The sequence below is a fragment of the Quercus lobata genome, chromosome 1 (assembly GCF_001633185.2).
Source record: "Quercus lobata isolate SW786 chromosome 1, ValleyOak3.0 Primary Assembly, whole genome shotgun sequence".
Taxonomy (NCBI): domain Eukaryota; kingdom Viridiplantae; phylum Streptophyta; class Magnoliopsida; order Fagales; family Fagaceae; genus Quercus; species Quercus lobata.
In genome coordinates, this window is record NC_044904.1 from 20,194,933 (window position 1) to 20,267,021 (window position 72,089).

Genomic DNA, 72,089 nt, shown 5'->3' on the forward strand with positions numbered 1-72,089 from the left:
TGCTAGTATCTCTTGAGCCGAAAGTCTCTATTGTACTGGGAGGAGGCTGGGGCTTTGCCCTTGCCTTGCAGCCTATCATCTTCCAATCTCTTATGTTCCTCAATTCTTCTCATTAGCTGATGCATATTCTTGGGAGGACGCATGGTCAAAGAGTCCCTCAATTCTGACTCCTGTGGCAACTCGAGCCTAAATGTACTTGTGGCAACCTGTTCATTCCCTCCTCCTATTTCGTTGTACAACTCCTAGTACCTATTTGCATATGACTGAAGAGTTTCCCCGTTTCCCATCCTCATGGACAATAGTGCATCGATCGGTTGAGGAACCCTACTACAGGTTATAAATCGCACCTCGAATGCTTGAATTAATTCCCTGAAATTGTGAATAAAACCTCTCCTCAAACCATTGAACCATCTCATTTTTGTGGGCTCGAGGCTGGACGGGAACATTTTGCACTTCAACCCGTCATTCTGGGAATAGAGAGATATCATCTAAATATAATGGCTAACATGCTCCACCGGGTTGGTTTTGCCATCATAAGAAGTGTATGGCGGTTGATTGAAGCACCTCGGCATTTCGGTATGTTCTATTTCATTCAAAAAAAGTGATCGGCCAGCTCTTCTCAACGCACGGCTCATGGCATCCAAAGCTGCATTATGATGCTCGCGCCTATCTCGATGGGGAGAGTCATGATGATGTCCCATGGTTTCATGAAACTTATCCCTTGACCGACACGAATCACTACAATGGGACGATTCTCCAGTGTTGCCCCAGTATAGTTGGGGTCATTAGACGACCCCTCCCGATCCTTCCTACGATGTTGACCTTTGAGCTCAATCTCTAACTCTTTGACTTGCTTTAGTAAATTCTCCAACTCCTGTTCCCGCTCACTAAGATATGACTACTCGAGGACGTAAGATACAGTTTGCTCCCCTTGTGAGGATCCCTCATCAGACTCAAGTCTTATCTATAGCACTTCTTGCATGCAGTGCTGCTCTCTTCTACACTCCCTTTCTAACCTCCGTTGGCCTTATGATGAGGCCCTTGAATGATTCCCCCCATTCGATCCTCCTTCAGCATGCGGGCCTTCCATATGTAGACAATATCAGGCTAGTTGGAAGCTTCCTGTTGAGTAGGATCCCCACAGATAGTGCCAATTGTGGTGCCCAGGCCCGAGAGTGTTGCTTTCAGGGACAAAGGACTTGGGCTCTTAATTTACTTGTTAATGGGTTTCCTTGCACTCCTACAGATAGTTGCCTCAAACGCTGCCTTGATAGCCCAACCTCTTTTACTTACATGATTCTAAACCCAGTTCTCACATCTTCTGGTTTTTCTTCTTCCTTTCTTTCAACTTGCCCTCACCTTCCCTTTGTCTCTCTATTTTCTCCTCTTTGAACCCCCTCACTATTCGTCCTCCCTCCTCCTTTATAGTCTTTCCATAGTGGGGGTTCAAATAATTACTTTTTCATCATTTCCCATAATCCCACTTCTGCCTAAAGTCCCAAGGAAAAATCATTCCTTCTGAGGATTCTCTTGAAACTTGTTCCAGATAGCGTTCAGCAGCAAACTTCCCAAAGGCACTAACAGTACTCGAGGACGGACCTGAATTTGATCAACCCCTCATCAGCCTCCCCTTGGCTTGTTAGTCGGTTTTGGGCCTAACATGTTCCAGACATAATAGGACTCTCCCGAACATCAATCTTTGAACCCTTGCACACTTGTCATTGGGCTGGGCCTATCCCTAAAGTATCAGGCTAGTTTCTATTTCCTAGGGTAGCATTTGTTACCTAGGCCAGCCTTGGGCCTTGGTTACATGGGCTGTTCCTGAGTACCCGAGCCCAAGCCCCTACAGATGTCATTTGTGGACCACGAAATTGCCAAATTGAAAACCACTCCTAGTTCTGATTTTCCTTTTCAAATTTTCTAATTATAAAATTCAAATTAACAACAACCATTTTCAAGATATACTCCAACTTTCCAATTACTTATATTTAAACACAGTGTTTTATTAGATGAAAACTATCAACAATTTTTAATTTTTAATTTTTTTTAATAGATATAATAGAATTTTAACTTATAACATCCATGATAATTGCTCTTTATTTTTAGGCCAAGATACCAATTGAATTTTGGTATAGATGGAATTTGACTAACTAGAACCCACAAATATATACAATTTCTCTCCTTTAGAATTATGTGCCCATTTGACATTGTTCTATAAACTAGAGCTTTTGTGATATATAGCTTTTATTGACAAGTTTTTTTTTTTTTTTACAATGAATATTGCTTTAAAATTTTTAGTTTATAAAGCATAAATAATGAATAGTAGGGTTTTTTTTTTTTTTTTGTGTGTGTGAGTAAAATATATAAATTTTAGCGTTAAGACTTCCTTAAAGCTGTTTTGTGAAATTGCCAAATTTCAACTAAGAGTGCTTGAATCCATTTAAAGGACTTCTCTGCTCCTCCAGAAGCAAAAACAGATGGACCCTATAGCTGACAACAACAGAAAAATCTCCTATTTTTATCATAATGACATCATGAAAATCATTATAATCTTAAAAAAAAAAAAAAAAAAAAAAAAAAAAAAAAAAAAAAACTAGGCTGGGTCACACCAAGTGACTTCCACTTAAGATCTATTAAGTATTACTTTGTATTTAAGTGATAGTTTAATAGTAGTGACGTCCATTAACCATATTATCATTTATTTATAAAACTAATGTAATATAATCATTTTTTAAATAATTTGTTTATTCCTTAATATATATTAAGGAGTATATATTTGGATGAGGTTACTTTTATTGGCTTACTTTTTTTGAAAATAAGTTCTTTGAAAGTACACTTACAACTACTTAAAATTTTTAAAATTTGAACCTAATTAAATAAACAAAAAAATATATTATAAAAATAAGCTTATCTAAACAAATTCTTAGTATAGAATCAAACTTAAATATATATAAAATATGTTCCTTAAATTTTTTATCATCGATTGTGAAGTTGTAAAAACTTCATCATTTCAGTGTTTCTAAGAAATGCTTGCAAGCACAAACCGATTGTGAAGAGATTAGGCTTATTAAAACAAAAGGAAAATATATAAAGAGGTTGAGGAGCAAACTTGTAAAAACAAAATCATCCTAGATACTCTTCCACTTTTTCCCCCCCTCATAAATTTATGATTGGGTCAAAAACTGTGGGCGTGATAGAGATTCCGCATCTCTCTCCATCCATTTTGCCTAATAAGCTTATCTTATGAAAATGAAGAATTACCGCAAAAGTCATCCATGGCCCATGGGATTACTCAGATTTATATAATATAGTATTTAAAAAGATTCAACAATATATATATATATATATACATATGACGAGTAGTGTAAAATGGTTGTCTATAAAGTGACCGTCATTACTAAGAATGATCATAAGCAAACATTAATGCTCAAATATAAATTCCTTACTTAAATGGCACAAGTATAACGGACGTACAACCTTTTCAGCCACCGGCTCACAACTATTGCAGCTATCTCAAGCTGACCGTTACACAGCCGTTATAGGACATTGAATGGGGAAGTTTTTTTTTTTTTTTTTGATGGGATTGAATGGGTAAGTTAAATGGCTATTAAATGAGCCATTTAACCTTCCAGCTCAACCATAATGCCTGAGAAGATAAATGCACAGAGCATTTACTCACAGAGAGGCTATATAAAGCCAGAAGCAACAAGTGAGTAGGGGACAAGCTCAATTACATTCAGATTATTTTGGTTCCATGAGAAATAAGCTAACTTAAGCATTGGAGGCTCCTCAGTGGACCCCACACCGGTGTCTTCATTGCATTGTTTGTTTCTTATGAACAGGATCTCCAGACCATCCATCATACTGACAAGGAACACACTGATGAGGCGAAATCATATTCTATCAATATATATAGTATGTAAAAAGAGTGAATAAGAGAGGGTAAGTTGCAATATGGGTCTTACAGCATTCCTGTTGTATTTCCTAAAATTACCTTTATTTTAAGATAAGAACCAAGTTTTTTTTAAATTAAAAAAAAAAAAATTAGTTAACCACTTTTCAAGAAATTCATATATGATTTTCTATTATTATTTTTGTGTCCTCCCTTTCTTTTTATCTTATATTTTCTTTAGTTTTCCTCTGGCTCACCCAAATCAAACTCACAACCAAATAAGAAAAAATAGAGAGAGAGAGAGAGAGAGAGAGAGAGAGAGAGAGAGAGAGAGAGAGAGAGAGAGAGAGAGAGTCAAATAAGGGGATGGGAGACAAACTGTGTCCCAAGCTACAATAGCAGCTAGTGCCACCATTGGTGTTAGGCAATACTACAAATTTGACAACATTTTTTACACCTATTGGTGTGGCAAGTTTGTACTAGTTTTCATTTACGTTCACTATTGATATTATTTTTTTACCTACCATTAATAATCTGCCACATTAACATGTGTCAAATTTTTTGTAACTGTATTCTATCCATTCCATACAAATTGGTTGAATTTTTTTGCTCCAAAGCCTGTGATTACTTTGTTAGGCAATGTGAACTGACTTGAGAGTAAAATAAGGGGATGAGAGACAAACGGTGTCCCAAGCTACTCTAGTGCCACCTCGGCAATATTATATACACAAAAAATTTGACAGTATTTTTAATATCAATTGGTGTGACAAGTTTGTATTGGTTATCATTTGTGCTCATTATTGATATTACTTTTTACTTACCATTAATAATTTGCTACGTTAACGGGTGTCAAATGTTTTTGTGTCTATATTCTGTCCATACCATACAAATTGGTTGAATTTTTTTGCTCCAAGACTTTGATTACTTTGTTATGCAATATGAACTGACTTGACCGAAAGGACTGAATATTGCGTAGGATTGACTGAAGGAGTTGCAACCTTCTAGCCAAGGTTAGTTTCCTAACTGTCCTAGAGCTGATTCTAGCCTCAACTTTGTCAAGTAGAGGTTTAAAGTATTTCAAGCTGAGCTTACCAGAAACTAGAGGCAATCCCAAATATTTGACATGCAATTGAGAAAATAAGCTGGTCATCTGCAAAGCCCGTATGAGTTTTCTTCAAGTTTTTGCAATGATGGTTGAATTTGAAGTTGGAACCAGTTACTTTCCCATGCATGATTCTTGTGAATGCTTCCATGGCCACCACTAAGGCACTTACCTTCTTTAAAATAGCCCAAACTGCCATTATCAGCAATTGAAAACTTAGGACTTGTAATGCAAGCCCTAATCTAATTTACAAATCTTGTTGAGGCCCCAGCTTCCAGATATTACATCAACACAAAATTCCAGCTAACAAACAAAAATTCTAAGACCACATAATAAATCACATTTGTCCATGTGGCAGATTGTGAGTGGTAGAGAAAAAATGGTAAGTCTATGCGAAAGTGACATACAGCCAGTCACAATCTGCCACATAGAATAGTTGTGGCAAAAGTTGTGACTTTTTATGTGATACTAAAATTACTCACTAACAAAATCATAATCTTTCCTTAACTAAGCCTTAATAGTACATCTTTCCGTGCAAGAGTCTTATGATACCATTTCAGTAACTCATGTGCTGGCAAAACATTTTTTCAAAAATGTTTTTGCCCTTAGTGATAGCAGCATATGGGAAGATGTAGTATAAAGCAAAGAATAAAGAAATAATATATAAATAAAGTAGTAAAATAATAGAATATATAATATATGATACATTGTAAAGTGATATATTAAAATAAATAACCTTTCCTTAACTAAGCCTTAATAGTACATCTTTCCATGCAAGAGTCTTATGATACCATTTCACTAACTCATGTGCTAGCAAAACATTTTCTCAAAAATGTCTTTGCCCTTAATGATAGTAGCATATGGGAGGATGTGGTATAAATATTGAATTATTTTTTATTCAAAATTTTTCTCTTCATGACAATTGGGAATTAATTAATAATTATTCAAACTATCTCTTTCTAATATCTTTTTCGTTGGGACCAATAAAAGAGAAAGAATAAAAAAAAAATTTAAATAAAGTAGTAAAAAAATATAATATGTAATGTATGATATATTATAAAGTGATATGTTAAAATAAATAAAGTAATATGGTCAATGTGATCCATCCTTGCTAATGCATAGGCAGAGCAACTATTAAGTCTCCCAAGCAAGATTAATTTAAAACATAATTTTGGCACTTTAAAAAAAAAATTACACTTGAAAAAGAGTTTATATTTCTCACCAAAGAGGAAAAATGATTTAATTGGTTTCAAAGGAAAAAAAAAAAAAAAAAAAAAAAAAAAAAAAAAAAAAAAAACAAAACCTCACCAGCTCACACAACACTTCAAAAAAAGAAAAGAAAAAAAAGATTTGAAAATAGAAGATGAAGATAAGTGGTACCAAGGAACAAGAAGCCAATGAAGCAAAAGGACCTAAGCTTCTAAAGTTCTAAGCAAAAACATATAAAAAAAATGATAAATTCTCTTGGATCAAGCAAATTATAATATTTATTTATTTTATGAAATTACAGTTGTCACCTGTATATTTCCATTTTAGGATTTATATATATATATATATATATATTTTTTTTTTCTTTGAGAAGGTGTGGTTTAGAATTGACAATTGAGGAAGAAAAAAAATATATTTTAGTGAACAAAAAACGTTACTAGCAAACCATCTTGCCATTAAGAGCAATTGCATCAGTTGATGCAAAATGAAAAAAGGTGTTCATTTTACACATTTTGAGCAAAAAAACACTCACATCAATGGGTGTAAAATTGTGCGTTTATACACAATTGCTACAGTAACCGTGCAAATATGCATGGTTACCACTTGCATTTATTATTTTATTAGTTTTTTCTCTCTCCTTCTCTTTGTCTCTTTGGTTGCTCTCACTCTCACCTCACTCTCACTGCCACCGATCATTAGAGAACACCACACCATGCATCAACAGAGAACACCACATCAAAAAATTTCTTCCAAAATCAAGTAAAACAAGAAATTAGTATTACATAGGATTTGTTTGGTTGCCGAGAAAAACACAGAGAAAACAAGAAATAAAGAAAATTAACCAAACAAAGAGAAAATCAACAGATCTTTGGTTGTCGATTGTCTTTCCTTCTATTTCTAGTCTTTTCCACCACTTTCTCACCAACCAAACAAGAAATAAAGAAAATTAACAACAAAAAAGGCTTGAAGGACCTAGATCTTCAGTGCTAAGACGAGCATAAGAAGGCCGATCCAAGAAGCGAGCCATTCCGATCACCGGACTGCCAGAACCGGATGCCGACAAAAACAATGGAGCTCGCACATTGACGAAAACAACTACTACATTTCTTTGCGTGTTGGGTCTGGGTCTGTGAGAGAGTGTTAGTCCGTGAGAGAGAGGGGCGGTGAGGGAGAGTAATAAAAAATTGTAAAAAAATGAATATTTTATTGAATAAATGTGTAGAATAGATAAACTGATGTGAGTGTTTTGTAAAAATGAGTGTGTAAAATAGAAAAAAAAAAATTTTGTGCAAAATTGAAGGAAAATTTGCATCAACTAATGCAATTGCTCTTAAATGCATTACCAATTTGCTAAAGACTGTACATACATGGAATTGGGCAAGTGTCATTTTTTCTTTTGTTTTTTTATTGGGTAGGTGTCATGGTGTACAATCCCTTTTTAGGAAATTTACACAGCTTTAAAATTGGAGAATGCTAAAGCTAAAAACACATAATCACTCAACAAGGAAATAAGCTTATAGTATAATTTTTATCTTGTATTAAAAAAAACACATAATAATACATGTAATTGGTGATAGTTTTATGAACAAAGTTTTTCTCCAAACTAGTTTGGAGAGAAACTCTTCAAACTTCTCATATATTTCTTTTTTGGGTGTGAATTTTGAAAATCTAACTGTTAAATTTCATGTTCCTTATGTTTTTAACATGCATATCAAATTTTGTTCAAATCAGATATTATTTACTATTTGATCAATTAACTTATTTTTTATATACAACTTTAGATTACAAAAACTTGAAATTATAACATTTATTTGATAACTTAGCAATTGATTTTTGATTTTCTTGAAATTTTGTAAGCATTAAGGGTGTGATAAGAACATGCAATCTAACGGTTAGATTTTCAAAATACACACTCAATATAAATATATATAATGAGTTTGTAGGATTTCTCTCCAAATTGGTTTGGAGAGAAACTTTGTTCTAGTTTTATTATGCTAACATTGAAAACTTTTTTATTATTGGCGACACATCAATTTGTAAGGTGTATATACTAAAATTTGTTACATCCGTAACATCACTAAACAAAATTTGATGAGACACTTTGTTTTGGCTAGCTTATTTGCTTAAAAATAGTGATTTTTTAAATAATAAAAAAAATAATTCAACAATTAGGGATGGGGGATTTAAACTTTAAATGTATTCATTAGAAAGATTAGGAGGTGCCAACCATTTGATATATTTTGTTCAACACTACCTTATTTTCATTAGCTTATTTGCTTTTTCTTTTTTATTTTTTTGGGGGAAAAGCTTATTTGCTTAAAGATAGCAATTTTAAGCAAATAAGGTAGTGCTAAACAAATATTAGCATTATTTTTTTTTAATTATTGGTGACCTATCAATTTGTAAGGTGTATATAATAAAATTCGTAATATCCGTAAGATCATTAAAAAAAATTGAAATGAAACAGATGTTTTGGCTTAGCTTATTTTAAAGATGGCAACTTCAAGCAAATGAGGTAGTGTTGAACAAATAAGTCAACTTATTTACTTAAAACTATTTTTCATTCCACCTTTAAGTAAATAAGCTAACAACAAATAAGTGTCCATAAATGAAAAAAAAAGAAAAAAGTGTGGGGTCAACACATGACACATAATAAAAAAACAAGAGTGGGTCTCTTGAGAAGAATAGACATTGGATCTTGATATTTTGCTAAGGTATAATTTAGCAAATTATTCAAGAATCTCGTTCAGTACTTTTGATAAAGTAGATGATGCTTGATTCTTATCAAAAACCTCATGTGGAATAGTTGACTTTTCTACAGTTGCATATGCGAGCTTAAGTCACTTTGTCTTTCCGGGAAGATCATCTGGTTTGACGTTAAATTCATTGATAGAGTTGAGCGTGGGAATCTTGCGAGTTCAACGTTCATGTCTGAGGGCAGAGTCAGATACACGTGTTTGCTTAAGACCATAGATCACTTTATGTAACTTGCACACATAGTGAGGATTATGTTAAAAATATAATTTTTTTTTCATAAATATTGAAAACCTATTTGTAATAATTATCTTACTATTATGTAATTGATATAGTATCATTGCTCTTATGGTGAGTTGGTATCACAATTATATGAAATTTACATACTATAATATGAAAGATAGATATATTATATCCTCACTCTCACAGTTGATTGGTTCCACAATTATACAAGATTCACATACTATAATATAAAAGATAACATATATTATATCCTCACTCACACAGTTGATTGGTTCCACAATTATACAAGATTTACATACTATAATATAATATAAAAGATAACATATATCTAATACATGAAATAACCTTACTCTATTACTGAAACCACTACTTTTATTAGGTGCTAAAGAGCAAAGACAACATTTTAGATGTGTCCCAACCATTATTCACAAACTATATAGGTAAGGAGTTGCGAAAACAAAAACCCACCTCAGAGCTGACCAATAAAATTAAGGAAAAAAGAAAAACTTGCCAGAAGCGATAATCCCAAGATTGGAGTTGAGTTGGGATAGGAGATGGGATTAACCTGACCCGGATCCATGACTTTGTACGATATATATATATATATATATATCATCAGTCATCACATCTATTTTTTTTTTGAGCAAATCAGTCATCACATCTATCTATATATAAACTATAAATCTTGATACATAATAAATGTACCCATCTCCTCAAATTCGGGTTTACCTCCACCAATACAAAACACTTTTCACATTCACCAAGGAGTAGGACCCACCACTTCTTCACATTAAAATATGTAAAGTCCCATAAAGCAAAAGGATAGAGATAATGCCTACCTGACCCCTCTGTTTCTCTCTCTCTTTCTCTCTCCATCTCTGTGTGCGCGAAAGCTGAAATTGACTTCAGAGCCATCAGAGGAGAAGAACAAGAAGTTCAGGGAACACCCCTGAATAATACCCATCTTCAAATTTTATTTCTTTTTTTTCAAGGTAATCTTTTTTTATTTTTAAGTGTTTTCTGTTTGTACTAATTCTTTAATCTGATTTTTTTTTTTTAGTGGGGTTTTGGTGTTTCATGTTCTGGTGTGGTTTGGTTTAGTTTGGTTTGGTTTGGTTTTGTTCTTCCTTGTTTTACTCTGATCTGTGAAGTTTGAACTGGGTTCTGTTTGATGTCCAATCTGTTTGCTGTGTAAATCAATTTTGTATTGGATTGTCTGAGATAATTGAGTTTTTTTTTTTTTTGGCCTCTTTAGATCTAAACTTGTCTGGCTTTGCTTTATTGTGATTCATGTTGGATCTTTTTTCTTTGCTAATCTGGGTTTTTCATTTCTTCACTGGATAATTTATAACTGATTCTCTTTTTTGTCTCTTTTTGTGGTACTGAATTCTTTTTTCAAGTAACTTTTACATGATTTAGTTTTGTTCATAAACATGGTTTTGTGAAACATGAGTACATGCACTGCTTCTGATTTCAATTGATGTATGTGTTTTTGTTCTTCTGTTTTAAAGCTTTGGTTTGTATTGAAAGAGGATCTCATCTAGGAGATGGAACAAGATTTTATTTTTATGGATGCTCTGTAATAGAATCTTTGGAAAATATTATAGTTTCGTATAATTAGTGATTGTATTACATGAAAACAAACTGAGTTTCTTCCGTTTTAATTATTAAATGTACTTATTTCAACGGGGTATGTTTAGATTATTCATACTTTGCTTTGTTACTTTCTGTTTTACCAGATTAACAGGTGGAAAGGTTGTCCGAACTGGGTTTTCAGAGGTAGTTTGGTATCTAGTGATCAGAAGGTAGTTTGAGAAGTAGAAGATTTTGGTAGAAAATATCATCTGGGATCGTTGTGATTCCCTGTTTATTTGGGGGGAGGGGGGGTTTGTTTTGGGAAATGATGATGATGTTCGATGATATGGGACTTTGTTGTGATATGGATTTCATATCTGCCCCTCTTGGGGAAGGAGATATGGCTGCCCCGCCACCTGAACCAGAAGCCACAGGGGAGGATGATTATACTGATGAAGAGATAGATGTAGATGAGCTTGAGAGGAGGATGTGGAGGGACAAGATGCGTCTCAAAAGGCTCAAAGAGCAGAGTAAGGGTAAGGAAGGGATTGATTTAGTGAAGCAGCGACAGTCCCAGGAACAGGCAAGGAGGAAGAAGATGTCAAGGGCACAAGATGGGATCTTGAAGTACATGTTGAAGATGATGGAAGTGTGTAAAGCCCAAGGGTTTGTTTATGGTATTATTCCAGAGAAGGGAAAACCTGTGACTGGGGCATCTGACAATCTTCGTGAGTGGTGGAAGGATAAAGTCCGGTTTGATCGTAACGGCCCAGCTGCCATAGCCAAGTACCAAGCAGATAATGCCATCCCAGGCAAGAATGACGGCTGTAATTCAATTGGTCCAACACCACACACCTTGCAGGAGCTTCAGGATACCACCCTTGGTTCTCTGTTGTCAGCACTCATGCAACACTGTGACCCCCCTCAGAGGCGTTTTCCACTAGAGAAAGGTGTTCCCCCACCATGGTGGCCCACTGGAAATGAGGAATGGTGGCCCCAGCTTGGTCTGCCTAAGGATCAAGGCCCTCCTCCTTACAAGAAGCCTCATGACTTGAAGAAGGCATGGAAGGTGGGTGTCCTCACTGCAGTTATCAAGCACATGTCCCCTGATATTGCCAAGATTCGCAAGCTTGTAAGGCAGTCTAAATGCTTGCAGGACAAGATGACAGCCAAGGAAAGTGCCACCTGGCTTGCCATAATAAACCAGGAGGAAGCCTTGGCTCGAGATCTTTACCCTGATTCATGCCCCCCATTGTCCTCTGCTGGGGGGAGCGGGTCTTTGGTCATCAATGATTGCAGTGAGTATGATGTTGAAGGGGCTGATGATGAACCAAACTTTGATGTTCAAGAGCGCAAACCTGAGAATCTTAATTTATCCTCTATGGGGATGAGGGAAAGGCTGTCAGTTCGACAAACACCATATCCTATCAAGGGAGAAATTGTTACCAATTTGGATTTTATTCAGAAGAGGAAGCCATCCAGTGATTTAAACATGATGATGGATCAGAGGATCTATACATGTGAGTTCCTTCAGTGTCCTTACAGTGAAGTCCGCCTTGGCTTTAACGACAGGACTTCCAGGGACAATCATCAATTGACTTGTCCATATAGAAGTACTTCAGAGTTTGGAGGGTCAAATTTTCATGTTAATGAGGTTAAGCCAGTTATCTTCCCTCAGTCCTTTGCTCAAGCCAAGCCAGCTGCTCCATCAGTAAACTCAGCCCAGTCTGCCTTTGATTCATCAGGACTTGGAGTTCCTGAAGATGGGCAGAAAATGATCAGCGAGCTTATGTCAATCTATGACACCAACATTCAAGGCAATAAGAATGTTACTACCAGTAACAGTTCAGTCACAGAGAATCAGAGTCTTCCCCAGCTGAAAATTCAACCACAACAGGAGAGTTACTTTCATGGTCAAGGGGTTGTGATGGAAGGAAACTTCTTTGAAGAATCCAACATCCACAATAATCATCAGATGTTCCCGCGTGAGGAAAATCAGTTTGACCGTTTTAAGGCATTGAATACCCCGTTCGAGACCAACCATAACAGCAATAATTTCCAAATGATGTATGGCTCTCCATTTGATTTGGCTCCCTTCGACTACAAAGAGGAACAACAAGGAGTAGCAATGGATACACTGACGAAACAGCAGGATATTCCAATTTGGTACCAGTGAAAATGTCAATTAGATTCGGCCTTCTCTGGTTCAAGTCTTCAAATGCAATGCAAGTCCTTTGAGATGAAATAGAAAAACCTTCCTTAAGCTGAAAAACAGTTGTTGTTGTTGTTGTAGTAGTATTTGCCTTCAAAATGTAGCAATGTAAGTCTAGAATTTTTAAGATTAGTAGAGGCCTTAAAATGGCCTAATAAAGAATTAGAGTCCCTGTTGTTAATTACTACATGTATGGCTGTCATATAAATAAGTTAGGTGTAATTTTCCTTTATGTTTTTCTTCTTGATTTCAATTTTAACCAACAATCATGTCCTGTAATTGGCACATTGTATTGGGATATAGCTTGTGTTTGAATGTGATGTATGTTTTTGTTTTCATTATCTAGATCTCCAACCATATGTGTGTAGAGATTGTGGTGAAGAGTGTGGAGTTGGAACAGTAAGATGCCAAGTTGAATGAATGAGAAACGTCTTTATCAAGAAGTTTGTGTGGTGTGGTCTGTTCAAGGATGGCAACTAGAAGAAGGAACTATTTAGGCGTCTGTGGAATAATCTTATGATATATTCTCATCCAGCTGTCAACACTCTTTGGCTCTTTGAAAAGATGAAAAGACACTTCACTTTCATTTCATTTTTTTCATAGCCCCCATGACCGGGAAGCATGGAAATACTTAAATCCCATACTAAGAATACGACTTTCTCTGCCCCCACTTTATCAAATAATAATAAAAAAATCATGATAATAAAGGAAAAGAGTCAAATCTTTTGAGTGGAAAGCTGAAAGCATCTTGTTTCCTTACTTTTCTCTATCGGGATCTTAATATTTTACTGTTTCGTGGCTAAATAATTTTGTAATCAAGAAAAAAAAAAAAAAAAAATTTAACTGATGAAGTGATGTAACAACATTGAAATATTTTTTTTTATAAAAAAAGGAAAAAAAATTGAGTTTATTTTATTTCACAATTTTTTATATTTTTTTATTAAACAACTATTAAAATTTTTGTGGGTTCTAATTAACTCAATTGATAAAGTTTCTTATGGTTGAATAATTGCCAATGAATAATTATTAAATAAGAGATTTGGTCAAATGATGATAAAAAAAAACAATTATTTAAGAACAAATGTCATATGTTGAAACTATATCTATAAAAAAATATCAAAATTTTCCTAATTATTAAATAAGAGATCTGGTCATATGATGATAAAAAACAATAATTTATGTTAAAACTATCTCTAAAAAAATAGAGTATCAAAATTTTCCTAAAGTGGTCTCCTAACAAATGTCCTAAGGACATTAACATGACCCATTGATCAATTTAATTGGTTTTTTGATTTAATTAAGAAGAAATATTACAGGTACTTGTTGCACACATTTTTACAGACACACGTCAAGTAAATATTGTGATTTTAAGTTATGTTTTCAATGCAGTTTTTACATGTGGGTAAATATGTGTGCAATTAGGTGTGTTGTAACTAGTATTTTCCTAAAAAAAATAATCATGAATTTGGACAAATATTTCTATCATATATTCATGTCTAACTTTTTATAATATTATTATTTTCCTGCTGAATATTATTATTATTAGGCTGATTTGTAGTCGTACTCAACTTTTTATTCGTCTAAGCAAAAGCTTTGCTTATCACTGAATCATTCCAAATCTGACAAATCTAATACCATAACAGCTTGCTTACAACTTTTTTTTATTTTTTTTATTCTAGCACCTTAAAGGAATATTTATGAAATAATGTACCAACTAATATCAATTTCACACAATAGACAAAGTAAGCTGTCTAGTTCATTAACTGAATGTTAAATTAGTCCTAAAACAATAATATGGTATATATACAATGATTCTGATTACGAAGATCTTAAACAGTTAAAACTGAGATGCTAGAAGATTGAATATATAAAAAGTGATTATTATATTACACAAATCCTAATTGGAGGTTAAGGATAATCAAAGATAATGAGGAAACGTATTGTTAATGGTGGCGGCTACATTTTCTTCCTTGTAATCAGTCTTAAAAACAAACGTACATCTATCTTTTGGGCATTTATGGCCGTTTCTCTTGGTCTTCTTATCCATGGTTATTTTGTTACTATTTTATGAAGGGTGGCTAATGTGTAAATTGTACCTTTTAAATTTAGGTTTTTTTTATTTTTTTTTATTTTATTTATTTAGTTTTAAAAAATTGGATTTTAGGTTTTTATTTATAATGTTACATAGTTTATTGGCATCTCTTGATCTTTCAATATTCAAGTTTCAAGTCTTTCTCACCTATAACTATGGAAGTAAAAAAAAAAAAAATGGTAGAAGTTATGTTGCATTTTATATTTTATTATTCCCTTCAAGAAGTGACCATTAAATTCCACATAAACTTGTCTTCTATGTTAGAAGTCCAATCAATCAAACCATTCAGCAAAAACTAAAAGTCCAATCAAATTATGTTATGTCAATTTGAGCCCCAATTAAATAGCCTACAAAACTTTTAAAAATTGCAACGTTTCACTAAAATCCAAATATTTTTCTTTCCACCATTTTCTTACGGTCCAAATATATCAATCTGCAAAACTTTGGTCATCAACAACCATAAACACAATCGATACTCGATAGTCCCCACACAAAAATTATCAAAAAAGCAAAAATAAATTCAAACTAAGAAAGATACAGTAATACACCAAAAAAAAATCAAACTAAGAAACAGAAATTTTAAAGCAATTAATTAGCATTGATTGCTTAAAAAAAAAAAAAAAAAGCTCACCTCCCTCTGTGTCCTTAACCCCAACCCAACCCTCAGACCGCACTCACTTCACCTACACCAACACTTTTTCACAAAACAAAAACCCATCCCATCCTATTCCCTAATTATCGAGTTAAATAAAATAAGAGTCTTAAAAATATCTTTATTTTTTAAAAAAAATTTGATGTTAAAAAAAGGCATAACCCAGGACATAATAATAAATATAAGAACAAAAGAAACATGATCCATAGAACATTTACATCAGTTCAAACAAAAATTTTGTATATTTTAAAATAAGAATCTACTTAAAAAAAAAAAATTACATACTCACTTTTTAAAACACTAACATATCAAATTATATATTTTACACTATATTTCATTAAAATATAGATTTTTATTTATTTATTAATTATTTTTTTTCTTCACACACAATGACAGTGACACAACAAATCAACAATCATAATTCATCATCGAGATATGTAAAAAATAAATAAAAAATTAAATGTAAAATGAATAGTGTCATTGTAAATTTATACAATTATCATAGCAACCATGTATTTTGGTGATAAACAATGGGTTAAAATATTGGCCAAGTTCCTCTTCATCTTTTGATAATTTTGGTGGCATGGGATTAAGTAGTGGGTTGTGGTGGTGGTCCTGGTGGAGGAGAAAAAGATTGGACATTGGAGAGAGAAATATAGAAGAGAGACTAAAGGAAAGTAGGAAAAGATGAAAATAATTTATAAAGCGAATTATATGGATTAAGAAGAATAGTACAATACTAGTTTACTACGTGTTTATGTGGCATTTAACTACTAACTCATTAAGAAGAATGGTTAGAAAGACGAGATTCAGAAGACAAAAATGTGGTAATCCCACTAAGTAAGGAGTAGTATGTGTATATATATTTACACATTGTAATATATGTGGTAATCCCGTTTTGAAAGTGGAATAATGAAGAAGAGTGTTTCTTAAATATCCACTTAAGCAAAAAGTAATTCACTTGAATGATCAATGATCACTTGAGGGAATTAAATTACGGGCAAAAGAGAAATGAAATTTCTATCTAAGGTTTTTTTTTTTTTTTTTCATATATATTGAATAGTTGCCTGAGGAAAAGGCAATTCGCCCAAGCGAGATTGTGAACAGAATTCAAGAAAAAAAAAATTAGGACCACAATCAATTTCACACCCATTTTCACAATATATTTGATATAATTGATTGTAAGTTGTGAAATGGATAATTATGTGTCTTGTGACCGTTTGTCACTAGAATAACTCATTTTAGAATTTTGTTAAAAAAAAAAGTACCTAAGTGAGAGTTAATTGTTTTTAATGTCTAGTAACCGTTTTAATAGAGTTTTAAATGTTGTGTCTATTCAATGTTCCTTTTTATTGGTGTCTCTTCATTCATTGATTATTTATACGATCACATTCAGATTCCTTAAGAATTACTATCCATAGAATTCGAACTAGATTTTATCCTGAAAATGAATTGATTGTAACTCTTTAGTAAATGGTTTGAATGGAGACATAAATTGTCTTTGAAAAAAAAAACCATTGTGTCTCTAAAGTCTAAACAGACTTTATTCTATTCTTCTTCTTCCATTGTTCTCTCTAATTTCCCAACAATATATATATATATATATATATACACACATACATGTATATACATACACATACATGATATTCCAATCTAGAGATTTTATAATTTATTCATATATTCTTTATTATTGTAAGTAAAAAAAAAAAAGTAAACTCATAATAGGCTCGTTTTAAGAAGACTTTAGCTTTGTATTAGATCTAGAAACATGTGGGCATGTCTTTGATTATAAAAGTGGCAATCATTTCGTGGAAGACTAGCTCCAAATAAGTTATATATTTGGCTGACTTTGCAGCATGTGTTTAAATTAGGAGTGGATGATCTGGTTGTCACTTTGTGACCTTTGCTCAATATATTTTATAATGTTTTTTGGCTCATAATTCATGACCCGATTAAGCCTCCCACCTAACAGTGCAAGACTGTGACCTTGCTGACGATTTATTTTAATACTATATATTTTATATATGGTATTTTATAAGAAATAATTAGTATGCAGGAATAATAATAAATTGGGTTTTATTCCATTTGCTTATTGCAAAAAAAAAAAAAATTTATTCCTTTTTAAGCATCATTCACTTGTTCAAACAACTTCCTAGAAACTGACCAATAATTATTCCCAACCCACATAATAACTCAATAAATAAATAAATATCTCAAAACCCTTTCTCTCTCTCACATTAATACTGTAGAATTTATTTTTTAATAAAATATAACATTTCTAATTATTGATTGTAATATTTTAATTAAAAAAATATTAACAAATATAAGCTTCCTTCATCAACTTCTATTCTATATGGCGTCAAAGTTGATAAAAATAAAAACCATTTTCTGATTTTTTTTTTTTTTTTTTGAGACAAACGATAGAAATTTTCTGATGTATTTTAATTGTATGTATTTTGATACGCTGACAGTGAACTTGAATCAACATGAAACCTTTTTTTTTTTTTTTTTCTCTGGTGGGTGCTTAGTAAAAGGGAAATTTATATTATTGAAGGCCCAAAACAATATAAAAGTTCAATGGACCTTTTTACAGCCTCAGGGAAAGCCTGCGGAAGTAAGAGCCCACTGTACTTACACCTAAGAGCCCATTTATCATCAACCTTAAAGAAAAAAGGATCTAATATTTGTGCTACATCCATCAAAACATGAGATACCACCTTCATGCGAACACTTTTTGGAAACAATTTTATTATTTTTAAAATTTTTGTTAAAAACTTTTGTTCGAAATGTATTAAAGTATACTTATACTTTAAAAATATGAGAAAAGGTAAGAAAAAAAATGAGGCTTTAAATCAATACATAAAAACTAAAAAGCAAATAAGCTAGTCTCAAACACACTGTAAAATGTTTTTAGTGGAGTTGCTCATCTTGATCATGCCCCTCAATATAATCCCTTCAACGACCATTGCGGCATTGCCTCTGCTACATACGGGAAGACTATTATTACGTTTGAGAAAAATTCATTTTTAATATTATAATTTAGGGGGTAACAAATTAGTTCCTAATTCCTATAGTTTTATAAGTAGTAAGTTAAATAATGAGATTTCAAAAAGTAATAAACCCATTTAAGTGGAAGATTATGATTTGGGTTTAATATGTGTCGAGTATTTAATTTATTTATATTTTTAAATCTTATAATTTAATTTTTTTATTGTTGTAAGTTAGAAAGATTAATTTGTTACACTCTAAATTAATTTTTTCCAATATGTTTTTCACCTAAGCTTTACAACCCTTGGTGTCTTGCCAATAGTGCTAAGTGTACGCTACTCTGAAATCAAGTTGCTTGTTTGTGCTTTCTTGGTGACGTGGTCATCTTTGGGTTTCTTTTGTATGAAAGGAAAATCTATTCATTGTTAAAAAAAATAATTGATATTCCTAAATAATAATAAAAAATTTTATTCTTTGTCCACTAAGAAATATAGTTGGAGTTTTATATGTTTAGATAGAGTAGCAAAGAGTTTGTTAGTTTTGGCTTAAGAGTCCTCCCATATGTGGAGATGAAATCAATAGAGGTTAAAAAAAAAAAAAGATTTTTTACTTAGGAGGTAATATAAAGAGAGAGACAATAGGTTTCGGGTTTTCTTTGAGGATGATGTGAAGTGTAGAAATTGAGTAGAATTTCTGAATATTGGATATTAAATTTAGCGAAGCGAGAAAATAAAGAATCTTTAGAGAGAGAGGAAGAGAGAGAGAGAGAGTGTGTGTGAGTTTTTCATTTAGTCAAGAGACATGCAAGAAGGAAAGTTTTGAGAATTTATCTAGGAGTCTATTTTTTTTGGGTGATGCGACCATAGAGAGTTGAAATTCTTCCTTTAAGTGAAAGAACATAGATGTAACTTTCTATTATAACACCTTCAACCTCGAGTAATTCTAGGACCACACATTTTACCACACCATTTTTCACAAATATTTTATGTGAAAGATTGTAACTGGCTGCTTGTCATTTTCACATGAACTCACCACCTTTTTTTTTCCTACTACTCAATACTTACAACAAAAGAAATTTTTCTTCAACCTCTTATGCATTCTATTTCTATTACACTAAAGCTTGTATTATCATGTATTTCAGCATTTCAATACAATGGCTAACTGTCAAATTTTTCAGTACCCCATGCCAATTTTGTCCCTTCTGTTGGCACTAATGGGATAGGACATTTTCTAATTGCCTCAGCTGTCTCATGCTTAAAAATCTCACTTACTGATATTTCGAATATAGTACTACAGTGCTACTGACTTATCTTTAGCAACTAGCACTAATGAGATATGAATCTTTCTAATTGCCTCAATGGTTTCCTCTTCGAATAATTCAAATGCTCCCACTTGCCTATTAGATTTCCTCAAGCCTGCGACAGACCATTCTTTGAGCTCTAGCTTCTCTGAACTTGCTCTTGGCCTAAGCTCTCCACCTGTGGAATCTATATGATATGGCTTATATTCTAAATGTAAATGTCTTGACCATCGCCCACAGCAAAACATATTCGCATGCATATCCCTGTTACTTACTACACCTTGTGAGAACCCTTAATTTAGAGTTTAAACATTCACTAAAATTTTAAGGTCCAACAGAATATGTTATCATCAGTAATAATGACGATGGTGACAATATGATATCATCAGTATTGGTGGAGGTGGTGGTAGTAACACAATGAAATGAAATGCCAATAAAGCTACAAAATTTTCAACCTCTTAAAGTTACTTCCAAGTGTTTATTTAAGTTATACAGGATGCACTTTTTTTTTGCCAAGTAATTAATGAATGCACAATAATAGTAATAGAGAACGTCAATGATGGAGATTGTGATTGGGTGCAACACCCCACCCGGTGCAATTACCCCATTTTCGCACACAATTTTTTTCTTTTTTTTGGTACTACTCTCACTTTTAAACTTTTATATATTTTTTTTAATAATTTTTTTATTTAATGATTGAGATTAAAAGTTTCTTTTTTCAACTCTTAATCTTAACTATTAATAGCTATTGTTTCAAGTAGGTATTACACCTTATCTCAATCCCTACGAAGGAGAGTATCTATAGTCAAAAGTAGCTTAATCCTAACTTTCATTAAATTACCGGGAAGGAAAATAGAAGAGTTATAAATTTTTTTTACAAAATATTGATGTGATGAGTAATTATTAATAAGTGAAAAAATGATGTCAGTTAATGGTGAGTCTAAATAAGAACTAATAAAAATATGTCATAATAATAGTTTGTAAAAATATTGTAAAATGGTTTACGGTTATAATATTATTAAGTGAATAATTATTGGTAAGTGAAAAATTAATATCAATAATAGTGAGTCCAAATGAAAACTAATAAAATTTTATTTTAGTAATAATTTATAAAAGTATGGTAAAATATAGTTTGCTGTTATAATCTTTACTAGGCCAAGATGGTCTTTCCATCTTCCTGTCCTGTCAACTTCATCCCGTGTCCACTGTGGCACCCACCACGATTGCGTTACCCTTCAGGCGAGGGTGGGGAGCAGGAGTTGATTTGCTAAACTATTGATCTTTAATCATTTTGTAATCTTCGAAAAAAAAAAGGTACCTCTCTTTTGTTTTTTTGCTTTTGGTTAGAAATGGATAAAGGCATCTCATATTATTCTCTTCAACATGACTCATCTGACTCTAACCGATAAACTATGAAGAAGAGCACGATTATATCCAACACATAATAAGCTAATTATTAGTAATCTTGAAACTCGTAAGAATTTTAAACTAAGCATAGGCAACTCTTTTTTTTTTTTTGATGAGAAACCTCCCTTCTCAGGGAGGGAAAGCATAGGCAACTCTAATACCCAATATACTTTTTTTTTTTTTTACTTTTTATTTTTTTTATTACTTCTCTTTTATATAGAGAGCAATAATAAAAGTTAATTGTATTCTTGTATAATAATAAAAAATAATTATCATGTAATGAATGTCATAAATTCAAATTTTTACATGACAGATAAAAATAAATTTTTTTTTTCAATTTTTTTGTTGAATATTGCAAAATGAAATTGGATTGGACTGTTCAACCGGAACCATATCCTAAACCGGTATGATAAAAATGGCCAGAATCGATGGATCAACCAATAAAAACCGAAAATTGAGCCCTTTTCAGTTTTTAAAACGATGACCTCAACAAATGTTGATGTGGTATATGTGTATTGGATGCTAGGACGAAGCTATGCTTGAACCAAGGGGGGCAATGGCCCCCTCTGGCCTAATGAGAAAAGACAAAATATAAATATATAAAGCTTGGTTTTGAATTTTCATGCTTTATTTTTGTTCAATACTTTCATGTTTTTACAAAAAATACACTTTTTTTATTCAAATTTTCATTAAATTTTGATTCTTTTTGTGGGTTTCTATTTGGGTTCTAAATGATTTATGAAATTTATCTTAAAACATTAACATAAGATAATTGCAGCTTAAGTGTTTGATGAAGTTCTCCAAAAAAAGCTTGGAATAAAAATGCACACATATATATACCTACATACATACATATTATTCTAAAGCTACAATATAATAAACATGGAGCAACAATATAATAAGCTTGAATAAAAAACATAGTTGTCTTTGTCTTAATCTAGAGGTACAAATACGAAGGTTTTGACTATAGCAAATTTTTTAAACATCTGATCTGAGTTGAAGTGTATTTATTGATCGAAATCCTAGCTGCGTTCTTGATTGGATGACCGGAAGCACAGGAGAGAGACCTTAGAGATGTCAGCCTGTCCAGTCTACTCCTCCCCTTAACTAACCCAGGCCCACAGTGCCTAATGCATTGGGAGCGGTGCTCGATGTCTGTGGAAAAATTCATGTACTCCACAGTCCACATCCACACTCTAACTCAACAGTCAAGAGTCCACAACCACAGAAGTGTTCCCCCAAAGTGAAGCTGTATTTAATACCTGCAAAATCCAAATACCTTAAAATAAAATAATAACAGATCAGCTATCTTCCAAAAAAAAAAAAAAAAAAAACAGATCAGCTACCATTGCCATTGCCAACTACCGACCATTCCAATCTTAATGCCCATTGCCTCACTCACTCTCACTCGTCACTCTCTCTCATAGAGCTCACTGTTCAGTGCCACTGCCACTGCCCATATAATTTATAGTAAGACATTTATAGTGGCTACACTCTCTAATAACTATTCTCTGCCTCCAATTTCCAACCCCACATTGTTCCTCCCATTTTGCAAAGCTTAATAACTCAGATTTATCAGTACTTTGACTACTTTCTTAGCTCCTTTTTTTTTTGTTTTTGTTTTTGTTTTATCTCAGTGAAAGAGAGCAGCTTTTATTGAGCTTTTTACTCATTATTGATGCTGGTATTGATTATGTATCATTCCCTTCTTTCATTTTCCTTCAATTCCTTGTTGTTTTTCTCTTTTTGAAGTTTTTGAGAGTTGGGTTTTTGTGTAATCAAGGAATGCAGGTAATCTGTTTGATAATATTGCTGTGGGTAGTAGTTGCCTCTGGACAATCAGATTTGGCAGCACTGTTGGAGCTAAAGAAGGGCTTTGTAAAAGACCCATCTGGAAAAGTGCTTGCTTCATGGATTTCTAAGTCCTCGGATTCTAATGGGTGCCCTCTAAATTGGTATGGGATTACTTGCAGTAGTGATAACCATGTGACATCAATTACTCTCAATGGTGTGGGTCTGGTGGGTGAGTTTAGCTTCTCAGCTATCTCTGGCCTTGGTATGCTTACCAACTTGTCCATTTCCAACAACCAGTTCACAGGGACTATTTCCATGATTGGTTCAATTCAGTCCCTTCAATATTTGGATGTTTCAGGCAATATGTTTCGAGGGTCAATACCCTCTGCATTGTTCAATTTGAACAACTTGGTGTATTTGAATCTTTCTTCAAACCAATTTGAAGGCAAAGCTGGTGCTGGTTTTGGCAAACTAGAAAAGTTGAAGTATTTAGATTTGCAAGCAAATGGCTTTTCTGGGGATATAATGCAGCTTTTGTCCCAAATAGGTAGTGTGGTCCATGTGGACCTAAGCAGCAATCAGTTTTCTGGTTCATTGGATCTGGGACTTGGGAGCACCTCTTTCGTCTCCTCCATTCAGTATTTGAATATTAGCCACAATTCCTTGGTTGGTGAGCCATTTGCTCATGATGGATTGTCATTTTTGGATAGTTTAGAGGTGTTTGATGCTAGTCATAATCAGCTTGTGGGGTCTGTACCTTCCTTCAGTTTTGTGGTCTCTCTACGTGTTCTTCGCCTTGGAAGCAACCAATTTACAGGCTCTCTACCTGAAGCTCTTATCCAGGAGAGTTCAATGGTCTTGTCTGAGTTGGATCTTAGTCTTAACCAGCTCCAAGGTATCTTCATTTAAACACTTTACTCTAGCTTTTTTGTAAAGGTATTTAGATTACAATTTGGCATACAATGATACAACGTCATGTAGAGTGTACTTTCTTATTTATTTATAGCCAAAATGATGAGTACCCTTCAAACAACTTTCTTGTGTTATATGATGACTAGTATGCTTCAAAGATCAAACTATTTTCACGCGTTTTATGTTCCTGTAGATTATATGCATTTTATTCTGCTAGTAATGTCAGTGCATTTGGCTAAGGCCAAAAGACACTTTTGGGTCTCTAAACTTGTATATTAGTCCCGGAAGTTTAAAGTGATCGCATTTAGTTCCTAACAAACTTAAAGTGATCACTTTTACTCCCTAATGTGTCTATTGGAGTGATGACTTATTTAGGTTTTAGTTTAGCCACATCATCTAAGGGACTAAAAACAATCACTTTAAACTTCCTAGGATTGCTCATGTGCTAAACTCTAGGGATTAAAAGTGTTTAAGCTTTTGGCTGAACATCAGCTATGGCATTCTCTGAAGTATCGAATAATTACGTGGTAAGAGGTGATCAAAAAATTATCAAAGAGGCATTTACAATTCTACTATAAAACATCAGCTGTTTTGATAAAATAAAACACCTTTTATTATTTTTCACACTTACTAATGATGTTTTCTATTGATCCATCTTTACTTGTGAAAGCATGCTAGAACTGAACTCTTCATCTAATGAGGAAAGAGCCTCTAGGTGGGAGTCACACCCAACAATAATAAACCAAATTGGAACTGATGAAATTAACAGTTGCGGGTCACCATGAACAACTGGGCTTTAGAAACAATCCATTCTCAAAAACTTTTAGCCTTTTTAGAAAGTAGACCATTAGTATCAAGTACTTACTAACACTAATAGAAAGCTAAGAATAGAATGAGAAAATATGGTGAAATTTATTTTAATTTTTTATGTCTTTATGTTGATATTAAAATATGATGCTTATTCTATATCTAAATGAATCGCTAGTAAATTTGAAAATTTGGTAGTCTTTATACAACTTGGTTTTCTTGGAAAGTGAGTGATGTCTAATGAAGGCCCCACTTGTTTGGTGGAAAAGTGAGCTTGTAAAATGCAATTCTGTACACATGCATAAATGGAAGATCCTAGTAAAGTGGTTTAATGGGAATATGTAGTTGTATATATGTTCAAGTTCCAATCAGGAAACCTTAAGTGAGCTTCATTATTCTATTAAATGAAACTATGAGTTATATAAAAGTAACACAGTCTATGTCAATCCTTTCCTTTTTTATGAAAATGACATTGCAACATGTATAGGAAAAGCATATATAACAGAGAAGATAAATGGGAATGGTATGATTCATGTCAATCCAATTTTAAGTCTTGTGTATTAGGTTTTGTACCTTATTGTGACTTTGTGTTTATCTACACCAAATTCTGCACTGAGGTTGATCTGTGTATGACCTCAGTAATTTAACTTTTTGGTGAAGTTTCGATGGGATGGTTACAGAGGTAAAAGAGAATGTTATTCTTTATTTTTTTTAAATGGGTGTAGGATTAGATTAATCTCAGTAGTGATTTGGCAAGAATTTAACCTTAGAGTAGGAATTTTAATGGTGATAAAAATAAGAACATAAACTGTTTTGTTGGAACATAAAATTAAGGGAAAAAAGGGATTAGTCAATTAATGATTTCATAAAAAAAATCGCTGCTGATGCTCAAATTCTTAATAATATTTCTATCTTAGAATTTAGATCATAAGAAGTTCATCATCAATACCAGTCAGTACTTTAAATATGTTCAATGCTCATATTCTCGTGTTATAATAGTTTCTTTTACATTGCTTGATGATGTACTTCAATACCCTTTTTAGATGTATACTGTGTGATAAATCCCATTGCAATGATCTGTTTAACTGTTCAGGAGAGAATTTCTTCTGCTGTAAAATGTGTCATTCTTTGTTGATTTTTATCCAGTATATATAGCTGGCAACTAATAAGTTCTTATTCCAATACTCCATTTCTTCCATTTTCCTTTGTAGTTTAAGAAGAATTTACATTCATGGCAGGTCCAGTGGGAAGTATCACCTCTGCAAATTTAAAGAAGCTTAATTTATCTTCAAACAAACTGACCGGATCCTTACCTGCCATGGTAGGCCACTGTGCCATCGTAGATCTGAGTAATAATATGCTCTCAGGTAACTTGTCCAGAATCCAAAGTTGGGGTAATTATGTTGAAGTTATTCAGTTAAGCTCAAACTCATTGACAGGAAACTTTCCGAACCAAACTTCTCAATTTTTGAGGCTGAATTCGCTTGAGATATCTAACAACTTGTTAGTGGGTGATCTCCCTCCAGTATTGGGTACTTACCCAGAACTAAAAGTGATTGATCTTAGCCTCAACCAGCTTAATGGAGCCCTCCTTCCAAGCTTGTTCACTTTAACCAATTTGGCTAGCCTTAACTTATCAGGCAACAAATTTTCTGGATCAATACCTCTTGAAGAAATTGGAAATATTACTTCAATAGGTTCTGTGGTAGATTTGAGCCTGGTGTCTCTTGATCTGTCCAAAAACTCATTGAGTGGCCATTTGCCCCCAGGGATAAGTAAGTTTAAAAACTTGGAATATCTTGATTTATCTAAAAACAACTTAGATGGTAGCATCCCTGATGACCTTACAGATAAATTGAATGCATTCAATGTGTCATTTAATAATTTCTCTGGTCTTGTACCTGAAAACTTAAGACGGTTCCCTGAGTCAGCATTCCATCCAGGAAATTCCTTGCTCATTTTTCCTTATTCACCATCACCTCCGAATGGTATTCCCAACTTGACTCCAAGGGAACACAGGTCTCATATGACAACTGCTGTTAGAATTGCCCTGATTGCAGGTTTGGTTGGTGGCACTGCTGTGATATCTCTTATGTGCATATTGATATATTGTAGAACCCACTGGCAGGAATATAGGAGAAGCAGTTCATTAGAAAATGGTGCAAAGAAAAGTGTTGCACAAGGGAGTTCCTCTATTTCTCATAGATCAGGAACCAACAAAAATGTGGACCCATCATTAGGTTCATTTAGATTTGATCAAGATACATTATCATCATCCCAACTGGGATCTGCACATGTTGCTGGTGACACTTCATCAGTTGTAAAGAAGCCTAAAAATCTTGGGCATCCAGAATCAGGAAAATATGAGGCAGGAGTATCTTCTCCTATGTCTCTTATTTCATCTTCAAATCCATCACCTTCTAACAACCAACAACTACCTGATAATCCTGGCATGCTCAAAGTTTGTTCCCCAGATAAATTAGCTGGGGATTTACATCTCTTTGATAGTTCCTTTCTATTTAAAGCAGAAGAACTTTCTTGTGCTCCAGCAGAAGCCATTGGAAACAGTTGTCACGGAACATTGTACAAAGCTACACTTGACACTGGTCATATATTGGCTGTTAAATGGTTAAGGGAGGGAATAGTGAAAGGAAGGAAGGAATTTTCAAGGGAAGTGAAGAAACTTGGGAACATCAAACATCCAAATTTAGTTTCTGTGCAGGGTTACTACTGGGGCCCAAAGGAGCATGAGAAACTGATAATATCAAATTATATCAATGCACAGTCTCTGGCAATACATCTTCATGGTAAGATTCTTTCTTTCTTCTTAATGGTAGACATGCATTCTAGAATCTTTTGAACTCTTTCACTTCAGAAATTCAATTCATAGGATATCAAGTCAATGGACACACCTTTTATAGCCTATACTGAAATATGGTAAGCTCAAAGCTGCCTTAAATTTATAGCCTATATATCCTTTGGGTGAATGGAAGAGTTTCATCTTCTTGAAATGAGGAATTTCTCTGATGGTTGATACTGTGGAATCTGATTGGTGCTCAGCCAATTAGATCCAAAAGCTGGGACAGAATTTTTATGCCACTTGCACTGGATCTGGGCTGGCAATCCTATGAGACCTGATCTATGTTCATGATGGTCTTATTCTCTTTTCTTTCCTTAATTTTATCAATTATTTATTAGTTATTTTCTACTATTAGGTATTCTTTATGGGATTAATGTAGCTAAGAGACTTTCCTTGACAGTTGGCAATAAATTATCTAGTCAGACGACTCCGACCATATTTGCACTTTTGTCCTAGGAAGCAGTGGTAAACTATGCAACCCTAAGTTTGGGTATACGTTACAGGGCACTCACAGTTTAGTTGTACACATACATTAGCAGATGAATCAAGAGATGGAATTAGAATACTCTTTTTGAAATGGGCTTGGGACAAGGCCTTCATTAGCTCATCTTCCTCAGTTAATTAATAAAAAGGAGTTGGAATTGAAACACAGAGTCCATTTAGTCAGCCCTTTAATATGTTATACCATGGTAGGAACGTATTTTTTATACCATGGTAGGAACGTATTTTTTAGAGAATTTTGAATGTAAGTAACTAAACCACAATAAGTGGATTTCCTGTATTCAAAAAATGAAAAAAAAAAGAAAAAAAAAGAAGAAGAAGATGAAACATTAGAAATATCAATTTGGAGATTTTGAATTCTTGGATTTCGTGAAGTCACATTAAACTCTACTTGCTCTTGTTATGTTTATTTCAAATTGTGGTTTGGATTTGTGTGTACATAGGGAATTTTTTGGTACTTATTTTACCCCTTTTTTTAAAAAAAAAAAAAAAAATTTATTTCCATGCACTATATTTCTATGGTCTTGCACAACTTATTTAATCCCTAAATCAAAGTTGTTGACAAACTTTAGAAACCTAACATTGATTCAATTAATCCATTCATGTATATCCCAATAACGTAATTCTCTACAAGTATGGAATCAATTAAACATTATGGCAATCACAATAACTTGGCACCTGCCATAACTTGGGCCCTAAGGCTTTTCTAAGTTAACATCTGCTATTGGCATCTGGCACTTAATTTGCATAAAGCATGTACAGAGCCAGTATCCTTAGTTGACTCCTGCCAATTTTTTTGTTGGAAAAAACCTATGATTTGATAGAACTACTCATGATGACTGCCAAAAGGACTGACTACTGATTATAGAGAATACATTTTCCTAAATTTCTATTCAAGTTACTTATTCGGGCTTTATTATTCCTGTATTTGATAGAAAATTATGTTGCATGCCTTTAATATCTTCCACAGAGGTGGAGCCAAGAAAACTGTCACCCTTGTCCCTTGGTGAACGGCTTCAGGTTGCTGTAGATGTGGCTCAATGTCTGAACTTCCTACATAACGAGAAAGCAATACCCCATGGAAACCTCAAATCCACAAACATTTTATTGGAAACTCCTAATCTAAATGTACTCCTCACTGATTACAGTCTACATCGAATATTGACTCCAGCAGGAACAGCCGAGCAAGTTCTAAATGCAGGTGCCCTTGGCTATCTCCCTCCTGAGTTTGCTAGCTCAAGTAAACCGAGCCCATCATTAAAGAGTGACGTCTATGCATTTGGAGTTATCTTGTTAGAGCTTCTGACTGGTAAAAGTTCTGGGCAGGTAGTCTCTGGGATCCCAGCTGTGGTTGGTCTAACTGACTGGGTGAGGTTATTGGCAAGAGAAAATCGTTCTGTTGAGTGCTTTGACAGGCTGATTCTTGACAGGAACAAAGTGGAGCACCCTCCTAGAGTTCTTGATCATATGCTACATGTGGCTCTAAGGTGCATCCTTCCTGCATCTGAGAGGCCTGACATGAAAACAGTTTTTGAAGATCTTTCTGGGGTGATGCAGTAGAAGATGCCACCAGTTAAAACAGCTTTAACTGTTATTGGCACTCACACCAATTATTAGTTGGTTCTTTTCCTAAATTGATTTTCTTCTCTGTTGTCTTTAATTATTTTAACTGTTTTTTTTTTTTTTTTTTGTGTGAATAGTAACGTGAATGACAACTCTAGATAGGTTTTTAACAGCTTGAGGCTAGGTCATTCTTTCCACACCCAAATTGGGAATGTAATTTCATTCTTGAATTCAAGTAGTGTTAATTTTTCATTATGGAAATAACCTTGCAAGAGGTTTTGTTCATCCGTTTAGTTTTACTTTTGGGTGTATTTATACATATGAGGCTTGATAATTAATTGATAGGAAGATGTAATATAAATTGGATTACATCGTCTTTTCACCAATTTTCAGCATAAAGATTAGCCTTGTGTCTTTTATTTGCTTATTTCAAGGTATAGATAACTTTTATTTCATCTCATTTACTCAAACACCAAGAGATTTTCACTGAACAGTACATGATTAGCTTGGACAAGAACTATCATACAGATATGGTGTCCAAAAGTTAGTGGGAAAAACAAATTATTGTGATTAATCTTGGAAGATATGGAGGGTACTTTACAAAACTATAATTTGTTCATGGACTTCTGATTGAACTTCACAAGCATTGGGCTTGGCAGAATGTTTGAACTCAACTAATCTGACTGGCAGGCAGAAAGTATTTGATAGAGACTAAATTAGGCATAAAAGGCTCAAATCTACGGAGGAAGCAAGATCAGGCTATTGAGGCCTAGATCTCTTTACAGATGAAAGGGGCCTCTTGCGGCTGAATGCTAAAAGCCCAATTCAAGGACAAAAAAGACCCTTATGGGTTTCACCCTACAAACGTGGAAGATTCAAAAGGGCCCAATGACCCAATTCAGCCATAAGCAAAACAAAACGGCCACCTAAGAACAAGTCACTAGCCTTATCAAAAAAAAGGAAAAAAAGAAAAGGAGAACAAGTCACTAGCATGCTAACCAAGTATACAGCAACCCATCACATATGCTATAAGCTCGAGTTTGCACTACTCCACAGAGCAAAAGTTCCACAAAAAGAAACACCATTCTTTGCCCACAATATAATATTAACAAAACTTATTCACTCTATATACGTATTTATATATTTCTAATTTTTACATTTTTGTGTGTACACTCACATGGTTTATTAAATAACCATCTCTAGTGACGGAGTTAAGATTTTAGTTCAGGGTGGCAAAATTAAAAATTAAATTTAAAAAAGAGAACTTAAAAAAATAAGACAATATATATATAACAAAATAAAGGATTGGGTTTAAGTTACATCTAGTGTAACTTTAAGCAATGTTACATTACTCAATATTTTTTAATTGAATGCGAATTTTAACAAATTTATCGTTAGATTACATTATCTTTGTATGTTCTTCATACTTGCAAAATTTCAAGGTGATCAAAGATTAATAGTCGTGTCATCAATCAATTATTTAAATTCAAGTTTTTTTAATTTAAAATAATGAATAAAAGATGAGTTTATGGATTGAATGGTAAATAATATTCAATTGACATGAAAATTGGCATGAATGTTAAGAACATATAGAATATGTAATTCAATGGTAGGAGTTTCAAAATATGAATTCTATAACAAGTTATTGGATGGTGTAATGTTGCTTAAAATTACACCAGGTATAACTTGAACCCAACCCAAAAATAAATAAACAATTGTAAATAACCATAAGTATCATACAAAATCTAATATAAATGTAAACTAAGATTGAAATTTTGATACCTAGTTTAATTTACTCAACAACTCTGGACTTTTTCCGTATTTTAAAGCTGTTGCATAGTTACTTCATTTTCAACACAATTTCGTTTAAAATTCGATATGGACTCGTTAACACTTAACACGCTTAGAATTCTCTATATTTTCAATTAACTACAAACATATATCATTAAAGTAAGAGATTAATATAAATAAATAAATCCTTACCTTGATTACTTTTTAAAAAGTTGGTAGGATTCAAACTTTCTTTCTTTATTCTCAAGTATATAAAATTTGGGTTTATAACTTAAATCTATGAGTTTGAAAAAGAAATCAAGAGATGGAGGAGAAAAAAAAAGATAATGGAGGCTTTAGGGGTTTAGTTCTGTATAAGGACACACCTTTTAAAAACTATTTTGGGTAAAAAATAGGACTATCAATTGAAATGCTGGAAAAAAAAAAATGATAAATACAAATGTGCCGTTATTCTTTTTTTTTTTTTTTTGGGGGGGGGGGGGTGTTGGGGTTTTAATAAGTGCTTATGATTCCGTGATTGGGTGCAAGACAACACAGTCAAGGCCTCAAGGGTGAGTTACTATGCTCCAGCAAAAAAAAAAAATGTTACTGTGCGTGAGAAGTGTTCCCCTATTCTTTTGGTCAGAGCAATTTTCTTGGGAAGTCTTTCCCTATTCTTTTGGTGTCAAAGCAGTTTTCTTGAAAGTCTTTCCGTATTTTTTTTGGTGTCAAAGCAGTCTTCTTTTAGCTAAGGGATTATCTATACTACTATTTAAGGGACTTCCCTTATTTGGATTCTTCATTTTTTATGCCTAAAATACCTTCATCATACCCACTTACAAGTTTTCAACTAACGGGGATAAATATGTAAATTAAAACTCTTACATTTTAAGACCCACAAACTCACGTACGCTTTGCAATTTCTATCTCTCATTCTTCTTCAGATTGAAGACATTTAGTTTAGCTCTACATCTTCCTTTCTTTTTCTTTAGATTAAAGACATTTACTGTCAGAAACTCCAACAAATTTTCAAGTTCTATCTTTTGCAAGTTCCTATTTGTTTTCTTTTCTTTTGTTTATGATTGACTTTCTTTGAGTTTTACTTTTTATTTATTTTTTTATTTATTATGTGTATCACGTTAACTCTTTTTTTTTTTTTAATGTAATTTTGAAATGAATGGTTCCTTCATACACTCTACCACTGTACTTCTTAATGAATTGTCATTTCATGTTGTAGGTATTGTGATCTAAAGATAGAGCTCCTTTATACTACAAAAGAAGCATTCAAAATCATTCGTGAATAGTTAAACATTATGGCTTCCCTTACCTCCTTTAGTAGCCTTTGTTTACATTTTATTTAAAAATTTGGAATTGAAATAAAAATAGTTACCACAATACTCCTTGATTAATGATCAAAATATAAATGATCAATTACTATGTCCTTCTCCTTCCTCATTTTTTTTCCTTCTTCATATTTTTCTTTTTTTTTTTAAGGAAGTTTTTTTTTTACCATCATTGTATATGTTTTTGGTGTTAAATTTTTTTATTTTATTTTATTTTTTACCATCATTGTATATGTTTTTGGCGTTAAATTTTTTTTATTTAGGTATATAGCAACCTTAAGTTCTACTTTCTTTTTCTTTTCTTTTTTTTAATTTTTATTTTTATATGTATCACGTTAACTCCCTTTTTTTTCCTTTATTTTTTTTATAAAAATGTAATTTTGAAATGTTAACTCCCTTTTTTTTCTTTTTTCTTTTTTTAAAAAATGTAATTTTGACACGTTAACTCCCTTTTTTCTTTTTTTTAGATCTTCATTAGTTATTTATTTAAATAGTTGATGATGTGGTGATAAGATTTTAAAGAGTCCATGATAGAGTTAAATTCTAAAAAATCTTTATTTTTATTCTGAACAATTTTAATAGGATTTTCAGGAAAAATGATCTCATTAAAATTTAAATCAAATACAAACTCTAACAAACTTATGCTATTATCTTTAATAATACGCACGCTAACTTTGGTTTGTTGATTAAATTTTTTTATTTAGGTATGTAGCAACCTTGAGTTCTACTTCTTCTTCTTCTTCCTTTTTTTTTTTATTTTTTTTTTATTTTTTTTATTTTTTATTTTTTAAATGTATCACAACTCCCTTTTTTTTCTTTTTCTTTTTTTTTTTTAAAAAAAAATGTAATTTTGAAATGTTAACTCCTTTTTTTTTTTTTTAATGTAATTTTGACACGTTAACTCCCTTTTTTTTTTTAGATCTCCATTAGTTATTTATTTAAATAGTTGATTATGTGGTGATAAGATTTTAAAGAGTCCATGATAGAGTTAAATTCTAAAAAATCTTTATCTTTATTCTGAACAATTTTAATAGGATTTTCAGGAAAAATGATCTCATCAAAATTTAAATCAAATACAAACTCTAACAAACTTATGCTATTATCTTTAATAACACGCACGCTAACTTTGGTTTGTTGATTAAAGTTTTTTTTTTTTTTTAAAAAAAAATACTTGGTTTAACCCTAATTCTTTTATCTCTCTCAGGTTCATATACGCACAAATTTTTTGGATTGCATTGAGGAGTAATTGGAATAGAATATTAGATAAGTTTGGGTGAGAGATTTTACAATAATTATTATATGTATTAAACCTCACATAAAGTGGTTGTTATCTAAGAAATTATTGTAAAAAAAATTGTTTATTTATAGAAACTATATTTATCATTTGTATAATTCTATGTCAAATTCAATTTAAATTTTTTATCTTTAAAATTTCCCTAAAATTTAACCTTTTATTTTCTTTCAAAATCAGGTATGTTAGTGCCTAAATATAAGGATATGGATGGAGAAGTTATATTAGTAGTTTTATAGTAGGAGTCTTTTATTTTTCCAAAATATGGAAGAGATTTAAAAGAAAAAAAAAGAGGAAAACGTGAATTTGGGTTAAAAAAAGAAGGTGGTCGGGTAGTTTTTAAATGTGGGATAGAAAGTGGGATTTTTTTAAATAGTTCATGGATAGAACATGGGATTTTTTTTTAGACATGTAGTTGTTTTTTTTTATAAAATTTTAAATAAGGATAGGGTCACACCAATTCCCCACCTTAATCTTTTAAATTTCACTAAAATTTAGCATTTTATTTTCTTTCAAAATCAAATATGTTAGTGCCTAAATATAAGGATATGGATGGAGAAGTTATAGTACTGGTTTTATATTAGAAGTCTTTTTTTTTTTTTTTCCCAAAATATGGAAGTGATTTAAAAGAGAAAAAAAAGAAGAAAAAGAAGAAGAAGAGGAAAACGTGAATTTGAACTTAAACGTGAATTTGGATGTTGTTCCTACTGCTATGAACTTAAACTACATTTAATGTACTTTTGTTCAATAAAAAATTTAGAAGAATAGCATTGACGAATTAAAATAAAAGTTCATTGTTATTCCCATTGGGTCTTTGTTAAACCACCTTTAATAATACTTTAGAGTATTATTTTTTTTTTCTTCTCAACAAACAATCATGAAGTTTTTATACAATTTTTTTTCTAGATACTTCTAATCATTAATTCCCAATTGTATTAGCCTTTTGTTAAGGTTAAAGCAACATTTAATACTTTATTAAAAAAAAATCTCAAAATACAATTGTGGTTTTATACAATTAATGTGTATCTCTTGCCATAAAATTTTCAATTTAAGCTTTTATTTACTTATGTTATGGATGTGTAGTAAATGGTTAAATTTTAGGATTAAAAAAAGCTACATTTTGGTATTAGACAAAAAATGACAACTGTCATACATAAAATATGAAAAAAAGAACAACATCAACAACACCAAAAAGGAAAAAAAGGAAAAAAACACACCAAAATTCTTTTTAGGAGCATTTCGTTTAACAAAATTCTTATTAATTTACTACTCCATAGAAAATGTTACGTATTTTATAAAATACAATATAAGTATTGACTAGTCTCTGAGCACGCGTGTTTTTGGATAAGAGTTAATTTAGAGCATTTATTATAATTTAAGATTACTATATTTTCCAATCATAAAAAAATCTAGTTATTATTATTATTATTTTTTTCCTTCCGTATCAAGAAGGGCCAAACATTCAAAGAGTGGTTCCCTCTTCCTAGTATCTATGAGATTTTTTAGGAGGAGTCAAGGGGGACAATTGCCCCCTCTCGACCCCCTGCCTCATCTACAGTTTTCTTGGAAGTCTTTCCCTATTCTTTTGGTGTCAAAGCAATTTTCTTTTAGCTAAGGGATTGGCTTTTTTTTAAAAAAAAAAAAATTATATATATATATATATATATATATCAGGAAGGGAAAAACATTCAAAGAGTGGTTCCCTCTTCCTACTATCTATGAGATTTTTTAGGAGGAAACAGGGGGGACAATTGCCCCCTCTCGACCCCCCTGCCTCATTTGCAGTTTTCTTGGAAGTCTTTCCTTATTCTTTTGGTGTCAAAGCAATTTTCTTTTAGCTAAGGGATTGGCTTTTTTTTTTCCCCTTCTGTATCAGGAAGGGCAAAACATTCAAAGAGTGGTTCCCTCTTCCTAGTATCTATGAGATTTTTTAGGAGGAGTCAGGGGGGACAATTGCCCCCTCTCGACCCCCCTGCCTCATCTCGAAAGTGTTGAGACTCCTATATAGATGATAATGGGATAAACGAGACACAAATTTTTTTAACAACAATTTGAGTCAATGGGGTATAATTCTTGATAAAATTTTTTGAAACAACAAAATTATGAATATGTGTATATATATATATATATATATATATATAATCCCATCACAGTCTTTACAACAAGACATGAAGCATGCACCCTTTAATGTCACTCTCTCCCTTTTAAATCATCCTCACTCATGCTTTATCAACTAGACAACTAATTACATATTAGAATTCACTCTCATCAAGCTTTTGCTGTAGCCCCCACAGATTGAGTTCCTAGCTTAATTAGCTGTATTTTCTCTCTCATGAGTCTCTCTAGTTCTTAGGTGAAAAAATCTTTTAAGAGTTAGGTTTCTCTTAAGTGTGCTACAATATTTTCGTAAGATTTTGTCAAGAAAACTTGTTTTTGTAAGAGAGTGATCATGTCTACACAAATCTCAACTTTAATGAGAGTTTAAGTGTTTTAGACAATATTCTAGTATTTAAGTATTCATCTCTCTAAAGATCCTTTAGAGTCATTTTAGAATCTATTGTCCATAAAGAGAATTTGTATGAATGTGTTGTGTTGATCACACATGGCACCATGCATGAGGATCAAGTTTGTGCTCCCAGTGGCGACTCTATGAATTTTTTTAAGGGTGGTCATTAGGAAACTTAAATTATACAAAATCTAATAAAAAGATAACTTCATATATTAATGAAAAATGCACACGCAAACACATAAAGTCTTACAATTTCCTTCTATAAATTTTCTTATTTTGAAATTGTTACATAGTAGTCTTATTATCAATGTTGCAAACTACATCTCTTTCAAAATTTTTAGTTAAATAAAAATTTTCTTGGATTTTTTACTTTTTGTTTGGAAGGATCTAATATATTGTTAAGGGGACCAAAGTTTAAGAACAAAATTTGGTTACAAATTTAGTTGTAGCCTAAGGCTACAAACTTAGTTCTCACTAAACAAGTTAATATTGCTACATATTTTGAAAATCTAGAATTGCATGTTCTCTATGTTCTTAAAACACATGTCAAATTTCATGCCAATTGGATATTATTTACTATTCGACCCATAAACTTGTTTTATATGTATAATTTTAGGCTACAAAAACTCAAAATTTAAACATTTGATTGATGACATAGCTATTGATTTTTGATCTTCTTGAAATTTTGCAAGTATGGAGAATATAAGAAGAAAATTTAATTAAATGGTAGATGTAGGGACGGAATTTGAGTCCTAAGCCCAAAAATTAAAAGGATCTAGGCCTAAAGAGCCCAATACAATGAATTTGTAAAGAGTGTATTGGGAAACTAAGCTCTAATGAGTTGGGTAACGATTATAATGGATCCAAATGATAATAAAGTAAAAATAGACTGGTTTGATATAAAGAAAATTGTCCTCAGCACAGTCCGATGAAATCAGTTTTTGTATATACTTCTTGAAGTTGATTATAAGTACAGTTCTTATTGCTACAATATTTCTCTCTCAATTCTTCAATCCCCTTCTCTCAGGGCCTCCCTTCTATTTTATATTCTCTTCCTCATTTCATCTCTACCCTCTACGTGTAGATTAGATTATTGGTGTTGATCCTTGTCACATTAGCACCTTCTTGAATTCTTTAGGAAGTAGCTGTAAGGCTGAAAACTATTGTTCAGTTATCACTTCCTCATTAATGCGGCCAGAGAGTTAGCTGCAAAGCATTCAATGCGGTAGTAGCAGATTTCCCCTAGATATTTCATAGTCTCCCTCTGTCCTGTTCCTTCTTGATACTTATCCTCAATTACTTATCCTTAACAGTGGAATTGTTCGGAATATTGCTCTTGATAGCAGACCGCACCTTCTGACCTCGACTTTGCTCAGTCGAGGAAGCATTCCTCCTCGGACCGCCCTTTTGGACAATCATGATCAGACCTCACCTCCTCACTCACTAACACGGATTCTTATGATAGTGTTTATCCATCCTCGGGACTACTTAATGTCCTCGGATTGGGCTCTCGGCCCAATATATACATATATATATATATACCACTGGGCTTATCACCCTTACAATAACCCCTCAAAATTCTCCTCTTCGGCTCCTCGGGAAGAAAGGAGGATTTTGATGTCACTACAATTATCCCGCCCTTATTACACATCATTTCGTTTTACGCAAGTACCTTTTTAATTGCCCAACGCACACTCCTGAGGCTTCGGCATCCGAGACGCGCCTTGATTAAATTTCTACGACTCCATGTCCCCCCCGTTCTACGATGAGATGCAGATCTTACGGCTATGATTTTTATTGGAACTCGAGCGGGAATTTTCCTGCTTGCCCACCTCTTTGATACAAATATTGCCTGTACACTTCCTTCACTTCACTTTTGAATTTCATTCGCTGAACCTTTGCATTCTTACACCAAACCTTTGCATTCATAAATATCAAGAGCTGGTTTGAGGAGAAATTCTTTCTTTGCATAAGTCTTTTTAACCTTTTCTGTTTACTTTTTCTTCTACTTTTCTTTATAAAGAGTCCTCTTCTCCTCAGCTCTCTTAATTTCCTTTCACCTCCTTTTCTCCTTCATCTATCTTTGACAAAATGGGTAGATTTGCTCATCTGGTAGACTCCCCAGAGAGCTTTAAAGCTCGATATGGAATCCCACAGGGGGTTTCCATTAGATATTGTAAACAAGGGGATTGGTTCGCTGAAAGGCAAGAGGGAGAAGTGGTAATCCCGATGATTGCCTTCATAAAGGGAGGAATGAGAATTCCCACGAGTAGAGTCACTAGGGATTATTTGATAGCTCATAGATTAGCCCCCACCCAGTGTACCCCCAACATGTTTAGAATCGTAAGTAGTGTTGACGCCTTTAATGAAAAGATGGGTGTGAACCTCACCCATTATGACGTTAATTGGGTCTATAACCGCCACAAACTAAAGGGGTAGGGATATTATCTAAAAACTAGAGAACTTGCAGTTAGGCTCATATCATGTTTACCTGAGTCCAATAAGGGCATGAACAAAGATTTCTTAATCATCTCAGGAGAGTGGCACACTGGGCTTCACTGTTCGACCAAAGAAGGGACACTAGGTGGGGTATTATGGGTTTAAGTTTACTGTTCTTAGTAATGCAACCCCCTTTTAATTGGCATATCTCGCAATTGTCATTACTGTTTTTCCGTATTTGTACTTACAACTCTCATTTTCATTGATTCATGTTGCCTTTCTTTCTTTGTTTTCTTAATAGTGTTTCTTTGTTTTTGTTGGTTTTGCAGATCCACACGCTGCCACCCCAAACATAAATCTTGTTAACAAGGTAGATTTAGACAAAGTACTCAAGGCTGAGGTCTTTGTCCACAGTGACAGGTAGTTAAGGGCAGCCCACCTCATCCTCGGCTACAACCTAATCTCCTCCAGCTTCCAAGCACCTAAGTGTGTGATCAAGGCGAGGGACCCGCATCTGCATCAAATCAACGTAGCAGTCCCCCAGCTTCCTTATCCTTGACCCCATTCCAAAGGGTGTACTGCAAATAGAGTTACCCTTCTGGTTTGCAACTGAGGCAGAAGCAACTCCCTCTCAACCAATAATCAAAGAAGTGGAAGGAGAAGAAATAGTATACGTTTCAAACTCAGAGGATGATTATGAGGTCTTCAATCAGCCCCAGTCCCTAGAAATCGAACCGATGATCTCGGCCATCTCCTTCCAGCCCAAGTTAGCCACGACCAGGAAGCCACTAACATTCTTGACGCTATGGGGATCCAACGTAGATCAAGATCAAGTCTCCAAGAACTATTGGAGTCCCAAGTTGGTGGAAACGCGTTGGGGAGCAGCAGTGCCTGTTCCACTGCATCGGTAACATAGCCAGCACACCTCTGTTGGAACTCCCTGATAGACACGTTGACAGGCAAGGGGCTCTGTCCAACATGAGGGCAGGGGTCCAAGTTGGAGGTCTAACTTGAGAGTCATGTCTCTTCTCAGTCGCTATCTGCCTCACTTTGACTTGTTTGGCTCCTCTTTAAGGCTTAGCCTCCTGAGAGGGGTGGCATTTTCCTGTTTCTACCACCTATTTGCCCTTCTGCTCCCTCTTCCTCTTATGGTCAGTGGGCTCAAGTCGGAGGGGCTAGGGAGGGTGTGAGGATGGAATTTGAGTCCTAAGCCCAAAAGTTAAAAGGATCTAGGTCCAAAGAGCCTAATACAATGAATTTGTAGAGAGTAGGTTGAAAAATTAGGTTCTAATGAGTTGGGTAACGATTATAATGGATCCAAATGACAATAAAGTAAAAATAAACTGGTTTGATCTAAAGAAAATCGTCCTTGGCAGAGTTCAAGGAGATCAGTTTTTGTATATAATTCTTGAAGTTGATTACAAGTACAGTTCATATTGCTACAGTATTTCTTTCTCAATTCTCCGATCCCCTTCTCTCAAGGTCTCCCTTCTATTTTATATTTTCTTCCTCCTTTCATCTCTGCCTTCCATGTATAGATTAGATTGTTGGTGTTGATCCTTATCACATCAGCACCTTCCTGAAGTCTTTAGGGAGTAGCTGTAAGGCTAAAAACTATTGTTCAAGTATCACTTCCTCATTAATGCGGTCAGAGAGTTAGCTGCAGAACATTCAATGCGATGGTAGCAGTTTTCCTTTAGATATTTCATAGCCTTCCTCTATCCTGTTCCTTCCTGATACTTATCCTCAACGGTGGAATTGTTCGGAACGTTGCTATTGATGCAGACTGCACCTTTTGACCTTGGCTTTGCTCAGCCGAGGAAGCATTCCTCCTTGGACCACCCTCTTGGACAATTATGATCAGACCTCACCTCCTTACTCACTAACACAGATTCTTATGACAATGTTCCATTCTCGGACTACTTAATGTTCTCGGATTTGGGCCCCAGCCTAATATATACATAGATATATACCACTGGGCTTATTACCCCCACAATAGATTTGTCAAAATTCATATCCAATAAAAAAATATTGAATGGAGTTGTAGTCTCAGTCTACAACCAAGTATATTGCTAAAGTTTAATTATGTTGGATCTAAAAAAATTTTAGGGTGGTCACAAAGTTTTTTTAACGATAAAAAAATCATAAATTTTTAAAATTTATACATAATGATATTTCTTTTTTCCAGGTCAGGGTGATCTTGTGACCACCCTAGACTCTATGTGTAGCCGCCCCTGTGTGCTCTGTGAAGATTCAAACACGGTGTAGTTTGGATAGTTGCTTTGACATTAGGGAATCATGATACTCTAGAGTTTTTAAGATACTTAATCGCATAGAGTTCTTTTAATTAAGACCATTTACTTTTGGCCACTCTAGCGATGACCTAATTTGTTTTTTAATATGTATTGATGACCCTAATTCAATTAAGATTAAAACTCAATATATTTCAATTGAGAACTATATTGATCTATTTTAGTACAAATACTCATGAAAGCCATAAAAACCACATTATCACATTGTCATAATCAATGGAGACATTGCTATGACTCTCCCTTTTTTTTGGGTTACAAGTAAGTGCTATTATTGGAGAATTAACCTGGAAATCTATTTCGGAGACACAGTAAGCACAGTCCAACCACAAGTTTCGTTGGCAACATTGCTATTCTGTCATGCAAGAAAGTTCTAACTGGTGAGGCACAAAATGGCGAATATTCTGTCATGCAAGAAAGTTCCAACTGCTGAGACATTCACCTGGAAAATAACACTGTGGGAAACTTTTAGCAAATGTGAGAAAGTTAACAAGTATCTCAGAAAAGGTCCTTGAAAAAAAAAATGAAAAGAGCGGTGATAGTTATACACAGGGTGTTGGAACACAATTCTAACTAAAATTATGAAATTATGAAATCCTCAAAACACGATTTCAGCTAGAATGTGTATGCTAATACTATAACTCAATGTGTACAACAATAATTAACAAAATAAAAAATCTCTCGAAATTCGTGAATCGGCCATTCACAATAGGGTCTTTTAGATTCCTATTTGAGAGTATCTCCAATGACTTCTTTAAATCTAATGTTAAAGAGAAAACACCTCAAAAACCCATTCCAATAGCTTTTCTATCTCCATTTTTTATATTAGAATTGCTACAGTACTTCTCTACAAGTAGAGAATACTGTAGCGTTTACTGTTTACACTTCAAACATTTTTAGCTATTCTAATAATCAGCTATTGAATAAAAAAATGTTGGAAGATGTGTAATTGTTAAAAAAAGAAATAAATAATGAATGAAAAATGAATGCAAAAATAATATTTAAATGAGATGGAGAAAATGATAGAAAATTTGTTAGAAAGTATATTTGAAAAAGTAGGTAAGTAAAAATTAAATATCACTGTTCACTATTCAAACAATACAAAAATTTAACTAAGCTGTTGAAGATGCTCCGAAGCTTTCATGAACTAGGAGACTGAAGCCATAGCCCATATAGGAAACTTGGAGTTGGTCTGGTCTGCCCTGTTTATTGTCATATTCTGCATCTCAGTTTGGTTTTTCCATTTATCATTATCTTTTTCTTTTTAATTTTTTTGGTGCTGTTCTTTTACCAGTTCAACAAGTATACATTTTTTTCAAAAATCCAACATCATGGTATAAACCAAGGGAAGAGATATATAAGAAGCATAACTCCAAATATAAACTAATAAATAAATAAAGTAATTGATTACTCAAAACTTTCTGTCTTTATCAAAAAAATAAAAATAAAAATAAAAACTGTGTGTCATCATCAACTCCCAGTTCAGAAACCCGCGTCCACATCTAAAAAGAACTGAAGAATTCAAAAACCCAGACTACCCAGTCCACAAAAATTGATGAAATGACAATTATGTCCTCCAGTGTACTCTGCAGCACAGCCCCACGCGGTTTCCCACTAATCTCATCTGAAAAACGCCGCGTAAAATCTTAAAAGCGTTTCTGGCGCAGCTTTAGCTTATTGCTGAAAACGTTTACTGAAAGTATAAGCTGTACATACCAGTTAAGAAGTAAAACAAGCTACGTCATAAGCTGTTGCCAAATACACTAATCTGGCTTATAATTGACTTTTTGACCAAAATGCTAATTTTTCTCCCCCAAAAATAACAAAAGTCCACCTTGGAAACAAATGGGCCATTCTTTTTTTGGGGTTTTTTTAGCAAAAGGTAAGAAAGATTTTATTAATGAATCAGATTGGTTTGAAATACAACATCTAAATTAATCATATGGTAGACTTTCTAATCATACATTAAAATTTGCAGATTGACCTGCTCTTCTAGGTGATCTAGTATATCACCTATAATGTTAAGTTCATTCAAAAACATCCCATGTATCATTACCTCATCAGGCTAACAGGTGGTTGAATGGGATATGTTAATTAGTATATACATAAAAAATCATCATTTAGCATGAATCAAAGAGTTGTCACTAATGACGGAGCTAGGATTTTAGTTTGGGGGTTAAAAACCTAGAGTTTGAAATTGTAAAAACACCTAGAGATAGAAGGAAAAAAAATAGTGATGTCTTTAGAGTTTTAGTGGTATGAACATTAGGTAGTTTTATTATTATTATTATTATGGGTAAAATATGGGATCCACTAATTAAAATAGTGAGCGATATAAACAAATTTCAATAATTTTGGAGTCACAAAAATTTTCATAATTGTTAAGTGGTTAATTGTTAACTTGTAAATAAATAAGAATGTAAAAGATGAGTCCAAATAAAAATAAGTAAAAATTTACTAATTCAATTGTTGTGTAAATTATTGTGTTAATTTCTTACTATGTAAATAAATTTTAAAAAAAAAAAAAAAAAAGAGAAAAAAAGAAGGCAGAAGTGTTGTGAAAGTGAAAATCTAAGACAATCCAAAAAAGTTAGAAGTTCTCTTGACTTTAATGTGTCCAGATCAAAAATAAAAAATAAAAAAAATACTTTGATGTGTTAGGGAATTTCTTGCTGCCTTAATTACGGTGGCAGGTTCTTATATTTTCTTTTGTCTTTTTGAGTAAGAATGTGTTAGTTTTTTTTATTCCTTTTACTGAGTGGTGTTTATTTATTTATTTATTTTTTCCTTAAGTTAATGAATGACAGGGGACAAACTCTTCACATATGCCTATAGCTACGAAAGTTTTGGAGGAGCTAGGGGGTCAGTTGCCACCCCCCCTGGCGCGGACTCTACCCCCTGATTGTCACCTAAGGGAAACCAAATTGAACTTTAACACTCGATGCGATCCCAACCATAGAAATGAAGAATAGTAATAACTCGAAAAGACTTTAATAATTAATAACCTAACCCTTCGATGTTGGTGCTTATTCCCACAGATTTATGTTCCTTTATTATTAATTTTTGCTTTTCTCAATGACATTTGACAATATTAAAGGCCTCATTTCGGTCAAGTCCTGGGGGGATTTATATGGGACATAATAGTATATTGATGAGCTTTATCGAACATTGTATTTGCCTTTGTTCTATATTGTTTTCTTCTTTGTTAAGTTAGATACATTCCTTGAAGTCTTCACTCTATCACAACAATCAGCGATACTTAAAAGCTCTATTTAAGTATACAATTTAGATTCTGATTATAAGCCAACTCATTTTTTTTTTCCCCAAATATTTACAAGTTTTACATAAATTTTTTACTTATAATACTTTAAACAGAAAGCTAAATAAGTTGTTCTGTTAGAACAGTAGACTTAGGTAAGTAAAACAATTTTACATTATAGTAAAAATGGTAGACTTTTGACTTTACCTTTTATTAGAAAAGAAAACCGTGTGTAGCCAATCCAACAAACATATATTAAAAATTCTCTTGCACACGGTCTTTCCAAAAAAAAAAAAAAAAAAAGTAAAAAAAAGAAACAGACAAAAGGCAAGGAAACACGAACTCGGTACACGGATTGGACTTGTTCATGTAGTAATTTATTGGACATCTCATGCTGACCTGTGAAATCCATTGCTGTTTACTCATTCGACACGCTCCTACATTTCTCTCTCTCTCTCTCTTCTTAACCTCGTATATATATCCCACTTTTTCTCTTTCTCTCTCACATTACAATTTTCTCTCGCTGATTCACTCACCGAGTTTATATCTAAATTCTACAACTCAGTACCCACAAAAAAAATAGTAATAAAAATGACCGACCGAGTTCACCCACGCGACTCGCCGCCACCACAGCCACCGGTTTCAGTAAACGACGAAACATCCTCGGAGAGTTCCGAACCAATGTTGACACTCGCCACTCGTCCGAATCCTTGTCCCGACAAACCCGTTCCTCCACCTGGTACCTACGTGATCCACATCCCTAAGGACCAAGTCTACCGTGTTCCTCCGCCGGAAAACGCCAATCGCTACCAAGCCCTCTCTCGCAAATCCAAAACTCGCCGCCGGCCTTGCTGTCGCTGCCTCTGCTGGTCCTTCGGAATCCTCGCTTTCCTCCTCGCCCTCCTCGCCGTCTCCGCCGCAATATTCTACCTCGTAGTCAAACCCAGGTCTCCGAATTACTCCGTCGACGCCATCTCCGTCTCCGGCCTCAACTTCACCGCCGCCGACGCCGCCGCGGCGTCATCAGCTTCTCTAACGGTCTCGCCCGAGTTCGACGTTACCGTTAGAGCCGATAACCCGAACGACAAGATCGGGATCTACTACGAACCGAAGAGCTCCGTCGAGATCTATTACGACGACGTTTCTCTTTGTAACGGCGCGGTGCCTTCGTTTTACCAGCCGTCTAATAACGTGACGGTTTTCGAAACGGTGTTAAAGGGCTCCGGTGTGGTTTTGACCAGTACGGTTAAGAATTCGTTGTTGCAAGCTCAGAGCCAAGGGAAAGTGCCGTTACTTTTGACGGTTAGAGCTCCGGTTAAAATTAAAGTGGGGTCCGTTAAGTCTTGGACGATTACCGTTAAGGTTGACTGTGATATAACGGTGGATAGCTTAACGGCCAATGCTAAAATATTTTCCAAGGATTGTCACTACGGTGTGAAGATTTGGTAGACATACTACGTGTTTGGCAGTATGTTTATTTTGGTTTTAGAATTAGGATTTTTGGTATAAATTTTTCTTTTTTTCTTTTTTAATTTTTGTGATTATGTTATAGCTTCTTTATACAGATTACGAAAGTAATATACACATTGTTTTAGTTACCATCTATCTTTGTTATTTCAAAATTATCTTATTGTATAATTTGGGATTGGAAGATGGGGCTTGGTCCCAAGAAATTGGGAATAACTCTTTGGATTTAAAAGATTTCACAAGCATGGAGTAGCAAGTTGTCGATAATAGCATAATAGGTAAAGATGACCAATAAAAATATGCTAACTCAATCACTAAAAAAAATAGAAAATTTTCTTCTCTCCATCTAATATTTTATAGAAGAACTTTGGTATAAAATATACATGGCACTCCCCTTAGTTTATAAGAGTTCTTATCACGCATGACACTCCCCCCATGTGTGTGTGTGTATAATTTGACATGACTTTTTTTTTTTTTTTTTTTTTTTTTTAAATATGAAATTGTGTTAGTGAAACTTCAATCCTCAATTATAGATTGGTGGGTTGACAGTGGATTGGAATTTTCTTAACCCGCCATTAGTAAGTTAGTTAAAAATATTACCCTTTACCTGTCCAACCCGACCCATGTATACTCCTAACTAGGAATGTCCTCTACTAAATGCTTGAGCTACTTGACGAATCTTGCAAAAGAGATTGAACTTAATAACTACAATCAAGACCAATTAGAGTTGGTTGGAAACTAGTGCTCCAAAAGTCTAGTTAGGACACTAATATGAAAGTTAGTTTCAACAAAGTTTCTAATAGTATATTTCATATCGCACAAAATTTGAGACTTAGAGTATTTATAGGGAGTTGATTGGGAGAAAGTTTACCCGGCATCTATTCAATAACAAATTATCTCAAAAGTTTAAACTGTTAGAAAATTGTGAATTTAATCACTTAATCATAACTCTAACACTCCTCCTCTCTTGTGGGTCTAACCATCCCCTTAATAAGTGGAGCCTAACACATGATATTTATTTTTAACATTTTAAATGGAAGATAGAGTAAAGACAGGAATTGAATTCATAATTTTCTGCTCTGATACTATGTTAAATTATCGATGCATGCAACAACTCTCTCACAATTAATGGGCTCCACACACTAGTATGGTCCACAAGTACTGTAAGATATCCATTACATACACCGGATCTAGGATATACTTTCTCGTTGGTTAGGACCTGTTGGGAATATGCATCTCTTTGCAAATCCAAGAGATAGATTAGTATTTAACTATTTATATTTCACTTCCACGTTTATTTATTATAATATTATTTTTAGGATAAAATTTAGTTACAAAATTGGTTGTAACTTTATGTTACAATCTTACTCAATATCTTCTTATTAGAGGTGAATTTTGACAAATTTACCATTGGATTACATCTTTTTCTTATATTCTCCATATTTGCAAAATTTCTAAAAAATTAAAAGTCAATAGTTATATCATCAGTAAATTATTTGAATTGCAATTTTTGTAGTTTAAAATTATACATAAAATATAAGCTTCTAAATTATATAATAAATAATATCTGAATGACACAAATCTTGACATTTGTATTAAGAGCATAAAGAACATGCAATTCAATAATTAGATTTTTAAAATATGTAATAATGTTTATTTTATTGAATAAGTTTGTAACCTAATAATGTTTATTTTATTGAATAAGTTTGTAACCTAAGGTTACAAACAATATTGTAGATAAACTTTGTCCTTATTTTTATTATTTACCAATTATATAGAATGCGTTTGAATATCACTTATTTTGTTAAAAATTGAAAACTGATAACTGAAAATAATAATAAAAATTACTATTTACATGTGAATCATCAACGCAAATCGCTGAAACGCATCAACCATCCAAATGCTACCTTAGTCACATTTCTTTTTAATAATAATTACACATGTGACGTTAATAGTAGTAAAGAAGGTTCTACAAACAATAGTAAAAAAATAGTGAAATTTTTTATATTATTAAACTTTATTGACTTTTATGAAATGGGACACCTGAGGTTTGGTACAAGCCAGCCTGGATTAATTAAAGTCGCTGGACTGAAACAAATCAGAATTGTCAAATTAGTGAAACAGTCACACCTAGCTAACTTGGATGTAAGAAAGATGCATAAAGTCGTTGATTGCGCAATGATGTTTCAGTGGTGAGAGAATGTTGTATAAACATATAGTGCTTGATATGTTTTTTTATTTTATTTATTTTTTATATGTTATTTGATATATGCAATAAATTTTTAGCTTTGTTGTACACAGCAGATTGATGGAGAACATTGCTATGTAGGATATGATACTATTTATTTCATTTTCAACACTATTATATGATTTATTTTAATCCAATTCTTAACTATTTTTAGTGTGAATTTACATTTCTCATACTTGACTTAGTGTTTGTATGTGGGTCATCATATATTTTTTTGAAAATTTTATAGAGTTGACAAGTGAAGTAGTCCAAGACTCTCTCTTTCACCATTGCACCTAATTAAAAAAAAAAATGGAAGTGGTCATCAACATTTGGGAATCCAAAAGTTATCGAAATTTAGACATGGAAACCATTAATCATCTGTGGAAGTAATTTAAAAGTAAAACTCAAGTAATTGAGGTTAAAAAGTTTTGTGTAAACTTGTACTCATTTCTTAACTTGTTAAAGACATCTTCAACTATACCCAGGAAAAAAAATGATGAGATTTAACAAGGCAGTCCATGATTACTGATTAATTAGTTGCAGAACCACTTTAGCATGTGTCATATTCAATAAATAGGAAACAGTCTTTGCCAGAATTTTGATATAAAATTAGGTAGGCATTATTTGACCCATGCTCAAATACCTAAACCACTTTCTATTGGAGGGAATAAACCCTACTATTACTATGGATATCCTCTATTTAATCTTCATTTATTTATGGCAAAAGTTAACGGATGCTTTACGAATATTTATTCATAGATCAGTTTTTAAAAAAGATTTTATGAAAAAATAAAAGAGTAAATAACTTTTATAACAGTTAAAAAAAATTTTTCTCATAAAAGTTGTATAAAATATTTTTTAAAATAGTTAATAAATGAATATTTTAAGAGCACCCGTTAACTGAGTAATTTATTTATTTGTATTCTTGTTTTCTTTCTTTCTTTTTTATTTTTTATTTTCAGTTCTTCAAAACTGCATGACGGTCTGCTGTGGGCATTGAATCCATATATCTTACTTGCTTTGATGGGTTATCGATCTAGACAAAAGAATTTAAGAGGTACTAATCTTCCAAGGAAAATCGACACTAGTCTATCTCTTGTACTTGAAGATGCATTTAAAGGTGGATTTAAAAAATAAATGCAAAGAATTAGTTGAGATGTATGTGTCAAATAATTTCTTTGGCCAAACCGAAGAGTTCAGGTTTTTCTAGATACAATTAATAAGTATTACAACTAAACTAAAAAATTATTTCAATAATAAAATAGATGGTAAAAAGAAGAGAAGAAAAATTAAGTTATATGAAAAAATACACTTGATGTAAGTCCAAGAGTTTATCGAAAAGCCAAATATGATAATAGATTATACAATAATTTTAAATAAGTGATTAAACTTCTTCTAAATATCTTTAAACTTTTGATAATTGTGTTTTAAAAATTTTAATTTATTTTAAAAAAACCCTTGGTAATTTTTTCACTTAAAGTAAATTGTGTTAATATTATAAATGTAGTCATAATGAGTCAAGTGACAAAGTTATGTTATACAACTTGTAATACATATATTAAGCCAGATGGTGTGAGCAAAATATGTATATTTCCCCCTTTTATAATTAAAACTAAAAAAAAAACTATGGTAAGTTATTAATATAATATAAAAACAATAATGAAAATTCTTTTAAATTTCTAAAAGCTCTTGGTAGTAGAATTTTAATCAGGGTATTATTCTTTGAAATTCTGGCAATAGAGCTTCACTTAAGTAGATATGTTAAATATTTTAATATATTTCTATTGTATCACTACCATGGCCTAGGTAGTTTGTCCACGGGAGTTGCCATGGCCTTAGCTGCATAAAGTTTTTAACTTTTTGTTATATAATATGTGATACAATATTATAAGATTTGGATGTTAACTGACATAATATGTAACCTTATTATGAATATTTATTGACACTAATTGATGGGTTAATAAACAATTTCATAACTTGAAGTTTATCAAATGTCTTATAATTTAACATAGATTTTTTTTTTTTTTCTTTCTTTGTATTTGGATAGATGATGTCAGCTCCATGATGGTACTCTTTATCTTCTAGTAACAACATCGATGGATTTCATTTTGATTTAGGCGATATTCAAACCAAAGTTTCTTATTAGTAACAACTTATATAAATTTCTATTAATAATTTATTTATCAGAGACTCTTTGAGAGTGTGAATTGAAACTATTGAAAGTTAGTGATTTTAATTTAAAACTATAATTTTTTTAAAAAAATTTATCTTAGACCATTAGAAAAATTATGTAATTTATTTAAAATTTTAATTTATTAAAGGAGATTGTAGCTATATATCGCATAAAAATGATGAATCCTTGGCATAGTTATGAATTATAGTACTCAATTTACATTATAAGTTCCCTTAAAAAAGAAAATGTTAAGATTGCAATCACCCCTTCTGACCAATTAATGTATAAAAATTCCATATATTATTATCAAATTATTATTCGTTCATGTTTTCACCGATTGAAACGAGAAGGAAAGAACGCAAGATTGTATACACATATTGACATACACAAGCTGCCCTGCTTCTCATTCTTTAATATATATATATATATATATATATATATATATATCTATAATCTCTGTGCAGGCTTGCGTGTATGTTTCTGAAATTTGGATCTCGTGGGGTTGTTAAGAAACTAGTAGAAAGAAAATTATTCAGTTAAGATTTTGTCTAAGTCTGCAATTATTTCCATCAAGAAGAAACTGTATTGAACGAAGAAACTTTCCCAATTGTTGGACCAAGTCATGGGCAATTTTAATTAGCAGAATTTCTGATTAAACAATCTCAATAATTGTAACAACCCAAGAAAAAGCGCTAGCCACATCTGCGCTATACCTCAAAAGGATTAGTCACAATTGAGGCTCCTTGCAATTGTTAATAAAGTCCAGTTTAAATTTCTAACGTCCTCGTTAGGGCCCACTTTGTGGGGTAGTGTCTCCGAGCCCACACGGGGTTACTGGGCCCGCTCTGATACCATATGTAACAACCCAAGAAAAAGCGCTAGCCACATCTGCGCTATACCTCAAAAGGACTAGTCACAATTGAGGCTCCTTGCAGTTGTTAATAAAGTCCAGTTCAACCCAGTAAATACCCGATGTGGGACTCATCACACACCCACACACATCACACAATCAATCAAATTGGGGCATCACAATAATGAAACGTTCAAAAGTTGCCATTGCACACTACATGAGCTTATATTACCGCAAAATGTACAAGAAATAGATGATAGGTGGTACTGGTACTACTAAGTTCCACTTACATTTTTTGGTTTTCTCCTTTAGAAAATAGGAGCCAAACACAAATCATGTCAAAATTGTGTTTTGAAAACTAGTTCCAAATACGATTTTAAAAAACAGTTTTCTAAGTTTTTGGAAAACAAAAATTGGATGACCAAACAGGGCCACAGGCTCTTATATTAATGTTTTACTCTTTGTTGGCATTTGGGTTGGCCCAAGCCCAGTGGGATACCAAGTTTGATAAAATCCTAGCTCAAAATTCTTTGCATTAATTTATAGGATAAAGTTTATATGCACACCAAATGGAGGAATTCTTCCAAACTAGGTTAGGTGACACCTTATAAAATTGACATGTGTTTTGATCCAAAATCTCCTAACCACTAAAGTGTGTGAACTATGATTAAGTGGGTTAGCCGGCTAGGTGATTTTTAGTCAAGACACATGTCAGTTTTTTAAGGTGCCACCTAATCTAGTTGGAGGAATTCTTCCAAACTGAGTTGCATACAAACTATGTATTGTCTTACAAGAGAGATATAAAGGGACCATAGGAAAGAAAACAAAGGAAAAAGGGAGACACTAGTGTAACACCAAGATTCCTCTTCGCTTTGATCCCTTGGGTTGGCAACACATGTTATGCGTGGATATGTTCTGTACATTCATTTCGCATTAATTGGGGTGTTGGTGGATAAAATTAGATGCGTTTATTAAATGAGTTAGTTGCGTCAATCCGAACATGATTCGAATTCATTTAACCTTAACTTATAACCTGTTTATAAACAAACTAGTCATGTCAAGTTTGTGGATCGTGTCAAATTTTACCACCTTAAGTAAAATAAGGATTTATTACTAATTATCAGAATTCTAAGATGTGATTGTCCTATTTGATTTTTTTATCAATTTTAAGTTAGAAGTGTTTACGCCTTTATGGTCTTTTGGGATGGATAAAATCAGATCTAGAACCAAAAAAAAAAAAGTGACATGGCAGTTAGGATGGTGTTGAATGTTGATTGCAACCTGTGATGATGTGCCATAGCTAATGTGGTACCTAGGGTCGACGTGTTGGAATCTGGTGTTGACGTGTGGCAGAGCAATGTGCTTAGCTCGTATAGATGAGTTTGACAGGGCACATGTTGATGTGTGGCTCGAAGTTTGTGGCATGTGAAGCATTTAGCTTTAAGAGACAAAACCTTTAGGCGGTGCATGTAGGCACATATTTTGTCTATTTGCAATGACTTCTTCGACATTTTGTAGATTGATGATGAGAGATCTTACAAGTGATGATGTAGGAGTAGGAAGAGCATAGGAAAAAGGGAGAAATGTGAAGTTTTAGAATCTTGGCTTTAATAACAACTAAAAACCATAAATATTTGAATGAATATAATACTATATTTTTTTGATAGATATGATTAGATTTTTTTTTTTTTTTTTTTTCTGAATAATAATTATATATTTATTTATTTATTTATCACTCCAAGATAAATATTTTTTTATCGTTAGGTTAAAATGTATGAAATTAGTTTTTTTTAGGTGGAATTTTAACCTAAAATACCTTGTTCGATGACAATTTTTTTCCAATTGGAGTCGGCGGCTCTCCTAGGGATTCCATGAACTAATAAGAACCTACAACTAAATACTCTTATATTAGTGAATGATATAGAATATTGTATAATGGTGTAACACTTTTTTGGTGAATAGATACTGTACAAATTTTTTTTTTTGAGAAGAGGATATAGTACAGAATTAAACATCAATTCTTAAACATGCATTCTAGAAATCACCACATTGGATGTAGATATAAACAGGCTCAAACTTGAATAGTAGAGATCATCCCAAAAAATAATCAATCTCAATCAAAGCTCAATACAAAAGGTATAAACCTTTAACGAAATCAAGGACTCGTACACATTATTGGCATATAGGCAAAAGGATTTAGTACTGTCACGACATATGTGTTTCTTAAATAAATCTGGTTACAACATCTAAATAAATATGAATTTCAATCAGATAGTAGCTAGTAATATATAATCAGAAGAATACTGGAAGAAATGCAAATGCCAAGCCAACAGTAAAAGCTAGGGTGAACCCTAAATTGCTTGAAGCTCCATTTTTCCCTGATGTGGGCAGGGCAGCTGGTTCTGCTCCTGGTGATAATCCTTTTTTTTTTCCAGGAAAAAAATAAGGTTAGGACATTGAAAGTAAAAGCATATAAGCAGCTCAGTGGCCAAGAATGAATTAGAGATTGGCCTGAGTTTTATGATCTCAATTAAACGGCCCAATAATTAAGGATCTAGACAAATAAGCCCATGTAATTAAAATAAGAAAAACATAATGCAAGTAAAGAGAAGTGATGCGTTACAATATTTTTACAACAAATCATATGTGGTATGATGTTATTGGTTCTAATTTGAATCAAGCACTGAAATTATTTTTTTACCAACACTTAGATTACTTTTTTGCTAACCTGATAATAGCTAATAACAACCTGTTATTTAAGATTTGTTATGAAAATGTTGTGGATATTTCTTGTAAGTAAAATAAGAGAAATATTATGTATACTGTATTTTCATAAATAGTTTCATATCAAATTTAGGTGGCAAGCTGTTATTGATGGAGTAAAAAAAAATGATGTCAGTGATATGCCTAGTTTAAAATCAATAAAAACTTGTCACTTAAAATTTGTTGTAAATCCTAAAAAATATATATAGTAAAAGTAGCATTACTAGTTTAATAACTATTCCAACAACCATGGTTTTCAAAACCGGACCAAGAGTAAAACCAAATTTGCCTCGAGTTCCCAATTTTAACCGAATTTTGATATTTTTACCAGATTAAATTGATACCCAATTCTCAATTGGACCGATCAGACCGACCGATCCGGTCTGGGTTTTAAAACTACGCTGACAGCTATCGTGATCCCCATTTGTGGTAGGGTCAAAATACAATGCTGAATGTTGGAAGAGGTCCACAATGGTGTTTGTTTCTTTTGTTCTAGAAACAGATTGTACATTATTTATATAGACCCAACAGTCCTCTGTATCCAACTACGAAAGTACACATTTGAGATTTGACAGAAATGCAACCGAAAAATAGAATAAAAGAAAATCCTTAATTATGCTGAATTTCAAGCTTTTTAGACATATACTACATACAAGTCGTATTAGCACAAATTTTGCAATGAAATCCTTTCGGCCATCTTAAACTTTAGAGTGCGTTTGCCATCCTCATTTTTTAGTCAACTTATTTGCTTACATTTACTTTTGAGTGGTGTATATATTTACCCATACAATTTACATATTCGTGCAAAATGCATTGAGATTGTGATTTTAAGTCTTTCTCCTTTCACCATTTCACAATTTTAGTGCATTTCGCATGTGCGTATAAGTTTGTGTGAAAAAAGTGTGTAAATATTATAGTATTTACCCATTACTTTTTATTGGGATTAGTTTAAGAACTACAAATTATTCTACAATTTTTTTGTCAAAATTTTGATGTGGCAGACTATGAGTAGTTAATCATTACTTACACATAAATTCACAAATTTTTTTTTCATTAATCGTCACAATTGCAACAAAAAATTGTGAAAAATTATATGATTTTTAAGAAAACAAACAAAAAGATTAAAAAGAGGGAGGAATTACCTAGTGACTCACTCGGTGATGGGCCTCCTACTGGGCCAGGCACTGGGTATCCCGCAGCTGTCAAACACAACACAAAAATTGATTTTAGTATTTTCATTTCAAAGCCTTTGATGCATTAATTTTAGTATCTACCTACATTGAATGCCAATCACCGTTCACCAACCTAAAAAGAAAAAAAGGGTGGTTCGTATGGACAGAAGTTGGTCACATTAAAAGTACGGGCATGTCAGTGTTCTTAACAACTCGTTGTCTTCAAAAAATGTAGGAACAGAGTCTATTGTGCCACAATTTTACCCTGATTTTTTTGAGGTGGAGGCAATATAATTTCACATTAAAAAATTTTAATTTACTTTATAGCAAATTAGAATCTTACTTAAAGAAACTAAATTAAATTTTAAAGTTCTACTTAAAACAAACTACATTAATAATTTTAAGAGTAAGATAATGTTTTCATCTCTAAATTTTACTAAAAGTTTTTCATTTTATTTTTTATCCATCAATTTTAAAAAGTTCATTTTTCACCCTTGGTTCCTCAACTATTAATTGTGTCAATTTAGTCTATCAACTAAAAAAAAAAAACAAATCAATTTGATTATTGGATATCCTCTCCGTTTAATTTTTAACCAAAATAATTGATGTGGCAAATGTAACACACAGTATGAGATTAATATAGAAAAATTAAAATTGAAAGATCAAAATCAAGTTAATTTCAATTATTGATTCCATTAAAACATAACTAGGGAGGAGATCCAAAAATGATCTGTGATTTTCACTAAAAATTCAACTTTATCCAATAAATGGAAGACTACATTAAAAATTTAAACTCTCATATAAGGTGATATTATATGATGTGATTGAATAACCAACAAAATCTAAACCACCATGGCATGAATGACACTTATTATTTATCCACATAATTTAACTTTCTCGTGACTTTTCTTATGTACAAAAAGAATAATAATCTTCCAAAGAATCAAAGGTGTGGACTGTGGAGTGTACCTGAGCAAGTGCTAACAGGGGGTGTTTGAAGACCACAAAGAGAAGGAAGCTTGAGAGCCCTTTTGACATCAATGTTGAACCCATAACTTTCTGCAATGTTGCTCCCAAGCAACTCACACAAGCAAATAGGGTTGCTTTCAAGCAGCCCAGCAAGCTCAGGGCAGCAAGCCTTATCAGGCTTTGTAGCATTGCTTCCAGTCACCACAAAAGTTAGGCAGTCAGACATGTTCACCAAACTATTAAGGCAAGGATCCACTGCTGGTGCTGAAGCTGAAGCTGGTGATGAACCTGGTGCCTCTGCCTGAGCTGAAACACTGTGAAAAAATGCAGAAAACAATATGACTGAGGCTGCAACCATGGCAAAGACTTTGGCAGTGGCCATGGTCATTTTTTTGTGATCTATTCTTGTGTCTTTCTCTTAGCTCAAATTTCTCTCTGTTTTTCTACTTTGCAATACAACCGCTAATAAAAGTTTTGTGTGTAGAGAGTAGAGAGTTGTTGTAGGAGTTAAAATAGAGGCTTTGGGAAAGGGGGTTCCCCATCTTTTGTTGGTAGCCGAAATTATTGATTGTAACTACCAGCTAACTATGTTGTGCAAATAATAAATTTGAACTTGAAAGCTCTCTCTCTCTCTCTCTCTCTCTCTCTCTCTCTCTCTCTCTCCTACTTGGATGTGAAATACTAATATAATAGATTAATGTTATCTGATGCTCTTAGAACAATTGTTAATGAACTATATTAAAAAAAATTCAGCATCATTTTTATGAGAAATATAAAAAATCGACAAAAAATTAATTATTTTATCATATTCCTGTAAAAGATTTTTAAAAATAATTCCTAAAACAATGCTCTAAGAGTATTCGTTAATATTTCCCTAATATAATCAAATGTCTATTACAAGTTACAACTAGGCAAATGGAACCGCTGTGATATCAATTTTTCGGATGAGCATGCATGATAAGCTATCTATTTTCTATTCTGTGTCATACTATTTCCAAAGGACATATTGTGGGGACTAGGCACCTTAACTCTTTTAAATAAATAAATAAATTTAGCTTAGTCATGCACAATTGTCTTATTATAAGCACAAAAAATCCTATGGTACTCTCGAATCCTTTATACGTGATGTTTGAGTTTTCTGGCTATATTTATTGAATGAGTCAATATCAAGTTACAATTGTTGTATGTAAAGTTATGATCAATTTAATGGGATTTACTACCTTATAATTGTAAAATAATATCTAACCAAAAAATTCATGGGTTCAAATATCCATAACCAACGATGTTTGATTATAGTTATTTTTTAAATTGGAAGATCTCTTGTACTTCGTATAGTTTTTTGGGGTTGTAAAAAAGGGTACAATGGGTTTTAGGCTTGTGAGAGAAGTGAAGTTTATGATTTTGATTTATTGGTGAGAGCTTGTGTTTGTGTTTGTATTTGCCTTTGTGTTTGTGAGTGATTGAGAGTGTTTTGTATTTGGTGAGGTTTATGATTTTGATTTGTTGGTGAGAGCTTGTGTTTGTGTTTGTATTTGCCTTTGTGTTTGCAAGTGATTGAGAGTGTTTTGTATTTGGTGAGGTTTATGAGTTTGATAGGTACTGTAGTGTGACAGTGGTTGTATGCTATTGTTGATATTTGTTGTAGATATTTGTAGATAGGCATTGTGACAGTTGTAGGCTATTGTTGATATTTGTAGATACTTGTAATAGGTGTGACAGTTGTAGTGTGTAAGGGTGTGCAAGGAAGTGTGCGTGTGTGTGTGCAAGATGGTGCGTATATACCTGCAGGGGTGTGCGTGTGTAGGTGTGATAGCTATAGTGTGTGCAGGGGAGTGTGCGTGTGTGTGTGCAAGGAGGTGCGTATATACCTGCAGGGGTGTGCGTGTGTGCCTGCATGTGGGTGCGTGGGAGTGTACTACTGCAGATAAACTATACTGCTATTGTGGGCTGTTAGTTGGTTGTGCCAAGGTGTCAAGTAGGTAGTTAGTTGGTTACGGGGTGTAGTGCTTATAGGGAGAAGGTAAGGATTGTAAAGCTCATGCAGATAAGAATTTCCTTGTTTACTTCCCTATTCTTCCTCTCTACCTTGTTCCTTGTTCCAATTCTTAATTCCTTCTTCCCTTTCTTCCACTGAACTATCAGACTCTTATCAGAGTTTCGTGTGTATCATAGGCATAAATGACATATCATATAATCAACATTAATAAGATAGCTTAGAACACTCAAAGCTGTCGGTAAGTGACAAGTGCAATCTTTTTCGAGTTGTGTTTTTACGCACTTAAGTCCATAGTAAAGGTGGGATCAAGACCTACAATCAAGAACCTGTAGGTTCTAGTTAGTTCAACTGGTAAAGTTTTTGATAGTTGAATAAGAGATCTGGAGTTCAATCCCTGCCTACACCAAAAACCAATTGCTATCTTGGTCTGATGATAAAGAGTATCATCAAGAGTTGACGCCATAGGTTGAAATTCTCTATTAAAAAAAAAAAAAAAAAAAACACAAATACTTGCTAACTACACACACACACACACTAAGGGTGTGTTTATTTTGGCTTCAAACCACTTCCAGAAATGCTTTTCTATAAAAGTGGGTGTTTGGTAGTTACTAAAAATTGGGTCAAACTAAAAATGTTTTCTGTGTTGATTGTAAAATAAGGGCAAGAAGGCGTAAAATATTTTTAGGTTTTATTTTCACTTCAAACATTTTCCACTCCTCACACAACACTCTCTCCGAGCTTCTCTCACACGCATTCCTCTCCGATCGCACATCCAAGCACTAGTGAGAGCTCCGATTGCACATCCAAGCACTGGCGAGTCGCACCCCAGCACTGGCAAGATCGCGCCACGAACCCACCCACCGATCGACCCACCTCGTCCACCGGTGAGATCACGCCACGAACCCATGAACCGATCTACCCACCCAGTGAGTGACCCATTCCTAGATCGAGCCACCACCTTCAGATCGACCCACCTTGTCCACTGGCGAGTCGCACCCACGAACCGATCTCTCTTTGTCCCTCTCTCACGATTGGTCTTGTAATTTTGATTTTTTTGTTTTGATTTTTGTTTCTTGTGTTGTTTATATATTTTGATTCTCTGTAATAATATTTGTTTGGATTCTAAGAAAATGTGAGAAACATGATAAAAATGGGTTTTCTAGAGCATTTTCAGAAACACAACCAAACACTAGAAAATATTTTCCAAAGCATTTTTTGGAATGCAACCAAACACGAAAATATTTTTCACCTGAAAATATTTTACACTCGGAAAATATTTTACATTTAACCAAACACAGCCTAAGAGCATTCACATCATTTTGTAAAAAATTACATTTATTTTAGCATAAGAACCTACTATTCCTATTTTACATACTCATTTTTCAAAACACTTCACATCATATTATCTATTTTACTCTGCATTACATTAAAATATCAATTTTTTTTTAATTTTTTTAATTGTTTATCTTTCTTGACATATGATAACCACCATTTACTTTTTTTTCCTTCAGTCTCGAGATACGTAAAGAAAGAAAAAAAAAAGTGATGTCTTATTATAGAGCACAAAAAATCCTATGGTACTCTCGAATCCTCTATATGTGATGTTTGAGTTTTCTGGCTATATTTATTGAATGAGCCAATATCAAGTTACAATCGTTGTATGTAAAGTTATGATCAATTTAATGTGATTTACTACCTTATAATTGTAAAATAATATCTAACCAAAAAATTCATGGGTTCAAATATCCATAACCAATGATGTTTGATTAAAGTTATTTTTTAAATTGGAAGATCTCTTGTACTACGTAGTTTTTTGGGTTGTAAAAAACGGTACAATGGGTTTTTGGCTTGTGAGAGAAGTGAAGTTTATGATTTTGATTTATTGGTGAGAGCTTGTGTTTGTGGTTGTATTTGTCTTTGTGTTTGCGAGTGATTGAGAGTGTTTTGTATTTGGTGAGGTTTATGAGTTTCGTGTGTATCATAGGCATAAATGACATATCTTATAATCAACATTAATAAGATAGCTTAGAACACTCAAAGCTATCGGTAAGTGACAAGTGCAATCTTTTTTGAGTTGTGTTTTTATGTGCTTAAGTCCATAATAAAGGTGGGATCAAGAACCACAAATACTGTAGGTTTTAGTTAGCTCAACTAGTAAAGTCTCTGATGATTGAATAAGTGATCTGGAGTTCAATCCTTGCTTACACTAAAAACCAATTAGTGTCTCGGTCTGATGATAAAGACGGTACAATGGGTTTTTGGCTTGTGAGAGAAGTGAAGTTTATGATTTTGATTTATTAGTGAGAGCTTGTGTTTGTGTTTGTATTTGTCTTTGTGTTTGCAAGTGATTGAGAGTGTTTTGTATTTGGTGAGGTTTATGAGTTTCGTGTGTATCATAGGCATAAATGACATATCTTATAATCAACATTAATAAGATAGCTTAGAACACTCAAAGCTATCGGTAAGTGACAAGTGCAATCTTTTTTGAGTTGTGTTTTTATGTGCTTAAGTCCATAGTAAAGTTGGGATCAAGAACCACAATCAAGAACCACAAATACTGTAGGTTTTAGTTAGCTCAACTGGTAAAGTCTCTGATGATTGAATAAGTGATCTGGAGTTCAATCCTTGCTTACACTAAAAACCAATTAGTGTCTCGGTCTGATGATAAAGAGCATCATTAGGAGCAGATGCCATAAATTGAAATTCTCTATATATAAAAAAAAAAACCACAAATACTTGCTAACTACACACACACACACACAAACTAAGAGCATTCGCATAATTTTGTAAAAAATTCCATCTATTTTAGTATAAGAACATACTATTTCTATTTTACATATTCATTTTTCAAAACACCTCACATCATATTATTTATTTTACTCTGCATTATATTAAAATATCAAATTTTCTTTATTTTTTTAATTGTTTATCTTTCTTGACATATAATAACCACCATTCACTTTTTTTTTTTTCTCAGTCTTGGAATATGTAAAGAAAGAAAAAAAAATTATATGCAAAATGAATAGTGTCATTGTAATTTACACAATTACTACTGTAACAACTTTTTAAATTTACACATTTTTAGCTTGATTGATGTGGATAATTTTGAAAATTAAATGTGTAAAATTGATATATTTTACTATTTTGCGATGCAAATGCTCTAAGTCGTGTGCTTATAACAAAGCCTCAATTTCATCTGGTTCCAACATTAAGAAAGGCATATTTTTTTATATTAAAAAAAAAAAAATTGCTAGTTAGTTATGTTATGTATCATGTATGTAGGAGAGAAAATAAAAACCCCAAAATACAAGATCACAAAGAGGAATGACAACTGGCCCATACTGTATTACTAGTACTTTACCGTGTTTAAAGCAACTTCATTTTTTTTTTCTATTCATTGATCAAAAGATAAAGAAAACTATTTTAGTCCCCACAGGACACAGCTTGGTAGCTAGAGTAGAAGTAATAACATACAGGCTGGCAACACCCCCAACAAGATAAATTGATTAGAAGATCACAAAAATACATGTACCCATGTCACAAGAAAACCTAACTTCTCCACCATGTTTGTCTAAACACATGGTTATATATATATATATATATATATATATATATGGATCGAAATTCTCACACGCAAGTCACAGTTTCACACTTTCTTTGCTTTGTTTTCTTTTGGCAAAAGCCTTGGGAGACAAAAGATGCTGATGGAAGCTGATTTACCACGTGCTTGAGTTGAGAAGGGGCCCTCCATAATGTCTTGGGTGCATGTGGTGGCTGTGTGTTGGATTAGTATCTTCTATGATTTCTACAAATCTTGGGATAACTCTGCATCGTGGCATTAATTTTGGAAAAAGTTAACGAAACTCTGAGTGCATTGCTTTAAAAACTATTTTTTGAAAATTTTTATGAAAAGAACAACTATTTTTTTTAAAAAAAAAAATTTTATATCTATTATGAAAGTGGTATTAAAAATTTTCCAAATAGTCTATTAACAAATACCCTATGTAAAATTTTATCAATTTACCTTGAAACATATGAATTAGATTTTGTCATAGTATCAATATTTTAAATAAATTTCAAAATAATGAGATAATCAATGCCCTTTTAAATATTGATGATGTGGTTAAATCTAATTCACTCAATGATAGAAATTTTAGGAATTTTGTAGTAAAATTAACCTTTTTTTTTTTTTTTTTTTTTTTTTTTGAGAAACCGGAGTAAAATTAACCTAAGAATTCTAAATAATATTAATTATGGTGTTTTCCAAGTTTCTTACAGCAGGTTGGAAACTTCAGTATGGGTTCTAGTGATCAAGCACTTGTACATTTAACTTGCTATCAATGATTAGGTTTGAGTTGCAAGGGACGCATTTTGAGTTGCCGGCCAATGAGGGAATCCTACACTATATCTTGCCAAGTAGGATGCGAATTACATCCATGATCTTAATTTTTTTTATTCATTTAAAAAAAAAAAAAGAAAAAGAAAGAAAAGGAGGTTAGAGGTTGATTGATGCCTTTTAATAAACGCGGAAGCATTGACCACGAGTTATGGGAAAGAATTAATGAATTATACTAGTTTGTTGAAAGCAATTCTATTTAGGTTGGGCCAGTTTAACTTTGGGTTCAGCAAAGCAAAATCTCAAAAGAGATATTAAGTTAAAAATGTTGTATATATATGCCTAAACAAAAATGAGTACAGTAAATTGTCGATGGACTTCAAGGGTGATTTACCCATTTAGTACTAATTGCTGTCGTGTGGTTTTTCTTTAAAAAAAGCTTTATACGCTTAGAGCTTCAAGGAATCAAGGGTAATGAATCTGTACGTGGTCTCTTCAATTTTGTCATGTCCCCGTGAGGTTGTGTTGATGCAAGTGTCTATAACTTCTTTTTTTTGGGGTAAAATAGAAGATGCATTAAGCTAGGAAGAGTGCAAAATACAGGACACCATCTAATTATCCAATGCAACAAACCCCCATACTGATTCCAAGTACCAGAAAATAAAACAAACAACAACTGAGATCTGCCCATGTTAGTCATCGCATCTGCCCATACTAGTGATCACATCAATTCAAAAGAAAATATTTGACCTAAACTCAAAATTTTTTACAAAAGGTAAAATAATGTGACTCGTGATCCGATCTATTTTTCTTGAGTTGGGTCAACTTGTTCGACACAAGGCCCAACCCATTTTTTAAATATGAGATGGACCTTAGATTTTTAGTATTTAAAACCATTAGCACATGAATGCATATGAAAAATGATGCAACGACATGGACACATGTATAGGTACAACATGGCGACACAAGCAATTTTAAAAAAATGATAACATGATATAGCTAATAGGATACTGTTACAACACAAGATCAACATAGGCACAGAACCCCAAATAAGGTATTCGTGCATCCTAGCACATGAATGCTTGAGAAGCACAGACCAGTCATTAGCTTCGTGGGGTCACTTTATGGAGAAGACTAAAAACATGGTGAGAAAATTTCACAGCTGTACACTTAATGCAGTTCGAAGGGATTCTAATTTAGCGGCACATTGTCTTGCTCGTCATACTGTAAATGTGGATGGGTAGATGATACCCCACCGTTTCTTTCTTTGACCAATAGTATTGGCTGATGTAAACCAAGACCATGCTCGAGGTTTTTACATAAGTGAAAGTCAACTGTTTTGGATTCAAACAAAAAAGAAAATAAAAGAAAAGGTTGCTTTTTTTGAAAATGTTTACTGTTGCGGCAAGTGTGTCTACATGTGATATATGTTATACTAGTGAAATAGGGCAAGGTACATATATGAAATAATAGGATCAATGATGATATCATAGACTGCCAAATTTGCCACAGATGAAAGAAACATAAAGGTGATGAAAATTCTTCTGAATTTTGTAATATATGACCCATAACCCGTGCAATCTTATCTTCAACGACCGATTGAGACATCCCCCATGAATAATGAGACATCATGACATTTAGTTTTTATTTTATTTTATCATGATGATATCATTAATAAATAGTAATCTTTGAATTGTTCAAACTTAAAAATCTAAGTATTATTTAACTTTTATTTTTTAGTATTTTCATTATTTTTTACATTTAGTATAGTGTTGTTCATTTTTTTTTTTTTTTTTACATGTGAAAAAATACGGATCAACATGTAACTTGATTGATTCGAAACATTTCTGATAATACTTTTTTAATTGAACCCGATTAAACCCAACCATACTCATTTGCCATGTCTAATGGTGAATAAATCAAACATTCGAAGGAGTTCTATTGACCAGGCACCTTAAGGATTGTGTTAGACATCATTTAGCAGCCGAAAGAATCACAAATTTGGCCATGCTTCTATTAGTTTAAAATTGCACCAAATCATATCAATCATCCAAAGCAACTAACAACTAAAGTTACATCAGATTCACACGCACAGCAAAAATTAAAGCCATTTCAAGTCTGTTCACATCAAGGAGAAATATCGAAAGGCATATTACAACCCAAAATAGGTAAGTTTATATTCGGTGGCCTTTCTAAAATTATTTACAATCTGATCATACGTCATATTAGATCACAACATGAATGAACTCTCAACTTCAAATAGCTCCACTTCAGCCACCAAACTCATCTATGTACTTCATGCCTCTAACTTGAAAATCGTTAGATGATATTTGGGTGAGCTACCACATCTTAGTAAGTAAATAACTCCATTATCTGAATGATAAGGAAACAAGGTTTCTTAACAAATACTGAATTCACAAGACATTGTTACAAAAATTTGCAAACTCAGAATGTATCAGACACTACAAATGAACGAAGAAAACTGAAACATAACAACATAGTCTGACATGAATGAAACATCATAAAGAGTGATTTATGATTTTCCAAAATATGACCTGTCCAAGATCTAGTTGAAAGAAGATCAGAAGAGATCAACATACAAAGCTTATTAAGGTAGACTTGTGAATACACTTAACAGGGAGTGAAGTGACCGATCCGTATTGGGCACTAACGCAGCTATATATCACGGGAGAAAGCAAAGGAAAGCGAGAGCAAGGAGGATGGTGAGGCTTTGAGGAAAGAAAGAGTTCATTGGAATAGACAACGTACAAAGCTTATTTAGCTATCATAGATTTAAGTTCATATTCATAACAAAATTGAATAACAACAGACTTCAAAGGTACCAAATGTCAGGGTAACTCACATTCCAAATAGAACTAAATTTTAAAGATTATAGAGATTATATTGCTCAAGAACCAATAGGGTTTCATATACCTTGAATTCCTCTCAAAGTTCAAAATTTCGTACTGAAATGGCCCAAATGTAACATATACGATGTAGGACAAAATCTTCAAATTAATTTATGTAATTTGTTATATTTGCTATTTTTATGTAATTTTCATTATTTTAGGTTTAGGACATTTATTTCTTTATTTTTACGTGCTTTTAATGTTTTTTTTTGTCAAATTTGGTTCCTATTATGGTTAGATATTAATTAGGAGTTATTTTAGAATATATTTTCTTATTTGACAAGTTTTTAGGAGCCCTTAAATAGGTCTCTAAGTCTGTAAACGTTTTTCAGATATTATTATCAATAAAATACAGACGTTTTGTCGAATTCTTTCTTCGGTGAATTTCAGTTTATCACCTTATGGAACCCCTCGTGGAAACTAACAGTTTAGTTTCTGTCCATCAAAAAGAAGATTGTGTATGCTTTCTTCAATTTAGTCCGGAAACTAATAGTTTAGTTTCTATCCATCAAAAAGAGCATCGTGTGTGCTTTATTCAGGCTTTCGCAACATCAATATACAATTTATATTCTAACGTAACAAACAATGAGCAATATATTCACAATTATACAAATTCTCATTAGCAATCTTGGAAATGGCTCAAATATACTTACCTCTCATTAGAAGGCAAAGGCAAGGTCCAAAGTTCACATAGCCAAATATTGAAATACCCACGATTCATTATCAAGTGGATTCCAACTAGACATGGCAATACGGGTCAGAATTTTTTGACCCAACCCGACTCGAAAAATATATGATCCGAACCCCATTTTTTGACCCAAAGCAAAAAAGGGTTGACCTGTGACCCAATCCAAAATTTTTTTTTGGGGTCAACCCGACTTGACCCGGATAACCCGTGACCCGACCCATTAAAAAAATTTGCTAAAAAAAAATTTTTTAACTACGTCATGATACTAAGTGCATAAAGCACAAAGTATCAAAACTAATAGTCACTATATTATAGATATAAAGTTATAAACAAGTCAAGACATCACATGAGAGAATGACTATTTGAGCCCCTTTTTTTGTTTTTTTTTGGTTTGCTAAAAACTATTTCATCACAACCAATAAGAGCTCACAAATCGCAGACATGAGTGACATGAGAGATAAGACAACAGAAGGCTCAAGCCTGTCAAGACAACCATTAAAAAAAAAAAAAATCTCATTCAATAGAATCAATACTAGCTGTAGACGGTGATAAGTTTTGACCAGAGTAAAAAAATGGTAATAAATTATAGGGATTAGCTCCTTCCTTTTGAGCAGATGCTTTAAATGTTTTGTTGACTTGGCTTAGGTGGGTGCATGGTATTCATGCACTATACCAAGCTTTTATAGTATAGACAATTAGCTAACTTTAGTTTTTTTTTTTTTTCTAAAAAAAAAGAAGAAGCTAACTTTGGATTTACTTCGATATAATAATTGCAAGCATAATTGTCAAAACATAAATCATGTTGTGAATTGATTTTTTATTTTTTTTGTATCGTATATAATATGAATCACAAACTCTTAATAAAAACTAGCATCATCATATGCGCTCCGCATGTGCAATGAGCCTTTTTTTTTTTTTTTTTTTTTTGAGTTTAAAGTAATTTTTCAATTCAAAAATTATCTATTTTTAGTGAATTTACACATGAAGAAATTTTTAAGAAACTAAAATTTAGAATTTGAAATGGAGTAAACTGCTGGTTTAGTGTTTGATACTTTTTAGGAAAAAATGCATCAAACATATGTGAGATATATTTATAGAGAGTGTACTAATTTTTAGGAAAAAAAGTTTCTTTGGTAGTTTTTTTTTTTTTTTTTTTTTTTAATTTTGTTGAATTACAATTTTAACCCCATTTTTTATTTTTTAGGAATAAGGATTATCTAATTAGATTAGGGGTATTTTTGACATTTTTTGAAGCCATAACTAACTTTTTGAATCGTCTTGATATATAGAGATTATATATATAAAAAAAAAAAAAAAACTATAGGTATACATATTCAAAGGGTATATTCATTATAAATTTTGAATATATTCAACCAATAACTAATTTATTCATCACTTATATAATAATATTTAACTAGCTAACTAAATAAATTAAATTAGCATGTGTTTATAAACTTTATAAGTTATAACATACACATTCAAATTGACTAAACTTAGTGGTTAGCTCAATTGGTAAAATCTATGATGGTTGAATAAGTGATTTGGGTTTCTTAGAAGCCAATGAATAGTGGCCATTACAAATTACAAAGAATTTCTTTGTTCGTCCATAAAAAAATCTGCCTTCACCTGCACACCAGGCTACAAAAAAACTTTGTTCCTTTTTTTTAATCTGTGCTCCTCCTTTGCTCACAATCTATCACCCCCAAAAGATCGAAATCTTAATAAAAAAGAAGAAGAATTTCATGCTTCAAAAAACCATAAAAACATCCAAAAGAAAGAATATTAACAAGTTGTTACTTTGTTAGCTTACTTGTTTTGTTTGTTTTCAGATCTATCACTTTTTGAAGATGTAAACTTGTAATTATATGCATTTTTTACAATGAACTATTGTTGAGGGCCATTTGTGGAAGCCCAGGCAGACAGAAAGAAAGCCCAATAATGAGGGCTACAAAGAATTGACAAAATAGATAGTAAAAACCCATTAGACCTAAACGGTAGGAATAATGGATCACAGGCCCAACAAATAAATAAATGGGTCTTGAAGAGGCAAGCAGGCTCAAAGAAGCCAGAAAAGAAAGAAATAGCATCCCATGGGTAGTGTATGAGATAGAAAAGTGAGAAAGTGTCACCGCAGGCCCAAGGCAATGCAAACTAAGAGAGTAAGGGGTTTATGGCAGACCCATGAACCCCAAAGATAAGAATAAGGTTATTGGGCCGGGGAAGCCCAATGAAGTTAGTAAAAAGCCCATGGGAGTGTGGAATTAGCAAACGGGCCGAGGAAGCCAAAAGATAGCAATCGAGCCGTGGATGCCCAAAGGAAAGCCCAAAGGGACATAGGAGTCCATAAGTAAAAGCAAAACAGTGCCCATGACAGGCCATTGAGAAAAGGGATAAACGGCTGGCCCAAAAGAGGTCCAGCAGGATTAAGTTATTATGGCAGAAATAACAGTCCAACGTTGCAAGAAATAAAGAAAATCAAGAGTGGACCAAAGAAATGTAAGGCCCATCATCAAACAAAGCCCAGCTCTTGAATGGAGCGGGAAACCAAAGAAAAGCCCACATGAAAGGTTAGAAAACACATACGGAGAGCCTCTAGATCACGACAGACGCATAAGCAGCAGGCAGACTCTTGGACATATCTGAAAGGAAAGCACGCGCAAGGTCTAGGCACCACCAGCTTGTACCCAGCCAATATAGGACGTGGTGGGGCCATGGGCCCAAGGTAAGAGGTAAGGGGGGTATGGTTTGGTGGTGGGGAGAGGGGAAAAGATCTATTTTGCGGCTTCTGCCCAAGCCTTTTTGGGAGGTACGTCCTGTTGGGATAACAGACCACCCAAAAGAGGCAATTTTGAGGGGGAACCGTTGGGTGCATGCCTTAAGAGTAGAGAGAGAAAGCATTTATATCGTGGCAGGAAAGAAGTGTTACGGTAGACTGAGGAATGAAACAAACCTGTCTCTGTCTGGCAAGGGTGGCAAGGGTGAATGTCGCACAGACTTGGTGGTCGGCAAGTACGCCTAGACCAGACAGAGGCGGTTAAGGGGCAAAATGGTAAAAGATTGGTCACGGCAGGCACTATAAAAGGGTCCTTGTCGTGCCCTGAAAAAAGGATCGAAAAACAGAGCATTTACGGAGTAGAAAGAAAAACAAAGTAAAAAGAAGAGAAAAAAAGATAAGAAAGAAAACAGAGACGAAAATAGAGAAAATTAAGGAAGAATGAGAGGTAATACAGTGGGTATGCACCGGTAGATCGGTTTCCCTCTCTCCCTCTTCAAATCTTGCTCTCTTCCAAAACGTAAACAAGGACTCCTTTTTGGGCAATAACCATTCAGGTCCAACTCCCTCAAAGCCATTAATCCCCACGGTAGGATCTTTTTCCTGGGAGATTATTTGCATTGAGAAGAGACGTTCTCCCCTCTTTGGTTTTGCTTCGACAGACTGAACTTAAAACTTGATTTATGCCCATTCTGGATTAGTTTATGTTATTTTTTTTCTCCTTTACTTTTCTCTGTGCAATGACATTATCATAATTGTAATCGTGCTTTATAAGTAGGGATTACATAGCCATTTATTTAAATAGTTAGAATATTCTGTTTTGGTTATTATTATTATATCTGCCTGTCGTAATTCGTCTAAAACAGTTATGCTTGCTATAAGCTTACTCCTGGCAGACGAGGCATAAGTTTGTGCACAAACCGGCCCAAGTTGAGTCACAATTGGACCGGCCCCAACTCCCTTACTCAGAAATATTAGGGCCCATTACCCAGGAGGTAGCCCAACCCAACACACCATACACAAAAAAGGCCCCTACAACTATTAACATTGAAGACTTTTTCCATCATGAGTTTATGACTATAAATAACTTTTTTCATGCTCAAAACTGTTAGAATTGGAAGGATATTAACAAGTGGCATTAAGTGCAATTCATTTGCTTAATTGATTTTATTCATTCTCTCTAAACAAGTTGTCATTGATTTGTTTTTGTAATAAATAAATTAAAAAAAAAAACTTGTTTGAAAAATAAGGGTCAACCCGACCCGAAACCCGATTGACCCGACCCGACCTGACCCGCCCTGCCCATTTTGCCACGTCTAATTCCAACCCAAGTACTGCTGGCCAGGGTTCCAAACATAATCCTCACCATCAATTTAAATGAGGTCAAAGTTCATAATCATACCACAAATGTAGCAAAATAGCTTATCGGTAAACTGAATGAGCCAAATATATTCCCAAGATGCTTAGATTACAAAGGTGATAACAAGAAACATAGATCAAATTAGAGGAGTTTAGAATGTACGAAATTAGCGTTCACTTACACAAACAAATTAAAGCATAAACATCTGCAAATCTAAGACAAACCAAAAAGGGTACTAGCTTAACAACTTCTCTTAATGAAGTAAAGTGCAAATATGCTTTTATAGCAAGAAACATAAACAACAAACATAGATGTAAAACAAGTAGCTGTGAATGCTTAAAATTAGCTAGAATCAACTATGCATGAGTAGAACGTAGACATGGTAAAATGGGCGGGTCGGGTCAGGTTTGGGTTGGGTCAATCGGGTTGCGGATCAAAACGGGTTATTTTTAAATGGGTCAATCGGGTCGCGGGTCAAGTCGGGTTGCGGGACGAGTCGAGTTGACCCATATTTTTCAAACATTTTTTTTTTTGGTGAAATAGATGCAATCTGTCAATTGTTTATGAATTCTTTAACTGTGATTAGATTCTCACTAATGATACTGTTACCACTTACCAATTATCACTAAACACTTGATACCCAAATTTGGTTCAACTCTTGTTCTAGCTTTCTAGAAGCTAATCTTGGTATAATTTTCGATCTGTTTAAAGTAGGAAGAGAAAATGAAGGTGGCAAGTAAAGAATGACAAACTATAATGGAGTACATAACATATAAAGTAAAGAAGAATAAGTAAATATTTTATAAGAATTACACTTCAATCTCAATCTACTCAATGTTGGTAGACGTGGCAAAACGGGCGGGTCAAGTTAGGTTCGGGTCAGGTCAATCGGGTCACGAATCAAAACGGGTCATTTTTAAACGGGTCAATTGGGTCAAGTCAAAAAATTTTGACCCATTTTACCATGTGTGAGAGTGCTTTTTTCTTTAGCACACAGGCCCAAGGATCCTGGGCCAAATAGTTGTAGTTTGGTGGACTGGGCTTGGTTCACCGTAGCTAAATGAGGGCTGATTACGAACCAAGTTGTGCGCAAGTCACATAAATCTCCTCAAGGCAAAAAAATGCGATTCCTCCTAAGCAATAAAATACCATTATAAGTGTTTTAGTATCATAAAATGACCCTTTACTCTTACAAAATAAGTAAAATAGATATTCATAATATTCACAATGAGAAAGAGATTGAAATAGAATATTTAAGACTTATCTTTTATTGTATAAAAATTTTAAAGAATTCCTTCACTTGGTACCTCGGGCGTACTGTCGTGGGATCCCGGGGCATATTAGGCCTGTAAGAACCCAGAATACTGATTCTCTGCACTATACAATCTTTTTCCATGCTTGTTACGCAATGGAGTTTTGTCCTTTCCTTTTACCTCTATAGGTCCTACACAAAAATAACTATACAATGCACATATCTTCAAATAATTATTAGTTTCTTAGATTAGGATATATATATTAATACATATACATATATGTAAATGAATTTCATGAAAATGATTCAGCCACGAGGATCCTGGCCCCAATTCTCACAGACTTAGTGCTTTTGCACAAGACTTGTGG

General features: G+C 33.2%; 4 protein-coding genes across 8 annotated transcripts; 3 read left to right on the top strand and 1 right to left on the bottom strand.

Moving 5' to 3' along the window:
• Positions 1-10,003: 10,003 nt before the first annotated feature.
• Positions 10,004-13,328, top strand: LOC115982548 (protein ETHYLENE INSENSITIVE 3-like). The gene is made up of 2 exons (XM_031105179.1): positions 10,004-10,192; positions 10,940-13,328. Exon 2 carries the CDS (start codon positions 11,101-11,103, stop codon positions 12,949-12,951), a length of 1,851 nt encoding a protein of 616 aa, XP_030961039.1. The 5' UTR covers positions 10,004-10,192; positions 10,940-11,100; the 3' UTR covers positions 12,952-13,328.
• Positions 13,329-22,734: 9,406 nt separating this feature from the next.
• On the top strand, positions 22,735-30,148 carry LOC115982557 (probable inactive receptor kinase At5g10020). 5 transcript variants are annotated; one of them, XM_031105216.1, is made up of 5 exons: positions 22,735-22,896; positions 23,064-23,121; positions 23,218-24,115; positions 26,178-27,746; positions 29,271-30,148. In XM_031105216.1, the coding sequence occupies exons 3-5, from the start codon at positions 23,485-23,487 to the stop codon at positions 29,858-29,860; spliced, it is 2,790 nt and encodes a 929-aa protein (XP_030961076.1). In that variant the 5' UTR covers positions 22,735-22,896; positions 23,064-23,121; positions 23,218-23,484; the 3' UTR covers positions 29,861-30,148. The 5 variants fall into 5 exon arrangements, with proteins under 5 accessions (XP_030961076.1, XP_030961047.1, XP_030961060.1 ...); XM_031105192.1 differs by having other exon boundaries at positions 22,857-22,896; positions 23,064-23,110; positions 23,210-24,115; XM_031105206.1 differs by having other exon boundaries at positions 22,882-22,896; positions 23,210-24,115.
• Positions 30,149-45,221: 15,073 nt separating this feature from the next.
• LOC115986066 (NDR1/HIN1-like protein 13) lies at positions 45,222-46,384 on the top strand. The gene has a single exon (XM_031108955.1). The coding sequence runs from the start codon at positions 45,375-45,377 to the stop codon at positions 46,230-46,232; it is 858 nt and encodes a 285-aa protein (XP_030964815.1). The 5' UTR covers positions 45,222-45,374; the 3' UTR covers positions 46,233-46,384.
• A 7,177-nt stretch (positions 46,385-53,561) lies between these two features.
• Positions 53,562-56,959, bottom strand: LOC115982588 (xylogen-like protein 11). The gene is made up of 3 exons (XM_031105228.1): positions 56,408-56,959; positions 55,409-55,465; positions 53,562-53,923 (listed from the first exon to the last, which is right to left on the bottom strand). Exons 1-3 carry the CDS (start codon positions 56,793-56,795, stop codon positions 53,796-53,798), a joined length of 573 nt encoding a protein of 190 aa, XP_030961088.1. The 5' UTR covers positions 56,796-56,959; the 3' UTR covers positions 53,562-53,795.
• Between the last annotated feature and the right edge of the window lie 15,130 nt (positions 56,960-72,089).

What these genes read in the sequence shown, in the direction of transcription:
- LOC115986066 (XM_031108955.1), top strand. Translation starts at nt 45,375, where the DNA reads ATGACCGACCGAGTTCACCCACGCGACTCGCCGCCACCACAGCCACCG.
- LOC115982588 (XM_031105228.1), bottom strand. Translation starts at nt 56,795, where the DNA reads ATGACCATGGCCACTGCCAAAGTCTTTGCCATGGTTGCAGCCTCAGTC. An exon ending in CCCTGTTAGCACTTGCTCAG is followed by an intron (nt 55,466 to 56,407) that starts GTACACTCCACA and finishes TGTGTTTGACAG; the next exon opens with CTGCGGGATACCCAGTGCCT. An exon ending in ATCACCGAGTGAGTCACTAG is followed by an intron (nt 53,924 to 55,408) that starts GTAATTCCTCCC and finishes GAAAAAAAAAAG; the next exon opens with GATTATCACCAGGAGCAGAA.
- LOC115982557 (XM_031105187.1), top strand. Translation starts at nt 23,212, where the DNA reads ATGCAGGTAATCTGTTTGATAATATTGCTGTGGGTAGTAGTTGCCTCT. An exon ending in TAGTCTTAACCAGCTCCAAG is followed by an intron (nt 24,116 to 26,177) that starts GTATCTTCATTT and finishes CATTCATGGCAG; the next exon opens with GTCCAGTGGGAAGTATCACC. An exon ending in TCTGGCAATACATCTTCATG is followed by an intron (nt 27,747 to 29,270) that starts GTAAGATTCTTT and finishes TATCTTCCACAG; the next exon opens with AGGTGGAGCCAAGAAAACTG.
- LOC115982548 (XM_031105179.1), top strand. Translation starts at nt 11,101, where the DNA reads ATGATGATGATGTTCGATGATATGGGACTTTGTTGTGATATGGATTTC.